The 52,199-nt window shown below is 52.2% G+C and overlaps 1 protein-coding gene and 1 long non-coding RNA gene across 3 annotated transcripts; one reads left to right on the top strand and one right to left on the bottom strand.

Moving 5' to 3' along the window:
• Positions 1–6,794: 6,794 nt before the first annotated feature.
• On the top strand, positions 6,795–33,027 carry CARNS1 (carnosine synthase 1). 2 transcript variants are annotated; one of them, XM_030561011.1, is made up of 10 exons: positions 6,795–6,910; positions 14,148–14,166; positions 15,680–15,932; positions 16,367–16,456; positions 22,248–22,735; positions 23,123–23,321; positions 23,991–24,076; positions 24,936–25,167; positions 26,637–26,908; positions 30,234–33,027. In XM_030561011.1, exons 2-10 carry the CDS (start codon positions 14,164–14,166, stop codon positions 31,467–31,469), a joined length of 2,859 nt encoding a protein of 952 aa, XP_030416871.1. In that variant the 5' UTR covers positions 6,795–6,910; positions 14,148–14,163; the 3' UTR covers positions 31,470–33,027. The 2 variants fall into 2 exon arrangements, with proteins under 2 accessions (XP_030416871.1, XP_030416870.1); XM_030561010.1 differs by lacking the exon at positions 6,795–6,910 and adding an exon at positions 8,363–8,604.
• Positions 33,028–33,082: 55 nt separating this feature from the next.
• On the bottom strand, positions 33,083–46,053 carry LOC115650711. Its single transcript, XR_004000200.1, has 2 exons — positions 45,985–46,053; positions 33,083–38,737 (listed from the first exon to the last, which is right to left on the bottom strand). It is a non-coding gene; the product is annotated as an uncharacterized LOC115650711 (long non-coding RNA).
• Positions 46,054–52,199: the final 6,146 nt, after the last annotated feature.

Genomic DNA, 52,199 nt, shown 5'->3' with positions numbered 1-52,199 from the left:
GGCACACAGAGCTGCTGGCATTGGAGGATAATAGGAGAACCTGGTACAGAGTGGAGGTGAGAGGGGTGTACACAGAGCTCCTGCCATGAGGGGAGAATGGGGGACATACAGAAGCCTTAGTGTGAGGAACACTGGGGCCCTGCCATGGAGGCAGAGGGACTGAGGCACTAAACGATTTGATCAGTGTTACGTGAAAAGAGCTGGGAATTGAACCCAGTCTTCCAGCACTCTAACCACTGGACTGTCCTGCCTCTTTCTCCATCCCTCCTTCTCTTCGCACTCAAGGCTCTTCTGTCCCTGCCTCTGTGATGCAGCTCCTCTGCAGCCCCTTCTCTGTGTCTGTGCAGCGTCTGGCATGATGAGGCCTTCCATTTCGGTGACTCTGACCAGCAGCCAGCGTGATGAGGCCATGATCTCAGCTGAGGCCTCTGGGTACAGCCGTAAAATACACACATTAGAGACCCGTTCAGAGAGGGTCTCAGAACATTTCCCCGCCTCCTACCTTAAGACCCTAGCAAGGCACGCCTGCGAGAGGTCCGCCAAAGCCGCGGGACCAGAGGACCCTCCACAGGCAAGCCGCCGCGGGCAGCCTGTCTGCTGCCCTCGCGGCGCCGACAGAGCGCCCCCCGCAGCTTGCCGCCCCCACTTGGCATGCTGAGGTCTGGAGCCGCCCCTGGGTAGTATTTGAGGGAAGGGACTTGAGGCAAAATGGAGTGGGCCCATTTGATTGCTGCTGGGCTGAGCAATGGGGAACTGCCAAGCTGGTTGGGGGACAGGATAACGTCTTCAAAGAGACACCCTCTGCTGCCTGGGGATGGTCTGTACCACTGGGGGCTCTGCCTGGAGGAGATCTGTGTAATGGGGGGCTCACTGGTACTTGGGGGTATCTGTATAATGGGGGGCTGCCTGGGGGATCTGTAGAAAGGGAGATCTCCCTGGAGCCTGGGAGATCTGTATAATGCAGGGCAGGGCCTCACTGAGACCCGAAGGGGATCTGTATAATGGTGGGGGGCTCACTGATATTTGGGGGGATTTTTATACTGGGGGGACTCACTGGGGCCTGAGGGGATTCTGTGTCATGTGGGGTTGGCTTCTCTCCACTCTGTTGTTTACAAACGCTTGGAGCTGGCGAGGCGCTGGCACCCAGGGGCTCAGGCCAGTGGCAGGAGGGACCTGCCAGAACAAACTGCAAGTGTTTCCTGGGAACAAAGGATAAAGGAGCACGGGGCAGCGGGGCCAACAGAGGGGCCTTTGTGTGCCAGCCCTCAGGTGCCCCCATGCCGCACTGTCTGCTGGGAGTGGGGCCAGGGAGCCTGTCAAGGCTGATTCCCCACTCTGGCACTTCGAGTGCAGAAGGTGGGGGCCCGCAAGGATTCTAAAAATTAACACTGACCACTCCAGGTTGGTATTAAACTCCCAAGGTTACAGCTTTTCTCTGATCTTGGATCGGTAAACGCTGCTACCACCTAAGTGCAGAACCCCTTTGAGAGCCCAGGAACGTGCCCTTAGGAATTCCTTCCTGTGGGGAACCCTCAAGCCCTTTCACCCCACCTCCAGGGAAGAGCTGAGAAAGAAAAAACAAAGGAAATCAGCTGTTGCCACCAGCTAATTAAACAATGTGCATAAACCTCTTAAGACACAAAAATCTAATTATTTTCTTTAAAAAGATAAATTTTATTAATAAAAAAGAAAGAAAATACATCTGAGAACTCAAGCTATTGCAAGTTTTTAAAAGAGCAACTATAAGGATTAAGCACCAAGAACAGCTTTCTTGAGATCCAGCTTAAAGGTTAAAAGCAAAACAAAAGTATCTGGGGTTAGCACAAAGGTTAGCATAAGAACATAACAGACCAAAGTTCCATCCTGCCCAGTATCCTGTCTACCAACAGTGGCCAAAGCCAGGTGCCCCAGAGGAAGTGAACCTAACAGGTAATAATCAAGTGATCTCTCTCCTGCCATCCATCTCCACCCTTTGACAAACAGAGGCTAGGGACACCATTCCTTATCCATCCTGGCTAATAACCATTAATGGACTTAACCTCCATGAACATATCCAGTTCTCTTTTAAAACCTGGTATAGTCCTAGCCTTCACAACCTCCTCAGCCATAAAGAAATAAAAAGAGATAAACCTAATCGCATCTGCCTAGACATTTCCTGATCTACTTACGTAGCTGGGGTTTCAAATGAGTAGTTTTTAGATATGATACTGAGGATTTTTCATACCTGGCCCCAAGCTTCTTACAGCATAGCTCTGCCCTGTCCACCTCTCCCCCAGAGAACAACAATAGACAGACAAAAGCGGAGTCTTTGTTTCAATGTTAAAAGGTTCTAGACTTCCCATTGGCTCTTTTGGCCAGGTGATCACTCACTTCCTTTTACCTATGCATAGCAGTGAGACTTTTTAACCCTTTACAGGTAGAGCAATTAGAGAACAGCTACTAACAGGGATTTTATAGCTACTGGCTGGCTGGGTGTCCATAAAAGAAAGTTACTCTCCTCCCTTCATTTATCTCAGAGCGGCAGACCTGCAGGGAGGAGGGAGGCAACAGGGAGAGTGGAGGTTGCGCTGCTGGAACATCCCCCACCCATGGATGTACTCAGCAGCCTTGTGGTCCTGCCTGGTGTGGGCAGCCTTTGGGATCTGTAACTTGGGTGTGGTTCCAGGCAGTGGGTCCCAGGTGGCCCCCGAGGGGGGAGTGAGACTGCTGGCATCCCCCAGGTCGGCTGTCACCCCCAGGCCTGGCCATGGTGGGACTAGAACAGGGTCCCATTCAGGATGTGGGGGCTCTGGGGCCATGGCGCTGAGACAGGCTATGGAGGGTTCCCTGTGTGGGACTGAGGTGACCCCAGCTGCCCTGATGGGACAAATGGGGATACACAGCTCAGTCCCAAAGAGAGTGGGAATCTCATTCCTGGGCTCCACTCCAGAAAACAATACCAGGAAAAGGGATGGAAGATGGAATATGTGAAATTAAAGGAGGGGCAGAGACAGCTCTTCCCAAGGACAGAACTGAGCGGTCCTGGGGGGCAGAGAAGGCCCAAGAGGGACTGGTGGAGAGGGGGAGGGGCAGAAAGGGTCTTGAGGGGTGCCAAGGGGCTGAAGGATGGGGTGGAGCAGGCCAAGGAGGAGGTGGATCTAGTGGGTGGAGTGGTGTGAGAAGAGCAGAGATGCCCCCTCCCAGGGTGGGGTGGGACAGAGGGAAGTCAGGCAGAGATGGTCCCTTGTGGCATGGGACAGAAGGGGCTGGAGGTTGTTGGGCAGCCTCAGTAGAGTCTCAGTGCTGCTTGGATCAGACTGGCCAACTCACCACCACCCCGAGGGGTCCTGCAAGGCACTCTGTGTGGGGCAGAGGTCACTGCTCCCCTGTTATTGCCCAGGCTGCCCTCCCCAATGCATTCAGTCTGACAAAACCTCTTTCGGCCTGTGGTTGGGGGGATCTGCACAGACCCCCTGGGGGCTTGGACACAGGGGCACTCTTGGGCCTCCCAAGGGCTCCTTCACTTAGGAGTAGCAGCAGCCCAGTGGATGGCTGCCCCCACCCCCTGAAGTGCCAAGGGAGCTCATTATACTGGCAGCTTCTGATGCTGTTGCTCCTGGCAATGGTGGTTGCCATGACGCTGTTTCCAAGCCTGCAGGATCCCAAAGGAATTTCCATCCCCTGGGGTGGCTCCTGCTCTGCTGCCACCCCAGCCCATTCTGCAGGCCTGTGGCCCCACCCCTGGGCACCTCTAGTCCTGTCCCACACCCCCATCTTTTTCCCTTTCCCTAACTGGGTGGACCATGCTCAGCCACATGGCAGCCGGGCTCCACAGGTTCCCACGCGTCTCTCCAGATCTGCATCCCACAATGGGGTGGGATGGGAGAAATGGGACGTTCCAATGCCAAAGAGCCACCCCCTGCCCTGCTGCTGAAAGGCAGCGTTGTCCCAGCATTTTCAGTGCCTACCTGTTTTCCCTGCGGTGGTTCCTGCACCTTCTGGGCACTGGAGTACTGGAGAGCTGTCTAGTGGTTAGACCAGATAGGCTGAGAGCCAGGGCTCCTGGGTTCTGTTCCTGGAGACGGGAGGGGGTGTAGTGGTCAGAGCAGGGGGAACCAGGAGTCAGGACTCCTGGGTTCTATTGAAGCTCTGGGAGGGGAGTGGGATCTATTGGTTGGAGCTGGGAGTCAAGACTCCTGGGTTCTGCTCCAGGCTTTGGGAGGGGCATGGTGTCTAGTGGATAGAGCAGGAGGCGAAACAGAGCCAATGAAAGGGGGGCCTTCGCTTGTGGCCTGACTGCTGGCCCCTTGCAGGGCTGGGTGAATAGCTCCCATCTGGCTTTTGGGGGCTGTGGAGGAGCCAGTTACTGAGCAGCTGAGCAAGTCCCCTTTGGCTGGTGACAGGGAGTGAGTGCCCCTGCCCCCTTGGCTAGCTGCTGGCATCCCAGGCATCTTGGCCACATCATGAAGCAGGATTAGCGAGCTTCGCAGTGCCAATGGGGTCCTGCTGCCCAGCCCCACCCACTGTATATGGAGCTACCCGCCTGGGCACCCTTGCCTGGGCAGATTGATGAGCTCTAGGGCCTGTATCTGTAGAGCAGGTCTGAGTGGCTTTCTCACCCACTTGCTCCTGCCAGCTTGCCTGAGCCCTGACCTGGTGGGGACCCCTGCTGGGCAGCTGGCAGCCCCTGATCCAGACGAGAGCTGGAGCCTGGCAGCTGGAGAGACTCTTAGGGACCTCAGTGCCCAGACCAGGGGTAGGCAACCTATGGCATGTGTGCCGAAGGCGGCATGTGAGCTGAATTTCAGCGGCACTCACACTGCTCGGGTCCTGGCCACCGGTCAAGGAGGCTCTGCATTTTAATTTAATTTTAAAAGAAGCTTGTTAAACATTTTAAAAAACTTATTTACTTTACATACATCAATAGTTTAGTTATATATTATAGATTTAGAGAAAGAGACCATCTAAAAATGTTAACATGTATGACTGGCACGCGAAACCTTAAATTAGAGTGAATAAATGAAGACTCGGCACAGCACTTCTGAAAGGTTGCCGACCCCTGGCCTAGGCAGACATTCAGAAACTTCATTCACAGACAAACAGCCTTTTTGGACAGACAAACAGCTATTTCCCACCAGGTTAGAATCCCTCTCCCCCTGGTCATAGTATAATGGGTTAAACACAGAAAACTGCTCAGAGTAATACAACATCCCAACATTGTTATAAACATGACTTTCAAGAGGATACAGTTTCTGCTGTTCTACCATTGCTTTTTTGACTTGGAGCTTAAGTCTGGCAGTTTCTTGTTGCATCTGGCAAACCCTCTCCTCAGAAGCCATCAGTTCCATACACTCCCTGCACGCTTCTTTTTTCAGCTGGGCCAAGGCTTGCTTCTCTCTCATTCAAATTCCTGCCAGTTTTTGATTATGTTCAAATTGCAGGCTGTCTCTCAAGACCTGCAATTTCATTGCTTCTGCTGATGCTTTTTAACTCATGGTCACTGATCTTTAACCCAACAAAACTCTCATTCCCAAAATTCAAATTTGGATAGCATGGGGTTCTGATCCAAGCTTAATTGATTTGGTTCTGTGGATCCTAGCATGACTATGCCACTATAATGATGCAGCCTTTGGCAGTTCATGTCAACAATGTCAGTCACTCAGCTAAACCACCTGCTCCTCAGAGAACTTGAGGGCCACTTAAAGGTAGAAACCTGAGCAAAGCATCTCACTTGTCAATTTTCCAAACTATTTCTCTCTCCAGCCTACCACCAGGATGACGGGCACCCTGCTGGACAGATGAGTGTGTACAGGGATGGATGCACGGAAGCAGAAAGAGCGGTGACAGGATGGATGGAATCATGGGCTGCTTAAGGGGTGGATGGAAGCAGAAACAGACAGGCAGATGGAGCAAACTGCTTAAGAGATCATTGAATCAGAAATGTAGGGCTGGAAGGGACCTTGAGAATTCATCAAATCCAGCCCCGTGTTGAGGCAGGACCAAGTAAAACTAGACCATCCCTGATGGGTTTGTCCCACCTGTTCTTGAAAACCTCCAGAGATGGAGATTCCACAGCCTCCTTTGGTGACCTGTTCCAGAGTTGAACTACTTTTATAGTTGGAAAGTTTCCCCTAATATCTAACTTAAATCTCCCCTGCTACAGATTAAACGCATTAGTTCTTGTTCTACCTTCAGTGGACATGGAGAACAATTGATCCCCATCCTCTTTATAATGGCCCTTACTGGATCTGAAGACTGTTGTCAGGTCCCCCCACCTCAGTCTTCTTTCCTCAACACTAAACATGTCCAGTTTTTTTTAACCTTTCCTAATAGGTCAGGTTATCTAAACCTTTTATCATTTTTGTTGCTCTCCCCAGCATCTCTCCAATTTGTCCACATCTTTTCCAAAGCGTGGCACCCAGAACTGGATACAGCACTCCAGCGGAGGCCTCAGCAGTGTTCTACAGCAGAGTAGAGGAGACAGTGTCCTAATACAACATTCCTCTTAATACGCTCCAGAATATTAGCCTTTTTGACATGGCATCACACTCTTGACTCATATTCGAGCTGTGATCCACTGTAACCACCAGATCCTTTTCATCAACACCACTGACTAGCCAGTTATTCCCTATTTTGTAGTTGTGCATCTGATTTTTCCTTCCTAAGTGACATACTTTGCACTTGTCCTTATTAAGTTTCATCTTGTTGATTTCAGACCAATTCTCCGATTTGTCCAGGTCATTTTGAATTCTAATCCTTCCCTCCAAAGTGCTTGCAGCCCCTCCTAGCCTGGTATCAGCTGCACATTTTATGAGTGTGCTCTCCTCCCTGTGGATGGATGGATAAGAGCAGAAATGGAGGGAGTGTCTCTTATCGTTGCAGAGCATCCCCTGCACCTACATTTATTCCACTGACAGCAGGAAATTCTGAGGTAAGGTAAACCCCAGCTCTGCCCCCCAACCTTAACTCTGCTCCTCAGTGCTGTGGCAAGAGGTAGTGGGGTCATGGACAGTCAGTGTGGTGCGGCCAGGAGGACTGTCTGAGGAGATGTGCCACTCTGTGTGGTGTGCTGTGTCCCACAGAACTGTATTTTCATTCATCTGCATGCACCACAGCTGCTCTACACTGTGCTAGGGGCAGCTGGATACGCGAGAGGGGCATGCCCCACCACTCATTTCTGGGCTGAGCTCGGGGGGCTGTGCAAGGAAAGAAGCACAATGGTCTCTTCTTGCTGGGGGGCTCTGAAGTACAGATGCCAGAGCTCAGGGCAGGTGATAGTCCAAAGGGAATCCTTAGGTCAAGGAGTGGGACCACCTGGCAGCTCTGGGGTGGCCAATGCAGTGGCTGGGGATAGCTGGGGTAGCCAGCTGATGCTCATTAAACCCACCCTAAATGAGATTCTTCCCTTAGCGAAGACATGGTCTGTCAGTTTATCCTGCTCTCTGTGTGTGGCCTACCCAGGCAGTGCCCCATCTCAGCTGAAGGGAAGAGTATGCCAAGTCTGTGGGGGATGGGTTAGGGCATCATTCACAGAGGACAGAGTTAAGGAAGGGGTGGTGTTTGTCCCGTGGGGCTCCTCCAAAGCTGATTTTTTGAGGGGTCCTACCAGTGACCTTGCACAGATAGTGCATGTGAAGTCACGCTGTGCGGAGGGTGACATTTTGAGCCCTGTATGGCACTGAGCAGGACGGAGCAACTCATGCCCAGCGGGCAGCATCTTGGTCTCATGGGGGGGGGTCCTCGCTGCCTCAGGGCCCCCTACGATTGCATGAGTTGCAAGCATCTGACGCTGCCCCTAAGTTAAGGTAGCAGGACTGGATGTTCCTTAGTCCTGCAGTGGTTTCAACAGAAGTGGATTTGATGTTCTGGAGGAGTGCAGGGCACTACTCAGCACCTTATCCCTGTGGTGGTAAAGCTTTTGGGCGGTGACTGCCCTGTGTTTATCAAGGACGCAGTGGCAGGGAAGGGGACATGATGGGGGTGGGGTGTGGGCAGGTCCAGGCTGGCCTCATGCCCCTCTTGCACACTCATTTCCTGGGACTCACTCTGCCCTCCTTGAAAACTTGCTCCCAGAGACTCTTACTCTGCCCCCGCACACACTCTGCCCCTTCTTTGCACACTCCTTCCCTGGGACTCACACTCTGCTTCCTTGAACACTCACTCCCAGATAGTATCAGAGGGGTAGCCGTGTTAGTCTGGATCTGTAAAAGCAGCAAAAAATCCTGTGGCACCTGATAGACTAACAGAGGTTTTGGAGCATGAGCTTTGGTGAGTATTCACGAAATCTGACGAAGTGGGTATTCACCCACGAAAGCTCATGCTCCAAAACTTCTGTTAGTCTATAAGATGCCACAGGATTCTTTGCTGCTTTCACTCCCCGATAGTCCCACTCTGCCCCCTTGCTCACTCCTTTCTTGGGACTCACGCTCCAGCCCCGCACTTACAGCCCGCGCTCCGTGGCAATAGCCGGCGCGGCCCCCCGGCACCCTCGCTCCCCACTCCCCAGCCGGGCGCTCCGCACTGGGCATGCCCCAGCTAAGTTGCTATATAAAGCCCGCCTGCCTTCATCTCTAGACGTCGCCAGCCTCCTCATTCCTGCTGCCAGCCAGACGCTGCTGCCCGGGGGTAGGTCAGAGCCTCCGGCCCGGCCCTGGGGAGTCCGAGCACCGCACCCGGGGAGAGGCACCGGCCGGAGCCGCTTTGTCTGGGGGTCGCGGTGCCCCGGCTGCTGGGCTGGGGGCTGAGGGGAGCCGGGAGGGTTGAGGGGGCTGGGGGCAGCGGGGAGGAGCTGGGCTGGGGGCTGCGGGGAGCCGGGGTGGGCTAGGGGCTGCGGTAGCAGGCAGCATCCCGGCACGGAGCTGCCCGGGCCGCCTCCCTAGCCCAGCCTGTTGCGAGACTGGCCGGGTGGCGGGGCGCAGGGCAGACGCAGGGCCAGGGAGTCGGGGCTCCTGCGCTGGCCGCGCCGGGAGCAGGTGCAGGACCACGCCGGGGCTGGCGGGAGCAGTGAGCCCGGGGACTTGCGGCCTGGCAGCTTCCCAGGCCCCTCGCTGCATCCCCGGGAGCTTCCCCTCCCGCAACATCGCCACACTGATTCCTGGGGAGAATGTGGCGCGAGGCTGCGCTGGGATCGCTGGGTCCGATCCCCAGCTGGAGCGGAGATTCTGCCAGGCTGGGCCGTTTCTGGGAGGTTCTGCTCTCTCTGTGAGGTCACTGTGCACCTCCCCTGAGCCAGGTGCATGGTTGACACGGAAATCAGCACAGATTCCAATGGCGCCTTGGTGATTGACACCAGGTGGGGATCCGCCCGTGCCCATAGGGGTCTGTGTCGCATCCAGTCACTGTGTTCCTTGCTTGTCTTTCGATGGCTCTCTATAATAACAGCACCAGAGCTGCACATAGGTGCAGATTGCATCTGGCTGAAGATGTTAGGGTAGGACAGAGGCTAGGGACAGGTCCTGGCCCCAATTCTGCCATGAGCTCTGGTCTGGCAGATCTCTTCCCCTGCCTCAGAGCTCTACCCATGCAGAGGAGATTGTGGTTGTGGGATGGGCGTACAAACCATTACTTGGCACCACTCAGCTCCACACCTGTGCGTTGGCTCTGGGATCGCTGAGTCACCTCCATCTCCACTGGGCTGCTAAATGTAAACACATCTCTGATCCTCAGGGGCAGCCCTGGTGTGAAGAGTGACCCCGACTGACTGGGGAGTGTATTAATGAGGGATTCACTTGTAGGGCCCAGAATGGGGCTGGAAGATGCAGGCAGACAGGCCTTGGGTGGAAAACAAATCAGTGTATCCACACAGCACTTTTCATTACTCTCCTTGCCTTAAATCAGTGTTACCCAGATGCTGCAAGCAGGAAGCTGCCACAAAAGGGTCAGCATTGAAAGTGTCCTCTGAGTTAGCAACTCCTGAAATGAGTGGGACATGACATGCCTCTCGGAGTTACTGTCTGCAGATTCAGGCAAACGCTGCTGCATCAGTCACACTGGGGGTGGTTCACACAGTTTAGGGCTATTGTCTCAGGCTCTGTGCAGACTCGGGTAAACGTTGCTGCATAGGTCACACTGGGGCAGTTCGCAGCTGTCAGAGCTACTGTCTCCGGCTCTGTGCAAACTCAGGCAGTTACTGAGGTGTCATTTCTCCTCAGATCACATTTTAGAGTCTTTCTTCTCACCCACAGCAGTTGGAGACGTCTATTTAAATTAATTTTGGGACACTGGGGAACAGTTGAGGTCTGTCATAACCCTCCCCCTGCCCACACTCTGGGCTCCTGGTTAGTTCTCTGTGCTCTCCCATAAAGTGCGCTCCTGTCCCTGAGAAACACTGCCTTAAATTATAATGCCTAAGCATTATCCCCTGTGTTGGAATTTGGGAAATCTTTATAACCCTAAAGGGCGATGGAATCACAGCCATTTCTTCCTAGCCCTTGGCATCAGGGTTTGTGATGATAAAAAAGGAGCTTGTTTTGAAGTCAAGCTTGTGGTTTCCAAAGCTGACTAATGTCTTTAGCCATCCAGCTCCCAGGAAGCTCTCAGAAGTTACAAGGCTTATTCCTGGCTTGACTTTCAACATCTCAAACTCCAGTTCTAAATTGGATGTTCTTTAAAGTAAGGTGTTGGTTCCAATTTGATCTCCAATGCAAATTTTCTTTACAGAACAAACAAAATGCTTTTCTATGTCAATGTATTATTTGTATGATGGTAGTGCATATGTGCTTCAAGCAAGATTGGGCCCCTGTCATGTCAGGTGCTGCACACGGACGTAGAGTCAATGAGGTTGGGGCTCTGTTGTTACACCGGGCACTGCACAGGCACAAAATGAGAGACAACACCTGCCCTGAAGTGCTTACAATTTAAATAAAGGATCATTATCCCTGTGTTACAGATGGGGAAACAGAGGCATGACCATTCAGGGGCTTGCTCAAGGTCATACAGAGGAGACAGTGACAGAGCTGGGCATTGAACCCAGGTGTCCAGTGTCTTTACCCCTTCAGCACAAACCCGTCCTTCCCTGCCAGAATAATGTGTCTTGTTTCCTATAATTAAACTCCAGTTCCACCAGTTATGTGAGATGAATTTGTAATTCCCTGCCCTCCTATTGCCTTGCAACCCAAACGCTTCAGCACAGGGAAGCAGGGAGGGAAAGGGATTCTAGACAAAGGGGAAAGTGTCATTGTCGCAGCGCTGGATGACCACAGATTGGAGGGGAGGGGGAGGGGAGCCCACACACTTGCCTCCTGGGAGTGATTCCAGGTGGCGTCGGTGACGCGGGAGCGGGTTTGTTTGTTTGTAACATGTGGGACCAGAGAGTCAGCTGCTGCAAGTGGGCACAGACTCAAGTGGAGTGATGCTGCTTTTGATGCCAGCTGCGGATCTGTCTTCATTGGCTCCGGTGGACTGATGTTGATTGGCACCACACCATCACTGGCTCATGGGGCTCTGCACAAATCAAGGCTGCCCGGGACTCTGATTCCAGAGCGAGAGGCACTTTAACATGCCAGCTGCTGTTGGGCAGAACCCCATGCGGCTTCACGGGCATGGCAAGCTGTGCCAGGGGCTGCCCAAATGTCACTGGGTTGGGCCTCTGTCCAGCGAGGGAGGGCACAACCTGCCCAGAATGGGGTGTCACTGGCCCCCCGTGGTCCACTTATTGGTGGCACCTGCTCTCGCTTCCTGGTGCTGTGGCACTTGGCATGGGAGTGATTGGAAGTGAGGGAAAGGCACATGGTAGGACTGAGGGACTGCACAGGCAGAGGGGCCTGTCCTGCCTGCACAGATAGAGCCAGACTGGGAATGCGTAGAGGTGGCTGTGTGCTGGAGGGATCCTCCTGATTCCAGGCCCTCCCTCTTACTTCAATGTTGTTAAGCCAGGTGGGGGTTGGGGCCGGGGCATGCTATTCCGGCTCAGGGATTCCCATACTGTCAAAGCAATCCCTGCTCCCAAGGTGCTTTGCCTGAAGCTTCCCCCACAGCCCTGGCCTCTCACAGGCCCCAGGGAGTAAGGATGGGGAACATAGGGCCCAGCTAGGGATGCCGTGTCCATCTGGCCAGGAATCCGTCCATCCACATCTTGCCCTTGCTGCACTAACTGGCTCCATGGGCCCTGTAGGGGAGAGAGGTAATATCCTGCCTCCCTCCCCCCCACCAATCCTGTCCAGTTCCAGGGAGTGGACGTCTCTGCCCTGGTCCTCTCTGTTCTGCTCTGACCCCCAGTGTCCCCTCAGCCCCTTCCTGGGCAGGGGCCGTCTCTGCCCCGCATTTAATTTCACATAATCCATTTTTCATCCCTTTCCCCGGTGATTGTTTTCTTGGGCAGGGAGCAAGGGAATGAGACAGATGGAGGGAGGGAGGGAGTGCCCAGTAATGGGATTCCCACCCTCCCCAAGCAGAGCTGCATGTCCCTGTTAATCCACTGGGGGTGGAAGGGTCACCTCGGGTATGCCTGTGCCCCTGCGGGAAGCTCCGGCCGTAACTTCACCCCCTTACACCCTCTGAGGTGTGCTGTGAGTATGGCAGGGGTCCCTCACTAGGTGCTGCGGTGCAGCCATCTCTAGGATGGAGCCTGGCAGCTGTGTATAGAGGGAATGCCTTACCCTGTGCTGAGGTGCAGCTGCATCTGGGGTGGGGCCTGGCACTGATTAACACCCCACAGTGCCACTGCACACCTGTGCAGAAGATGCAGTGAGGAGAGACCATCTGGGACTGGTTCTGGGGGGGATTGATAAGAGTCCTGTGGCACCTTCTAGACTAACAGACGTATTGGAGCATGAGCTTTCGTGGGTGAATACGCACTTTGTTGGATGCATAACCCACAAAAGCTCATGCTCCAATACATCTGTTAGTCTATAAGGTGCCACAGGACTCTTTGCTGCTTTTACAGATCCAGACTAACACGGCTGCCTCTCTGATACTTGTGTCCAAATGGGACCTTTGACCACCAGGGGACAGGGCTGTGGTATATGTCCAAAAGGAAGCATCTCATGACACAGTGCCTCCTAGTGCTGCACTGGGGCATTGGGGGCTGGCACTGCCTGCGAGGGGATAGCAACTCCTACTGTATCTGCCACCCCATTCTCTGCAGCAAAGCACCCCCCACAGTGTCCCAGCTCCAGCCCAGAGCCCTGGGGGTGGTGCCTGGTGGGTGAAGGGCAGGGACTGTCTGAGAAGACCCCCACAGTGACCAGTCAGTTGGCCCAGGGGCTACCCTTGACAGCTCACCTTACCCTCACCACCAGGGGCAGGAGGGAGTGTGGGGGAGAAGTTTGCCCTGGAATAGCTTTGCTGGGAAGGGCAAGGGAATGGCAGCTGCTGGAGAAAAGATAAGAAAGGAGGGATGGGCTGATGGGCAAGGCTTGGGACTCCTGGGTTGTGTTCCTGGCTCAGGAAAATGAGGGACGTGCTATAAATTCAGCCTCTCATTCTCACGGTTCCTCTGCCCTTTCCCAAGGGAAGAGCTGAAGCCCCGGCCCAGCCCTGCTCCCATGAGGAACGATCCTGCCTTGTCAGCTGGGTGTGACACCGGCCTTGGACTCCTGTGTTCTTGGGATCCTGGGGTCTGGGGATACTGGTTCCTCAGCAGCATCCCAGGGGCAGAGAGCTCTGAGCCAGTGGGGTTAGGGAGAGGGGCCCTGTAGCCTCTGCTGAGCCAGCAGTAGGCGTTTGGGGGAATTAGCTTAAGCAGACTCTGTCCTCGGAATGTCTCAGCTCAGTGGCTAGGAGGAACTGCACAGTAAACAGCCAGGACATGGGCCCAGACACGAGGGCGCCCCCTCCGCCTCGGGCAAACTGTCCCCATCACTGACACTCAGAGCAGGGGCAGCTCAGCTAAAATGCTCAGGGGTCACAAAGCTCACCACTTTGCCACTGTCCCTTAATTCTGATCCACAGCCCCTGCTATCCCAGCCCTGGGTTCCTCCCACAGAGCAATGCTGGGGCCCCTCAATCCTGATCCACAGCCCCTGCTATCCTAGTGGTATTCAGGAGTGGGCGCAGGAGCCTGACACTGGAATTGCCCCAGCTTTGTGGGTACAGTGAATGCTGGATGAGGGCTGAGCAGTGCATGCAACTGGTACCCCCTGTGGGTGGAAGATGGGGTGACAAGCTGCTCCCCCTTGCCCATGGAAACCTGCAACTGGTGCCTTTCTCTCTTTTTTTTTCTCTTGCAGCTTCTTTGCTGGCAGGATGGTGAGTTTGTCCTGCTCCTCTTCCCCATCCAGCCCCCGCCCTGCCTCACATCACCAAAAACCACTTCTGGGCCCTACAGTCCTGAGTAGGAACCAGTGTTCTCAGCCCCAGGAGCTTAGCAGAAGGATTTGGAGGCAGGGAAGTGTGTGTGTGGGGGGTCCAGCTGGGGAGGAGGGAGGTCTGAGGCAGGCCCTGCTGTACCAGTGCTAATAAAGGGGAAAATGGTGTCTGATTCCCTCAGACATGGGGAGACTCCTGCAAATTACCATAACAGTGTGGGAGTCTTCTAGCCATACTGCTGGCTGGGCACTGCTGTGGGGAAGACCGCAGCACCAGGAATCAAGGGGTCACTTCCAGGGCACTGCTATGGGGAAGACTGCAGCACCAGAAATCCCGGGGCACTGTTGTGGAGAAGCTCACAGCACTGGGGCTCTGGCTGGGCACCGCTGTGGGGAAGAACACAGCACTGAAGCCCCAGCTGTGCTGTGCCAGGGCACTGTTGCACAACAGCTCTGGGGAGGTCTTGCACTGGGTGTGGGTGGAGAAAGAGAGGAGTGACGTGTCCCATCAGGAATCAGAAATCTCTCCCCTTCTCCCTACTTCTCTTTCAGCCTCCCTCCCCCAGCTCACTGACCCAGGCAGATTGATCTGTTTACAGCCTTGTTCCTCAAGCCGCTTAGCTCCAGCTCCATGTGACCCGCCCCCTTTGGGGAGGAAAAAGCGATGCTTTGTTTGAAAACCCACCCCTGCCATGGCCTCTGCTGCCTCCGGGCAGCTGGCACCTGCCTTACCACCCTGTGGGGATTTACTCCCAGCCAAAGCCATGCTGCTCCTAAGCGGAATCCATGCCCTGGGGCATCAGCACCAGCATTCACGCTCCCAGCGCTGCCCCCAGGGGGATCCACGCACTGGGGCACCAGCACCAGCATTCACACTCCCAGCCCTGCCCCCAGGGGGATCCACACACTGGGGCACCAGCACCAGCATTCACACTCCCAGCCCTGCCCCCAGGGGGATCCACGCACTGGGGCACCAGCACCAGCATTCACGCTCCCAGCCCTGCTCCCAGGGGGATCCATGCACTGGGGCACCAGCACCAGCATTCATGCTCCCAGCCCTGCCCCCAGAGGGATCCACGCACTGGGGCACCAGCAGCAGCATTCACGCTCCCAGCCCTGCCCCAGGGGGGATCCACGCACTGGGGCACCAGCAACAGCATTCACACTCCCAGCCCCTGCCCAGCAGGATCCATGCCCCTGAGGCGCCAGAATCAGCATTCACACACCTATCCCCAGGGGGATCCATGCCCTGGGGCACCAGGATTAACACTCCCAGCCCTGCCCCCGGGGGGATCCATGCCCTGGGGAGCCAGGATTAACACTCCCAGCGCCATCCCTGGGGGGATCCATGCCCTGGGCACCAGGATTAACACTCTCAGCCTGGACTCCAGGGGGATCTGTGCCCCAGGGCACTAGTGCCAGGATTCACACTCCCATCCCCATCTCTTTTGCAGCTGGCTCTGGATCAGATCAATGCGGATCAGCCCCTGATCCTGAAGGAGCTGGACTGGGCTGAGCAGGAGCTCCTGCCATCGCTCAGCCCCCCGTGTCCCTCCTGGCGCCAGGATGTGTCTCTGGACTGCAAGTTCTCTCCGGAGGACACCCAGGCACACGCCTGGACCACCTACTACTACGACCTGCTGCAATGCACCCTGCAGCAGGAGGGGCTGCCGGAGACAGTCGACCGCACCAAGGAGCCCAGAACAGGTGCATGCCATTCCACCCAGGATGCCACCACTCGCATGCTGGGACCACAGCACTGCCCTACAGAAACCCCTCCTGTGGCACCAACCCAGGGGGATCTGGGAGCACAGCTCCCCCTAGTGCTGGGCTGAGAGGTGGGGCATGGTCAGGGTAAGGATGGCAGCATCACAGCACCTCCTAGCACCAGGCTGGGAGATGGGGCACGGCTGGGGTATGAAGGGCAGCCGCATGGTACCCCTTAGTCCGTGGCTTTGTAAATCCTGTATATGAGGGGCAACCCCTAGTTCCAGCAGCACTGCCCTTAGCACCAGGCTAGGAGATGGAGCATGGCTGGGTATGGAGGGCAGCCACGTGGCACCCCTTAGCCCCAAAGCCTAAAGGGCAGCACAGTGCCGTTGGCGGGAATAAGTGGTTAATTTCTCCCCTGTATCTCTTAGGGTTCAGCTCAGGGGATGTAACCATCTGCATCCTGGGATCCCCGACCTCGTACCTGTCTGTGCTGCTGGAGGGCAGCTCCCAGTGCCCCGGTGAGTGCCACATCCTGTATCCCTGCCCTGCCCATACGCTGTGAGTTTCCCCCTTCCCTTAAATCAAGGAATGGGTGGGAATTCAGTGCCTCATTTGCCCTGAATACCCAGGCTGACGTGCTCAGTTGGGACCAACTCTGGCACAGCCATGGGACTGTAATAAAACATAGGATGTTATGGTGTTAAACCCAAAATAATAGTAGAATCATAGAAGTGTAGGACTGGAAGGGACGTCAGTAGATCATCTAGACTAGGTCCCTGCACTCACAGCAAGACTAATAGCTAGACCGTTCCTGACAGGTGTTTGTTTAACCTGCTTTTAAAAACCTCCAGTGATGGAGATTCCTCCACCTCCCTAGGCAATTTGTTCCAGTGCTTAACTACCCTGACAGTTAGGAACTTTTTCCTAAACCGCCCTTGCTGCAATTTAAGCCCATTGCTTCTTGTCCTATCCAAGATTAAGGAGAATGTTTGTTTGTTTTTTTTCACTCTCCTTCTTGTAACAACCTATTATTTACTTGAAAATGTCAGTGTGACGGGTCCCCCCCGCCCTGCCCCGTCCGGGGTGCCACCTGATGTACTGGGTACTACTGGGCTTGCCCGACCCATCAGCCTGGGCTCCGTTACTGTCCTGCTGAGCCAGGCCCTGAAGCCTCCTCCAGCACACACACACACACACACACACACACACATAAGGAAGGACACGCCCAGCTGCACAAAAACAGACACTGAGATCAGCTCTGCATGGGAAAGCTCAGCGAGGGAATTGCCCAGCACTCAAGTGCACACCCCCAATGGAGTGTAAACCCAAAATTGTATCGTGTGCTGCACACAGAAATATGCAACATAAGTGTAATGCTAACAGGTCCCAGTCATCAGCAGGCAGGATCAAACTTGGGACCTTTGGCGCTTAGTGCACAAGCCTCTACTGCATAAACTAAACTGGCTGTTAGCTAAGGCTGTAGAGCAGACTCATTAATTGCTCTCTAAGTGGTCTCAAGTGCCACTACAGAACACCACACCCAGGAGGTGTGTGGGTTACATAAACTCATTGAAATTTGCCCCCTCCCTCACTGTGGAGGAAGATCTGCACAGCGTCCCTCCCCCGCCCCCCCCCCCCGCATGAATTCAACAAACTGGTTTCAGAGAAAACAAAAGCAAGTTTATTAACTACAAAAGAGAGATTTTAAGTGATTATAAGGGATAGCAAACAGATCAAAGCAGATTACCAAGCAAATAAAACAAACATGCAAGCTAAGCTTAAATTACTAAACTGGTTACAAGTAATAATTTCTTACCAAGTATCAGGGGGCTAGTGGTGTTAGTCTGTATCCACAAAAACAAGGTGGAGTCCAGTGTCACCTTAAAGACCATATTTACTTGGGCATAAGCTTTTGTGGGTAAAAGCCCACTCCATGCATCTGAAGAATGTTGTTTTAGGCAGATTGCAGAAATTCTTGAAGGTGCTCTTGCTTGCACCTTAAAACTCCAGGTATTTCTTTCACAAGCCAGACACCTTTTCAGCCTGGGCTCAGTCCTTCTCCCCCACTCAGTCTTTTCTTCTTAGATCTTACCAGCAGTCATACTGGGCAGGAATTCAGTGAAGAACCACCCTGAATATATCACTCCCCTGACTTAAATAGGTTTTACATATGGCGGGAATCTCCCACCCCCCAGTGGAAAAATACTGGTATTCTATCATGGAATCCAGTACCAGATGACTTGATCACATGACCCTGCAGTGTCAAAGCAGCCATGAGTCAGAGGTTGTTTGTAGTGTCCCCAGGAAGACTTTTCTGTGGGTGATTAACATCTTCTGAGACCTGTTGTTCTTTCTAATGGCTTTTCCTCACAGGGAGCCAGCTAGACTGATTGTATTCTGTCTAGTGGGCATTCCCCAGCTGCAAACACTTTTGTAGTACAGATGTATAGTCAATATTCCTAACTTTCTATAAAAAAATGATACTTGCATACAAATAGGATAATCATATGCAGTACATCATAACCTTTCCAATGATATCTCACATGACCCATCTTGCATATAACACATTTTAGTTATGCCATACCCATACCATAACAATATCTCTATGAAGAATATGGGGTGCAGTGTCACAGTCAGAATTCAGCTCAGTTTCTAGTATCACATCCTGACCACCATCCCCTGATCCCAACTCTGCCCCTTATAAACCTGCTTGCTAACCCCCAATCTACATCGGGAGCAGAGTCAAGATATAGGGACAGTAAAACAATAACCAAGACATTTATGAATTGACTTTTTGATGTATTCCTTGAACCTTCCAATTTCCTGACTTTCCAACTTAAAAAAAAATTGAACTATGATGTTCTAATTACACCATTTAAATCAACTGGAGCTATTTATCATCCAAATTCTGGGTTAGCGACATTTTTTTTTAATCTAGGAATTTCCTTATTTGTTGTTTGGTTTATGAAAGGAAACAAAGGCTCTTCATTAGCGCTGTGGGAATAACACGTTTTTCCATTTGCTGGCTGGTCTGGAAAAAAAGTTTGAAACATTCAATAAACTAAAATATATATATAAAAAAATTTAGTTTGGGGCTGAATGAAACATTTAAGTTGAGTTTGAACATTTTTAAGAAAATCAAAGTACGTTTCTGAGCAAAAAGTGATTTAATAAAAAAAATCAAAACATTTTGATTATTTTGGAATTTTGAGCAGGGGAGGGAAATTTTTTTGACCAAAACAATTAGGTAAATTTAACACATCTGCAAAATGTCGACCCAAATCAAATTTTTTCAGCCAAAAATGCAGCAGCCGAAAGAGTTTGTCCAGTTCTACTCTTAAGCATTACACATTTTGTTAGGCAGCAGCAGAAATAAGCACCAATGTGTGTGGGGCAGTGCACTTAGGATAAATGCCAAAGGAAAAATATATATTACCCTTTATAATTGGGCATATAAACCAGTATGTGCATGTACACACATACGTGGGTAGATTAGGGTGTAAAAATCAGTTCAGAAAAAAGTCATGGATTTACTGTTTGCGAGGTGAGGGGTTCTAGGAAAATATATACAGGAGAGGTATGCAAATAGATGCTCTATCTCTTAACTGCAATTTGCAAACTATGCGAGCCTCGAGGAGAGTTTATCCCCTCGAGAGGGTAATTCTGACTCCAGCTCCTCTGCCTGCCCCTGTGGAGCTTATAGACTCTGCAGGTCCAGAGAGGCTGCAAAGGGGAAGCACTGAATGCCAGGATCTCTCTATTCAAATGACACTTCTGAGTCAGCAAGGACCTATTCCAGGGGTGCATCCACAGCCCTCAGAGATACATGTTAATCTGCCTGAGAAAATAGTCCCATTGGCTGCTCAGGGCAGCTCCTCCTCCACCCTTGGGTGCCTCACTTCCTGATTCCCCTCCCTCCCCTCAAGCAGGGCCCAGTGATCTGGGTGGTGAGGAGGGTTACTAGCCCTGGAGGCACTGCAAACAGGGACATGGCTGGATCAGATCTGCTCTCCATCTGAGTTGGGGCAGCCGCTCTACATGAGACGCAGCCAAGGGCCCTGGAGCAAGTAGCACTTGCCTATAAAGTTTGCCTGATACTTTCCATTCTAAGACCCTGTTTTCAGTTGCAGAACTCTTCCATGCTGGGAGTCTGATTCAGGCTGGTTTTTTGGGGGGAAATTTCAGCCCAAATGGTTTAGCCATTTCTAAGGGGGGGGGAACAAGCTGTGAAAAAATAATTCTCTGAAATGCTCTAGTCCCCCACCCCCAGCTTTGGAGCTTGGACTAGAAATTTGGGGGGCGGGAGGGACAGGGGGCAGTTCGCCCTGGTGTCAGGGACTTGCCTTTTGCTGGCCTTGTGGGAAGGCAACCAAATTTGGCTAAATTATCAGCCTTTGAAAAATCGGAGTGTGCACATGCTTGGGAAAATGTGGGCAGCTAAATCCTCTGTGGACTCCGTCCTCACTTAGCATCCCTATCCCATCCATTCCGCCAGGCTGCACATGTGTCAGTCCCACAGAGTGACTGGGCATGCTCCAGCCTGGGGATGCAGGGGCAGAGCGGGGCTTTCCCAGCCATTGCTGCTTCCAGCTGTGGTGGTGCCAGGCACCAGAACTGAGAGTAGGGGGACTCTCTCTTCTGTGCTCTCAATGATGAACCCTGCCCCTCCTGCCCCTCCTGCCCCCCCCAGTAGCAGGGGAGGAGGAAACTGACTGGAATCAAAGTGGGGAGGAGCAGGGCAATGGCAGCATAGGGGGAGAAGTGGTCAGAGGAACCAGAGGATGTCTAGGATCAGAGGTTGCTGGTGGGTATATAGGCCAAAGGGTGGGGGGTAATGGATAGGAGCAAAGGGGGGGTGGACATGGGCAGGGGGTGGATAAGGGTAGATGGGGAATAGTCTGTGTGTGTGGGTGAATAGAGGAAGGGGGAGGGTTTAATATGAGAGGTGGGTAGGAGGAGAGGCTAGTGTGTGTGTGGTGGAGACAGATCGGGGGGTAGGGGCTGGTATGTGGGGGATGGGGGAGGAGCCAGCGTGTATGTGGGGTGGATGGAGCAGGGATGGTGTATGGGAAGGGAGAGGGGCTGATATGTGGGGGCTGAGTGGATGGAGGAGCTGGTGTGTGTGGAGGGTGGATTGTAGCAGAGGGGAATGAGGAAGCAGGAGCAAGTGTAACCCTGGTCTGGCCGCCCCTAGCTCTTTGTGTAGGCTGAAGATTGTTGTTACACCCCTGACCGGCTCTGGCTCTGCGCTTGGGACTGTCCCGGCCTCTCCTCTCAGCTGTAACCTTGTCCTAGCAAGGTCCCTGGGCTGAAGGACTCCAGCCTGGGCCCAAGTGGAGGGCTGCCAGCTGTTGTTCCACATTCCTAGCACTCGCCTGCCTAGTCTCCCTCGCTGGGGGCTGGGAACTGGAGCCAAGCAGCTCAAGTTTCCCTTTGGCCCCGGGATGATTCCTGCCATTGTTAAAGCCGCTTACCCTTGACAGGAAGCCGGAGCCCGGGGTGGGAGCTCTGTGGAGAAATACAATTAGCAGCTCAGCTCCATCAGTCATTGATAAGAAAGTGCTCCAAGGACCTTCTTTCCTCGCTGGGGAGAATCCAGCTGCTTGACACATGCTGTCCAGGGGGTCCCTCTCATGGCCCTGCAGTGCAGCCACCTGTGGGGTTGGCAGTTGTTGAGCCATCCCACAGCAGGACAAGAGCCACAGGGGAAGCCTAGAATGCAGTGAAGGGAGTTTGATTCTTCCACATATCCGAGCGCCACAAGTGGTTAAAGATCTTGGTTTGTGTCTCTTATTTAAGGTGGCACCAGAAGCACAGTGCCCCCTTGTGGGAGTTAGTGCTGAGTACAAGGGGAGAGTGCCCCCCACGCTCTACAGTATAGTGCCCCATAGTTCTGCACTGGGGCATTGGGGGCATAGATTGCAAAGGCAGAGCGCCCCCTGTTGAGCACCCTGCCCTGCTTCGTGTGGCATAGTGCCCCATGATACTATGCTGGGGGACGCTGGAGCATTGGGGAAGCAGTGAGTACTTGGGGAGAGCACCCCCTACTGAACTCCCAAGTACAAAACAGGCCAGCACCTTCCTACCTTGTGAAATGTAGGGAGAGGAGAGGAAAGTCAGTTAATTGATGTATAAATAGCAGCTCTCTCGCTTTCTGATTGGCTGCTGGTGATGTAATGGTAACAGACTGTCCTCCTCTCTACCCACTCCTCTTTGCCCTTCCCCCTCCTTCACCACGGACCTCCCCCTTCCATTTCTCTGTATTCCCTTGCCCTTCCCCATCTCTCCACATCTCTTCCCCCATCCCAGGTAACATGCTGCTGTGCCTGTCGCCCAGCTGGCTGGCCAAGGTGCCCTCTGAGCAGCACCCCGGCGAGTCGTCCTTGCTGGTTTCCAAGGCTGTCTCCTTCGAGCTGGGTGGGTGCACATGCCTGGACGAGTTCTCGCCCCCGCGCCGTGTCACCTACTTCATGGGCTCCTTTGGCCCATGCAAGGAGCACGGGCAGTCAGCAGGGGAGCTGGCGCGCGACCTGGATTGCCCCACGGGTGGCTCGGGGGAGCTGGCCCGCCTGCTGGAGGACAAGCTGCTGACACGCCAGCTGCTGGACCAGCGGGCCAAAGTGGAGGTGCCACCCACGCTGGCCTTCACCTTCAAGCGGCTGCGCCCACTGCGGGACGTCACCACTGAGCGCTCTGTCTGCATGGTGGAGCTCAGCGGCAAGGAGGGCCAGGAGAACCTCATCCAGGAGGAGATCGAGGCCTTCCTGCAGGGTAGCGCCATGGCGCCCTATAGCCAGGTGAGCCTGCCGGGATGGATGGGGGGCAGGGCTCTTCAGCCAGGTAAGTCTGCTGGGTTGGGAGGGGGCTGCAGTCAGGTGAGCCTGCTGGGGGCGAGGGAAGGGGGAAGGGCCCTACATCCAGATGATGTGTTGGGGGTGGAGCATACAGCCAGGAGTTGGGGAAACCCCTACAGTCAGGTGAGCCTGCGGGGAGGCGGGACCCACAGCCAGAAGGGGAGATCTATGGGGGGCCCTTCAGCTGAGGAAGGGGCACTGTAAGAGGGTGAGATTCATGGGGAAGGGTGAGAGGGAAGCCCTTTGGGTATGGATGGGGGGGGCCTAGTGCTGGGGGCACTGGCTGTGCCTGGTTGGCCCCACTGAGCAGTGTGCTGTTGCCCCCTGCAGGTGGTGGTGAAGCCATCAGGCTGGCGCTGGAGTGGGGCCCATGCTGTGACCTTCCATGCCAAGGTGGAGCAGGCAGCTGTGCTCCAAGCTGTGCTGGCACTGCTGGAGACCCTGGAGGAGGAGGAGAGCGCCCTGCTGGAGGCCTTCATCCCCACTGCCCGCCTCACCCAGCCCGAATCCCCCAACAGCACCTCCCCAAGTAAGGGACCCCCCTGGCCAGAGAGGCTCACACCTCATCACCTGTCCCTGCTGTCGTCATGATGCACTGAGCCCACCCCCAATCCCCACCCTGGCCCAGACTTTGGAGATGGTGTCATGGGGCAAGATCTGGGAAAAAGCAGAATGCAGGTGGGTTAGCTTGGGACATGAGGAGGGAAGGGGCGTGTGCTATATTGGGAATCCCACAATCCCCTGGGGTGGCTGTCACTGCCATATTGCCCTGGGGCAGGGGGAACCACTGTCATACTGAAATCCCAGAATCCCTTTGGGCACTGGGGGAGAGCTGCCATACATTCAGTGGGTGGTGGCCCTACCGGAATCCCAGAATCCCTCAGGATGGAGGGCACCACTCTGTGCAGCTGATTTGCATGAATCTCGATGCCATTTCTTTCTCTGCCCCCCTTGCTGCTTCTTTCCATCTCCTTCCACCCCCCTCCATTCCTGCACCATTCATTTTTCTCTTCTGTCCCCTCCATACCTTCCCTTTGTTTTCTCCACCCCATCTCTTTTTTCTCCCCTCTCTCCATCCCCCCATTTCTTTCTCCATCTCTCTCTCTGTCCTCCATTTCCCTATCTATCTGTCTTTCTCTCCCCTCTCTCCCTCTTTCCTTTCCTACCCTTCTGACCCTCCTCACCTAACCCCTCCCAGGCAGCACATCTCCGAGGCCTGACCTGGCGATCCGGATCTGCACTGTCGTCTGCAGATCCTGGGGTGACCAGCCTCTGCTGAGCCAGGTAATGGGGCAGCCGTGAATACGTGACCCTCACCGCGCCCTGCCAATGCAGCTGGCTGGGTCCCATGCCCCCACTTAGTCTCAGAATACGGCAATGGTTGATACGGTGAGAAGCTGGTGATCACTCCTGCTCTGACAGAGACAAATACAGCAGCATCCCTGGGTGTAAGCAAATGTAGTATGGGGCCTTTCCCCTCTAGGGGGTGCCAGCTCTGATCCAGGCCAAAGAGGGTGGGACTGGCTAGCTGGGAAGGGCAAGAAATGGGATATGATATTTTTCACCTCTAGGGGGCACCATCTCCAATCTGGTCCAAGGTTGGGGGGATGCCTGTCTCAGAAGTCAGGGAATGGGGCATGGGGCCTTCTTTAGGGGGTGCTGGCTCTGATCTGGCCCAGGTGGGCGACTGGCTGGCTCAGGGCAATGGGTAAAGTTATGTGGAACCTTTCATGACTAACTCAGTCCAAAAAACAATGTATTTAATATGATGGGCAAAAATCTCAAAATGAAAAACCTTATCATCATTGTCACTTGTGACCTTTGAATCCAGGCCAAGTGGGGGTCAAAGGTGAGAAGCTCACCTTTATCCTTCTGTCTGCAGAGTGTGCCGCTGGCTTTGGGCTGGGTTTATTTTGTCTCATATTCCCCCTCCACCCACCCTTGCAGATGGTACATTCCATTTCCTGAGTGGGAGGAAAGAGCCTCAGCCAATCAGGGCTCTTGGAACAGTGAGGCAAGCGAAGGATCTGGTTGGCTAGCACCAATCTTGTTCACAGGATGACCTCACAGTCACCTCCCACTGCGTGTGGTGGCAGGGGGGAGGTGTGGGGTTTTCATGGCGTTGGGTTTTGTTCCCCCCCAGGTGGTGTGCGGCGGGGGACGGTCTGATAAGCCCCTGAAGCACCAGGCCATGGTGCCCCAGAGCCTGGAGAGCGGCCTGCGGCAGCAGGGGATGACAGATGAGGCCCAGCTTGCGGCCATCCGTGCCCAGGTCAAGCACAAGGCCGAGGCTGCCATGGCGGCCTTCCTGGAGATGGAGGCGGGGCTGTCGGTGGAGCAGCGGGGCGGGCGACAGGCCCAGACTGATGTGATTGGTGAGCTGCCTTGTTAATCGTTGCCATTAACTATTTAGGGGGAGTCACAGATTCACAGGGACTGGATCATTATTCATCCGGCCAGAGAGGATCCAGAGCAGGGGCTCCCTCCCAGTGCATCCCACAATGGGCAGTGTAGGGTGAAGCTGGCTGTGTTGCCTCCCCCTCGCAGGCCAAAGTTGCCCTCGACTGCCCCAGCACTCAGAGCCTGGCTGGGCTAGGGACCTGGCCCTAGTTCTTTGGCCCATGGTCTGTTAAAGGGTCAGGGCGTTGCTGCCCTTGGCAGGACCAGGGGAGGATGGCACCTTCACGGGCAGGGATTCACTGACCAGTTGGGACCTTCAGAAAGGCCTGTAGCCACACGTGCATGTCCAGAGCAGGGGCCCATCTAGCCTGGTTTCCCGTCTCTGAGAATACCCATGCATCTTGCCATGAAGCAGCCGGAGAAGGAGCCTCCCAGGGCAGTGGTTCTCAACTAGGGGGCCGTGAGCAGATTTCAGGGGGTTCACCAAGACAACCAGCATTAGACTTGTTAGGGCCCAGGGCAGAAAGCTGAAGTCTTGCTGCATGGGACTGCAATCTGGGGCACCAAGCCCCACCACCCAGGGCTGAAGCCAAAGCCTGAGCAGCTTAGCTTTACAGTGCCCTCTGTGGTGTGGGGCCCCAGGCAATTGCCCTGCTTGCTACCCCCTAACGTCAGTCCTGGCTTTTATATACAGAAAAACAATCGTTGTGGCACAGCTGGGCTGTGGAGTTTTTATGGCATTGGGAGCAGGGGCTCAGGAAGAAAAAGGATGAGAACCCCTGTCCTAGGGGGTGTTCTGGAATAACCCACCCCTGTGAAACTTTCTAAGGAGTTAGACTTTAAAATTTTCCTTTTAACATAACTCTGGATGGTCTCCTCAGCCAGGTAAATGTCCAAGCCTCTTTCTAAAAATCCTGCTAAGCTTTTGGATACACTGAGACCTTGTGGCAATGAGTCCCACAGGGCAATTGAGAATGAGTATTTCCTTGGATCAGTTATGAATTTGCCACCTTTCAGGTTCATCGATCTGTCCCTGTATAATGAGAGGGGGGAAAGAAGAGGTTCCCTGACCTGTCTTCTCTTCCCCTTTATTTTCATAGAATTTAAGGCCAAAAGACACCCTACCCAGGGCTGTGGTGGATTCTCCATTGCTGGCAATTTTTAAATCAAGACTGGATGTTTCTCTGAAAGATCCACTCTCATTCTAACAGGAATTAGCTCAGGGAAGCTCTGTGGCCTGTGCTGTACTAGAGGTCAAACTAGATGATCACAGGGATCCCTTTTGATCTTGGAATCAATGAATTTGCTTGATCCAGCACCTCCTGCAATTCCTGTGGGGGTCTGGTCAGGGTCTCTGAATTCGTGTTGAGCTCTCCAGTTGGGCCTGACTGCTATTGCACACCCATCCTGGCTGTTTCCTTGACTTGACTGTTCCACATTGCAGGTGTGGATTTCCTCCTGACCTCGTCGGAGCAGGTGCTGCAGCTGATGGCTCTGGAGATGAATTCACAGCTGTGCCTGGAGACCTGCGCATTCTTCGAGTCCATGGGTCAGGCAGTGGGGATGCCGGCAGGCAAGTCCTCACGTCCTCTGGTGGAGACGATGCTGCGGCGTACACAGTGTCACCTCATGGAGGGCAAGCACGTGCTGGTGATCGGGGCCGGAGGAGTCAGCAAAAAGTTCGTCTGGGAGGCGGCCAGGGCCTACGGGCTAAAAGTAAGATGCGGAAACCGGGCCCCAGGCTGCCCAGCGCAGCCCCTGCTCTTCGCCATGGAGCGGAGCCGAGGGAGATAGCTCTCCATAGCCATGGGTCCGACCCAATATGGCATGGCCTGCATCAGGGAAGACAGAGCCAATGGAGGAGGGTGGGGATGTACCCTCCATACCCCAGCTGCAGGGGGGAGTCCTCTGTGCCCCTTCCCCACATCCTAGCCAGCCCCCTGCATCTCAGCCATGGGAGTGCTCCTCACTACCTCCCCTACATCCCAGCCAGCCCCCTCTGACATCCCAGCCATGAGGGGACTCCCTCGAGTCTTCCCCACATCCCAGCCACAGAGGAGCTCCCCCCTGCATCCCAGCTGAAGAGAAACCGCACCTCAGCCTCTGCCATGGGGCTGCTGCAGCACAGCCCAGGTCACAAGTGGATGGGAAAGTGCTTGTCCGAGGGTGAGCCGGGGATTATCGTCCTGTCCATCCTGACCCTTGTCAGGGTATGTGCTGGAGGTCCAGCACTAGGGTAATGTGGGGACTGATTGGGGGCAGGATCTCTGGAGTGCTGAGCTTCCCATGCCCATTGTGTGCAGCATCAAGTCCTGGGAGCTGAGCAGGCCCTGGAAGGGACATAAGCCAGTGTTTACCATGGTTACTTTTGTGCAGCTGGCTACTTCAGCTGTATGCCCTAGGGCTACAGCTCAGACCTGTCTTTACTGAGGGGGTGGTAATGCATCAAGGGGCATATCAGGGAGCCCCTTAAGATCTCTGGATGAGAAAATCACCTTAACTCTGACCCCTGGCTGTCCACCCACCATCAGATCCATTGCCAGTCTGGCCCACAGGCCCAGGTCACTGGGCCACCGGTGTCTCATCTCCTCCACACAGGAACCTCTCTGTTTTAAATCACTGGGACCATTCATATAGCCTGCAGCTCTCACTCTCCGTTTCCTTCACCATGCCCTCTTGTGCCTCTGCTTTGAGGCCGTCTGGGCACATGAGGAGGTGGGCCTGAATGTCAGCCAGGGAAGGAATACTAGGGATAGGACGGGAGTGGTGTGGGGCAGAGGAGATGAGTGCTTGAGCCCAGACAGAGGAGAACCAGGTCCCAGCCCAGACACTGAATTGAGGCAAATACAGTCTGTGATGGTTGCTGCAATCTGTGTAATGGAATGGTCTGTATCCCACCCAGTGTCACACCACTGTGCAAGTAGGAACAAGTAGTCTGGCCCATCTCCAGCCTCAGTGGAGGGGAGGGGGGAAAGGTGGGCAATTCTGCCCACAGCCCTGGAATGACAGGACGTTCCTGGAAAATTGATCAGCAGTGGAATAATTAATAGTGCTGCTGTCTTTGGGCTCCAGAGTGGACACTTCATGGGAGGGAAGTTACATTTTCCACACCGTGATCATTAGGCTCTGGAGTTAACATCCTCCTCCCCAGCCTTGACATTGTTAGCTCCTGGAGTTAAAGATCTCATGAGGCCAGCTCTCGGCTTTCTCAGGAACACCCCCCCCACACACACACACACAAATCCCAAGCAAATTGACTCTGCTCAGAGATGTGAGTAAAGGAATCCCATGGCACAGCCCTGTATCCCTTCCACCAATGCTGAGTGCAGTTTCCTAGGCTATGGGCACTCCTGTGTACTTCCCCAGCTCTACTTTCTTGACAGCAGCTCCAGGTTGGTTCCAGGCTGGGATTTGGTCCTCTGTGCCCAGGGTGGCAACCAGCCCAGGCAGGCTGAGGTGCCCGTCTGTGTCAGTACTGGCCCCGCCCCTCTGGCAGCTGGTCCCGTCCCAAAGCCCCTGCACAGAACTGGAAGCAACCACACTGGGCTTGTTCGTGAAAAGCTTTGAACGTGCAGATGCACTGGCCCCCCCAACCTGGATGGAATGTCCCATCTCCTCTTGCGTTGGGGCCCAGGAATGCCCCATGGAGTTGGGCACATGAGGCCCATGAACACCATCTCCTCCCCCCCACCCCACAGGGCCTGGGCACAAGTGGACCATTCCCAGTCCCACCCCTTCTGCGCACAAGTGGATCGTTCCATCCTCTCCATGACACAAGTGGGCCATTCCATATCCTCCCCCCCATCCTGGGTGTGAGTGGACCATTCCACCTTCTCCCCCAGCCCACTGAATGGGGCCTGGGCAGGAGCGGACCGTTCCATTTCCTCCCCTCTACCATATGGAACCTGGGTGTGAGTAGACCACTCCCCACCCCCAATGGGGCCTGGATGTGAATGAACCGTTCTGTTTCTCCTCCCCACTTCATAGGGCCATGTATGTCTGGTGCAACCATTTAGGCAATCTAGGCAGTCACCTAGGGCACTAGGATTTGGAGGGCGGCATTCTCTTCAGCCGCGACTGCGGTGGCAGGATCTTCAGCCACCCAGGTCGCCACCGGCATTTAGGTGGCGGGAGCTGGGGCAGGGGAGTATGGGGAGGGCCACCTGCAGCAAGTAAGGGTGGGGCGGCACGCAGGGGAACTCCCTGTCCCAGCTCACCCCTGCTCCACCTCCTCCCCGAGCACACCGTGGCTGCTTCACTTCTCCCGCCTCCCAGGCTTGTGGCGCCTAAGCTGATTGGCGCCACAAGCCTGGGAGGCGGGAGAACTGAAGCAGTGACAGCGTGCTCGGAGTTGAGGTGGAGCAGAGGTGAGCTGGGGCGGAGGAGGCGCCTCAGGGTAAAGGGTGGGGAGCTGCCGCAGGGGGGCCACCTCAGGGCGGAGGGGGAGAGCTGCCACGGGGGGCGCCTCAGGGTGGGGGCTCGGGGACAGGGGAGGGTGCAAGGTGGAAGTTTCGCCTAGGGTGCGAAACATCCTTGCACCGGCCCTGGGGCCATGGATGTTGAGTGAACTATTCCATCTCCCTCCCTCAATGCACATGGACTATTCCATCTCCCTTCTTAGAAATGCTTGGACCTTTCCTCCATCTCCTGCCCCCAATGGGCTCTGGATGCACATAGAACATTCCATCTCCTTCCCACACCCCTCAGGCATGGGCACCCATGGACCCATCCCATTTCCCTTCTTAAAAATGCTTGGACTTTTCCTCCATCTCCTGCCCCCAGTGGGGTCTGGATGCACGTGGACCATTCCATCTCCCCCACGCCGGGTTTCTGGATATGAGTGGAACACCCTATTTGCATCCCACCGTGGGATATGGATCCATCCCCAAGGACAGTCCTATTTTTGTGGTGCCTGGGGGAGAGGGCATGGAGCCCGTCCTGCCCCAGTCCTTAGTGACCCCTGTTTGATCTCTCTCCCACTTCTCTGCATCTCTCCCCCCGCCCTCCTTCTCTTTGTGCCCCCCCCCCATATCTGCTCCAGATTCACCTGGTGGAGTCGGACCCCAACCACTTTGCCTCGCAGCTGGTGCAGACCTTCATCCACTATGACACCACAGAGCACAAGCGGGACGAGGAGCATGCCCAGCGGCTGGTGGCACTGGTGCGGGAGCGGGGCCTGCACCTGGATGGCTGCCTCTCCTACTGGGATGACTGCATGGTGCTGACAGCCCTGGTGTGTGAACAGCTGGGCCTGCGCTGCAGCCCAGTGGCCGCCATGCGGGTGGCCAAGCAGAAGAGCCGCACCCACCAACACCTGCTGCGCCGGCGCAAGGAAGCCCCGCTTGGCTGGGCCTCAGAGGCGCTCTATGCCGTTCCCTGCTGCCACCTGGAGAACCACACTGACGTGGAGCGGGCTGCCCGCCATCTCTCCTTCCCTGGCGTCATGAAGCTAGAGTACGGGGCAGGCGCAGTGGGGGTCAAGCTGGTGGAGGACGTGCAGCAGTGCCACCTGCACTTCGAGAAGATCTCACGAGACTTGCGGGAGGATGCAGATCACCCAGGCATCGGGCTGGGCTGGGGCAACGCCATGCTGCTGATGGAGTATGTCTCCGGTACTGAGCACGACGTGGACATTGTGATCTATGATGGGCGCATGCTGGCTGCCTTCGTCTCCGACAACGGCCCCACCCGCGTGCCCCACTTCACTGAGACGGCGGCCAGCATGCCCACCTGCCTGGCACCTGACCGCGAGGCCCAGCTGGTGCGCGCTGCCTACCAGTGCTGCTTGGGCTGCGGCCTGGCCAACGGCATCTTCAATGTGGAGCTCAAGTTGACAGCATCTGGGCCCAAGCTCATCGAGATCAACCCCCGCATGGGCGGCTTTTACCTGCGCGACTGGATCCAGGAGATCTATGGGGTGGACATCATGCTTGCCTCGGTCATGGTGGCCTGTGGGGTGCCCCCGCTGCTGCCCGCCCACGCCCAGCCGCGCACCCACATGGTCGGTGTCATGTGTGTGGTGTCACAGCACCTGAAGGCCCTCAAGTCCACAGCCAGTGTGGAGACATTGCAGGCCCTACATGAGCGTGGCATCATCCGCCTCAACCTGCTGGAGGATGAGCTTGTTGCCCGTGAATACGAAGAGCCCTACTGCAACGTGGCCTGTGCCAGCCCCAGCCGCCGCGAGGCCTGCCTCAAGCTGCTGAGTGTCTGCCAGGTGCTGGGTATTGACTCGCCCCACTATCCTGTCACCTACTTCCTCTCTCACTTCAAATAGCACCGAGGGAGCCCCCGGGGAGGGGGCCACCCCACTGCCTCTGTCCTGTTCCCCCCCATTCTCCCTAGGGCCTGCTGGACTCAGAGCCGGTCCTGGAGGAGCCCCTGGCCTCCCCCTCCCTGGTGTGTCTCCACCAGCTGGGGCACCGGTGCTTGCATTACGTGGTTCCTCTGTATCCCAGTGTTATGGTTATTTTTTCCCCACAGTTGGCCCTTTACCCCCTAGGAGGGGGCCCTTGGTGTCAGCTCTGGTAAGAGCCACGCCCACCTATGTGTGTGTGACATGGGATTGCACCAGTATGGCATCTGTTCTGCTCCCTCTGGGGCTCCTCCAGCTCCCTTCCCCACCCCCAGCTGCCCTGTCCTGATCCTCTAGTTTCCCTCCCTCAGCTGACCTATCCTGTCCCTGGAGAGGTCCCCCACCCTCTCTGCAGACTCCTTGACCACTTCTTCCCCAATGAGATCCTCCAGTTGACTCCCGCAAACAAGCCCACCAGCCCTGGGAAAGGCTGTATGTTGCGGACCCCAATCTCCTGGGCACGAGCTCAGTTCTGGAGTGTCTGTTCAGCCATGGGGGGAGGGGAAGGACTGAGGGGCTGGAGCCTCCAGGAGTGGAGACTTAAGGCTACAAGTGGCCCTCCAATAACTAACAACTTTATACATGTTCCCTGCTCCCACCTCATGCTTCTCAGTCATCCTACCTTAGCAAATCACTGTATGCTACCTCCTCACCGTGCTTGTCAGCAACCCTACGATAACAAACCACTGTTCACTACCCCCCGCTTGCCAGCAACCCTACAATAACAAACTACTGTAATCAACCCCTCTGGTCCTCAACCCTACTGATAGCAAACCACCGTATGCAACCTGCCCACGAGCTCATCAGCAACCCACCAGCTAACAACAAACCACCACATGCAACCCCTCCCATGCTTCTCAGCAACCCTGCAATAACAAACAATTGTGGGCCAAGTCCTAGCACGGACCCTGCGATAACATGTGCCCTATGCAAACTCCTCATTAGGAAACCTACAAACCCACTGAACCTGAGACACTGAACTCACCCCCTTGAGCCTGAAGCCCCAGCACTTGAAGAGCCTGCACTAATGACGGAACCCTAGCCATGCTAACAAGCAATAACAGGGCTCCAGAGCAGCCCTATGCTAACTAACTAGCAAGCGTGGCCCCCAGGAAGGACAAAGACCTTACACTAACAAAGCAGGCCCAACCCCCCAGCAGTTTTGAGGGCTGTGGATATACAGCCCCAGTGCTTCTGAGTGACCCTACAATAACAAACCAGCGTGTGGAGCCCCAGTGCTTCTGAGTGACCCTACAATAACAAACCAGCGTGTGGAGCCCCAGTGCCTCTGAGTGACCCTACAATAACAAACAAGCATGTGGCGCCCCAGTGCCCCTATAATAACAAACCGGAGTGTGGAGCCCCAGTGCCTCTGAGTGACCCTACAATAACAAACCAGCATGTGGAGCCCCAGTGCCCCTACAATAACAAACCAGCATGTGGAGCCCCAGTGCCCCTACAATAACAAACCAGCATGTGGAGCCCCAGTGCCCCTACAATAACAAACCAGTGTGTGGAGCCCCAGTGTCTCTGAGTGACCCTACAATAACAAACCAGTGTGTGGAGCCCCAGTGCCTCTAAGATAACAAACCAGCATGTGGAGCCCCAGTGCCCCTACAATAACAAACCAGCATGTGGAGCCCCAGTGCCCCTACAATAACAAACCAGCATGTGGAGTCCCAGTGCCCCTACAATAACAGACCTGAGCATTGAGCCCCCATGCCTCTGAGTGATCCTACAATAATAGACCAGCATGTGGAGCCCCAGTGCCTCTGAGTGACCCTGTAATAACCAATCAGTGTGCATTGCCCTTAGTATCCTAAGTGACCCTGTGATAAGCAAACCAGTGCCCTGAGAGACCCTACAATAACAAACCAGTGCATATAGTCTTAGTATCCCCGAGTGCATAGCAGCCTGAGTGACCCTTCAGTAACAACAAACCAGCATGCACTGCCCTGGCATCACTGAGTGTCCCTACAATAATATCAAACCAGAAAGCACATCTCCTAGCATCCTTAAATTATCCTATAGAAGCAAACCAGCGTGCAGCGCCATGAGAGACCCTACAATATTAACATACCAGCATGCATAGCCCTAGTGTCCCTGAGTGACTCTCCAATAACAAACCAGTGCATGGCACCCAGAGAGACTTCTGTGATAACAAACCAGCCTGTGCAGCTCCCGTGACCCTACAATAACAAACTAGGAAAAGCAGAAGGAAGCAAGACTCAGGTCTAAAGGAAGCTTGGTCAGGTTCTCTTCCTCTTTAAGAGCCCATGGATTCCTGCTGCTTCCTCCCTGACTGCTGTTATTGCTGTCACAGCAAGAGATTGTGAGATCATTGGGAATGATGACATCATTGGTGAGGGGAGGAGAATCTGGAAATTATGATGTCTTAAAGGGGCAGAGAGCCTGAACCAGGGCAGAGGGAGGTGGGTGGGAGCTGGGAAGTGACATCACCATAGTGCTTGTAACCATGGCATACCATGCAAAGGTACCCAAGGACGGGGGCATTAGCAAGCCCGTCCCCCTGTCAGCATGGGCTGGAGTTCCTTGTGACACTCCCCACCTATGTGTCCTTCTGCCGCCTTTGTAACCGGCAGCAGAAGGACAAAGTAGTCCCTCCCCAATAAAATGCCATGTACAAATATGCGGGTCCTTGAGGCATTATTGGCACCCTGAGCTGCAGCAGGGTTGGAAGAAGATCCAGCAGCCAAGGAAGAACGGGATGTGGAGGGAGCCAGTGGCCTGCAGAGAAATGAGGAGGCACCACCAGCTACCTCCCTGTGCCTCTCCTGTCTGCAGGGTCCATCCAAGCAACTCCTCCTGCACCATGGGAGCTACAGCACCATTCCCCTGAGGCTACCTGGGCCCCAGCTCCCTCCATCCTTCCCCTGCTGGGTCTCAACTGGAGGTGCCACAGCAGAGAAGATGATGGTAGTGGCCAGCCTTCTCCAGGCCCGCTCTGCCAAGGGGTCACTTTCCTGTCTTCTCTGTGACCCTGTCTTTTCCAGCAGCTGCTGTGGTTGGACAGAGCCCACAGTGCCCGTCCACCTCCTGGGCCTCCCCTCCCAGCTCAGCAAACTTCTTGGGGCCCACTCCAGAAAGGAGGGCAGCCTGGGGTGCCCCAGTTGGCCCCAGCTCCATTCTGAACAATGGTCAAGTCACCTTGTGCCTTAGGATCCCGCACCAGGCTCCTTCCCTGCCCCCAGATTTGCCTAGTGCTTCTTGTCGGAGGCCAGGACCCTGGCACTTCAGGCACAAAGAGCATGTGGGGTTAAGGGAGCATCAGCCCCCTCCCCAGCTATTACTTAGAAGGGCCTGAGCCAGGGCTCTGGGATTCAGACTCAGCTGCCTAAAATGCTGGGGTTCTGACTAGTTTGGAGTGCAGGAATTACTGCTGCAGATCAGACCCCTGGGCCCAGCCAGCCCTGTATATCTGCCCTCCCCTCCAACCCCAGATCAGACCCTTTGATCCATCCAGACCAATATCCTGGCTCTGATGGGGGCTGGGCCAGAGGACAGTGCAAAGCTCTGCAGTGGAGAACTGGGCTCCTCGCTCAAGACCCTGCCAAGCAGAGGCCCTGGCACAGATCCCTGCATGAGGAGCTGCTGTCAGCTCTAGTGCCCATCTCCCCAGTGCCTGTGTGGCACCCAATCCTCACACTTCTGTTTGCCCCCCGCCAGGAGGCCAGCTCAGGCCAGCAAGCAGCACCACCCACATCTCATTGGCCTTCACCAGTTGTTGGCAGAATTCCAGAATTCCATGTCAGCTTCACCTCCATACCTAGGCATTGCTAGGTTTCCCTAGGATTTCGTTCACTTCCCAGGGGCATCCCCCTGGGCATGGGGCCTGCAACACCATCAGTTCAACTCAGGACCCCTCGCAAGCAGGATGGAAGTGGAGGTGTGGGTATGGGAGGGGGGCAGGAATCCCAAACACCTAATCCCTCCCTGCATCATTGCTGCCCTGGGCTCCCCCCACCCAGCCTGGACCCCCCCTGCGCCTGCCTCCAGCCATGGCAAGTGTTAAGGGCAGGCTACCTAGACCATGTCATTTGGAGGGGCAGCCCCAAGCCCCACCAGCAGCTGGGGAAAGATGTGGGGGAGCCTACTACTTTAAGACCACCCCTCACATGCCAGCAGGATGGCGACAGGAATAGTGAGCTACCCCATGCCCAGTTTTGAGGAATGCCCAACTCCTTGAGGGTACCCCCCCTCCCGTGCAGAGCAGTGGCCCAAAGGGGAAAGCAGGGTGTTGCCTCTAGCACTGGATGGAGGCAGCCCATAGGGAGAGGCGGCTGTGCATCCAGAGCTAGCATGGTCTCATGTCCTTGCTTCAGCAGCATCCTGCAGTGTCCAGCCCAGCGCAGAGCAGGTTTCATGGGGCTGCTGCTGAGCCTGCCAGTGACACTCCTAATGACAGGACCAAGGCTTTGGAGCTGCAGGACACAGAGCCTCCCTAACCCTGCATGTTGAGAGGCAGGGGAGACTGAGATCTGACTATGGGTGATGGATCTTCTCCCATTTTTTCCCCTTCTGCTGCTAAAGCAGCATGGCGCTGGGGGGATACTGTGCTGCAGGAAGCATGCTGGTGGCTCAGTATGGGGTGCTGTCCCCAGCAGTCTGTGCTGACCCCAATTCCCCAGTGTGTGTGTTGGCAGGTGCACACGTACTGTGCTGCAGGGAGCAGGGTGGGGGCTCAGCACTGGATGCTCTCCCCTACCAGTCAGTGCTCATGCTAGTTCCAACCCTAACATATCCTGCTCTGTCCCAGCCACAAATCCTCTAAAGGACTACAGTGTTTTTGTATGATATCTCTACCCCTTCTGACATCAGTGACCTAGTCCTGGCACCAGCATAGCCCTTTTGTTGGGGACAGCTGACCTCTGAGACCTTGCAGATCATCTTCCCAACAGAAGAGAAATCAGTGATGTGGAGTATGGATAGAGTCTAAGGTAACTCACTTTATTTACATACACAAGTCCTAAAACAGAGGTGGTCAAACAGCACACAGGGCAATCTGTGCTTCCATGTGGCTCAGCCCAACCCCAGTGCCTGATTCACAAGGATAAACTGCCTTCAGAAATTGACTCCAGTGAAAGCCCAAGGCAGACAGCAAATTTTCCCACTGCTCAGCCAGCTCCCTCACCCCCCAGGATCATTGCCTACCAGAACATTGCAGAACCCAAAACAGCCAACCACCCAGTATATTTTCCCAAGAGTCAAAACTTGCTAGCATACTGAAGAGTGTGTAATGGTGGCATCTGCTGAAAACGTCTCTTAAGTATAGCCCTGAAGAATGAGGCTGGGCCAGTTAGTGTCATAACACAGAGCCTGTGTGTGGTATGAGCATACTCCTAATTCTGATCTCCCTGTGGCCCATGAAGGAAGGGAATGAGTAGGGGGAACCACAGACTCTGAGGCCAGAATGGGCCATCTCGCTTGACCCTCCCCAACACAGGTCCTAGATCTTCTCTTTTACAGGCTGATTTACAGCATATCCTCTGGACAGATTGCTAATCTGCTAAAAGGAGGGCAGGTGCCCCAGCTTCCCTGGGAAACTTGCCCCACCTACGCCAGGGGAAGGGTTAAAGAGAAGAGGGAGGAGCAGACACCCCCCCCCACAGGGAGCAGGATCAGCTTTGCTTAGAACTGTCCTACTCAGTGCATTCCTGAGGACACCAGCTGTTCTTGCCAGCAGCCCCACAGTATCATGTGGCTGGATCTCTGGAGCCCTTGCCAAGCTGAGATCCAGTTACAGGCACCTGGCAGGGAAGGCAGGAGTGGGGGAGGGTCAGATTAAAGATCATGGAAAGGAGGGAGGAAGGGTGCCAGAGGGGGCCGAGGAGAGTGCCACAGGGTGAACTGATTTCTGATCATCCTCCATGAAATTCTCTGCCACCAAATTGCTAGGGATGTAGCATGACTTGCAAAGCAATTGTAGGACAGAAATAGGAGGGGAGATTTCTTTGGTGCTGTGGCCTCCCTGGGAAGATGTCTGTATTTTATGAATATTATACGATCCTCTTCTCGTTCAGTTGTGTGTTACTTGCTGTGATTACAAAGGTGGTTCATTCCAAGAGAAGCAAACACCTCATAGAGCCTCCACATCATCACCCCAGCAAATCCCCAGGGACGTGGCCTCCTCGCAGATCATATGCCACCCAGATCAATCTCTAACTCAGTCCTTAAGATCTTGGGTTTATGGTGATCACTGGCAAGGTAGCAGCACTCCTGGGTAAACACACTTCGTAATTCGCTCATTCTCCATCCTAAGAATGTGTCTGCACCAGGAAAGAGAAACCTGTGCTGATGGAGGCAGTTGCTTGGGTTCAGCTATGAATCTCATTGCTGATCTTGACCTGCTGCTATGGAGCAGCTGATGGAGACAATGAAAATTAAAAAATCCTTAAGCTGCTCTTCAGTCTTCCTCAGCACCCACGTTTCACTGCTGTGGTTCTATAGATCTGCAGGTACGTAGCAAGCTTGATGTCCTGGGGCCTCCAAAGAGGCTGCCAAAGGACCTGCAGTAACATGGCAGTAGCTGCTGTTATATGAACGATCACATCTTTTGAGACTCCTTCAGCACTGGCCGTAACGCAGCCCAAGTATGTTGACAGTTGCAATCTGCTCTATGCCCCATCCCAACAGGTAAATACTGAGCTGGAGAGAGCCCCTCACCCCATTTACCAATGGTTAAAAGACAATGCAAAGAACAACTGCTGGGAAGTCTATCCACACCCTTCCTGGATTGACTGGGTTCGGGATGCCTGGGACAGACAAAGGAACTTGGAGAGGGGTAAAAGATCTGCCTCAGCTGGCAGGAGAAGAGAGAGAGACAGGGATTATAGGGAAACAGACTGCCCCCTCCAACTCTAAAATTGGGGTCTCAGACTAAGTTAAGCAGCTCAGAGCTCGTCTCCACTTGAAAGCTGACTTGGATTAAGGTAAAGTGGGAATTTAAAGTGCAATATCTATTCTTGATCAACTCCCCATGTGGGATAAACTAAGCAAGAACATGTTCTGTTATTCCAGCACATGAGTGTTCATGCATGGAGTTCATCAAAGACTGTCTAGCTGTTTTTGATTCACTCATTCCATAGACAAGTCCTTCATCTGGATAAGGAGAAGACCTGTGTTGCTTTAATCCTCTCTTGTCATGCAGGGTTCCTGCTGTCGAAGAAAAGCTTAGTTCTCGCTTTTTGGTTGGGTGCAGCAAAATCAGATACTTTATTCTCAAGCAATTGCATAGAGGGAGAGAGTGCGCTAGGACACAGGGTTTCCCTGTCCTAGGCTGGTCCCTCTACAGGTAAATAATTCCAGCAAGCATTTATACCTTTTGTTACAGACAATAATAAGCAACAGCTGCATTTTGTTTATACATAGGCCATCTTGATATCTTATTTTTCTCACTTTTATTTAGATGCCAGTCTACATTCCTCATTATCGACACAAGGTTGCAACAACTTCTCACACAGTTCTTTCCCACTCGCCTCACACAATCCTCGCTTCTACAAATCTCACATTATTAGGGTTAGCCTGACTCTTGCTCTACTACCACAACCCCCCACCTTTTGTACTTCTAGTACAACTAACATTTTTAAACCATTTGCATTAAGCCATGGATTTCAGATTCTACATCAGATGTTTCAACCTTAGGGGTTTTAATTGGATGTAATGACAATGCATGATTAGCCTGGACATGAAAGGTATTATTATCACATCCTTTACAACAACAATAACATAATCCTAAACTAAATAACAACAATACAAGCAATAACATTCCCATGGCAATAGTATGATGGGGTTATTGTACAATTTTAGTCACAAAGCACAATACATCATACTTAGTACATAAAGCAGACTCTTTACAAGCTGTATGAAAGGCATTCTTTTCAACTTGATATATATTTTGAAGCATGTGAATTTGCCCTTGTACTTCAGAGATTCTTTAAACCTCTGGTAACAATGAGAGCAAATCTTGAAATCAATCAAGCACTACTCTAGTCCATTTAAAAGGCATCTGGAACCTAAGGGCTACTTGCAAAATTTTATCTGCAGGCCAGTAAACAATATGATTGCCTGCAGCAGTAGTGAGATTAAAATGTATATCTTGCAATGTGGTGGTTTTAACATACACACAGCTATCATTAGCTTGAAAAATTAAGTGTCCTGTCAGGGTAGTTCCTTGTCCCCTACCCTCCCAGCAAACGTTAATCATAAACAGTGACAACTTCCCCTGGCTTCAGTTTATGTATACACTGAAGCCCTGGGGGTTCTAATGGCCAAAATATCCATTGACTCCCTAACCCCATACAAAATTCAGATGTTATTCTAGGGGCACTGACTATAAATCAGTTAGGCATACCAGGTGGTCTAATCTCCCAGATATCTTGGTGAATCACCCAATCCCATATGCATCCTTCCTATCGACCTGGCAGAATTCGGTATGTGGGAGCCCACACCCCTCCTACTGGCCCATATGCTTGGGAGGAGCACTGTGAGTATATACAACTCCATCCTGAAAAACTCCAAGTATGTCTCCATGGCCACAGATCAGATGGTACTCCTGAAGTATCTGTAAGGGCAGTGGGCCATGCCTGGTGCTCTAGATCATTCTGAATGGCCATCATCTGGTCATTCAGGAAATCTTGAATTTCTGAACATCCTAGATCCCACTGCAATGCCTTCCCAGCCTCAGTGATATTCAATACCATCTCTGCTAGCAATTTCTGGGTCATTGAACTAAGGGCAGAAATAACATGCAACTCACCAACTCCAGCCTGTACTTGGGTTAGCGGGGCTCCAGAAATAAGGCTAGTGGCCTTTTCTAGTTGCCCCAATTTCTCATCATGTTCTTGGCTCTTAAAAATATTCCAAATGGCTTCTGCACTATTGTCCACATCCCACAGGGATCCGGTCAAGTCCTTCTTCTAGAGGAAATAACACAGGACCTCTGTTGTGCTAATCTAATGGCAGCTCCCTGTGAGCAATTTGGGTATGTAGAGGTGATCTGAAAACTGGATAAGGGCAATGTAACCTTAACAGTCCCTAGTGTTGTATTAATCACAGTCCATCAATATCCTAATATATCTCTTTTTGGTGTAGTACTGTACCACATCTGTTATTTAACTTTTTCAGGTACTTTCAAGGGGCATTAACATTAATAGCATGTGGGGAGGGAGGATGTTTTGCAATAAGGTACAGGTTACATTATTAATTACTGGAATAATTTCAATGTAGGTAAAATTTCTGGTGGCAGAACAAACTCTTTGAGTATTCGTTTAATTATTCACTTATTGGGTGACCAAATAACAATAAAGGCCTCTTTTGTCTAACACATTGCAAACTCCAGGAACAGCCATAACATCTACTTCACTATGGAACCCATCAATTTCAATTACAGATTCTTGGGGTTCATTTGTAGTGATATCATAGATTTCTATTTCCACTGATCCATTCTTGTTCCACTCAATTGTTTGTTTATATGGGATATCCTGAACTTTAAAAAAATAATCTCTTTTTCCAAGCAATCTTTAATAAATCACTAAAGTGTGAGGGCCTTGGCCACTGGTTTTATCAAATATATGGCATTGTCTGTATTTGGATGTATTACAGTGGTAACAGTGTAATGGAGGAGATGGCAGGGGCAGTGGTAACAAGGTGCCTTTGGTACTTGTCATTTAAAATCCAATTAGGGAGGGCAATACATGCTGAAGGATTTATCCAAAACACAGGGCGCAGCCTGTAGAATAAACCCCAACGTCTAATCAATACCACATTCCCAAGCATGGGTCCCACAAATTTCTTCCTGCTAGTCTATAATTCTTTGTTTCTTCACCAGGATCAGTTCTTAGTGTCTTTTGTAGTCAGGAATTCCTGGACTTTGGCAATTTCAGTGAAGTGAGCATTCCTTCTTCTTTTCTGAAGCAATCGTGGTTCAGCATCCTACAGGGGAGAGGTTACCAGCACATCACCCTGTAATGGTTTTGCTTCTTCTAGAAAAATCCAAAAGGTACAGTAGGTCTGTCAGTGGACAAGAAAGAGGTTAGTAGCACTTCACCTTGTCCTTTTTCCCTGCTGTCCAGAAGGCACAGCAGAGCTAGAAGGAGAAATAGGCCAGTCATTAATAGGAGAATCCTCCCAAGTTGGAGGGATCTTTTTGCAGTGAGAAGCGTGGGTCTAGGCAGTCAGTCCTTGGCACTTCACGACAGTGTTGTTGGTTAACAGGACTTGGAAAGGGCCCTTCCAGTGTGGAACCAGAGCAGTCTTTCACTGATGGACCTTTACATAGATCCAGTCTTCTGGTTCCAAGGAGTGGCAGGGCTGCTGGGATCTTTGGATAGAGCTTCTTTACCTGTGAGAAAAGAAACCTAACACGTTTCATTAATGCCTGGCAGTGTTTTGCAGATCTCATAGCTGCTTAGGCACATTCAAGCCCCCGCTTTTCTTGGCTATCAGCCAAGCCTTAAAGCTGTAAGCAGTTTCCTTGAATGGGGCCAGCATCTTACTTTTGGACTGAGCTTGCTAGCTATTTTTTTTTCCAGTTAATTTGGTCTGTTCTTTTCCCTTCTCGGCTTCTTTTAACTTACAAAGAAAACTTCCACTCTTCACTCATACACTTTATCCCAACAATGAACACATATACATTGCCATTATACAGTACATTAGTCTGATTATTCAATGTATGCCACATATACCCTTCCACTAAAATAACTTTATTACAGAGCTTTGGAGCGACAAGCCAGGACAAGGATACCCACTTTGAGGAGTCCACTAAGTACAACTTCTGGTGTTCAATAGCTTCCCACCCTCCCCAGCCCTCTGGCTAGAAATCTGAGGTAGCCAGAAGGATCCCATGTGCAATATGGGGAGTAAGTTAACTTTTCATGTCCTTGCTTCCAAAGACTGTTGGTATGCAAATTTAACAACAATTTTTCCAATAAAATAAGGTTATTAAAAGATCTGGCCAATGAAGTTTTTTTTTCTTATTTAAGCAAAGGTATTATACTTTAGTAGATCACATTTTCCTGATTTATCCAAACATATTGTATTTCAAGTTGAATAAAACAAGTATCTGCATTTTGATTTAACTCTTCTGTTTGATTTTAAACTAGACTATCCGATGAAAATATTAAACACAACAATTCTGGCCATGAGACAAACACCAGAAGACAGGATATAGAACACAGAACATAATTCCTATTGTACCAGTTAACGCATGGTACATTGAATGCTGTTCAGCTGGCATCAGTTTTCTCTGATTATCTGAAAGACAAAAAATAGAGGTCTACCCCTTCTGGGCAGTCAGTCATTGCTTAAAATAGACAAATACCCTTGTTGATTTCAGGCAAAATAGAGGAATTACCCCATATTTTCTTGGATTTGTTTCATAGACAGTCCAGGTTTCAGTGGCTTCTACCTTATCAGTTAGATAATTTTCATTAATAGAGATGCTTTCTGGCTTGTTTCTGGATCCAAAGCTATCCACAGCTTAAAGATTCTTACTTAAAAAGGAACACAATTAACTTTACCAGAATTTTTGATGGCTTTTTACTTCTAACTTCTGCTTTCAAACACAGTGATCTGAAAGAAAACACTACTTATTGTAACCTCTTAGAGCCTAACAGGTTTCAATTACATAGCATTGTACACATTTCTTTAGCTAATTCATCTAAATTGTTCATAGCCAAATAATTGCAATCAAATCATTTCTTTGCCTGGATTTATTTACAAACATTTCAGAGACACCAAGAACTTTCCTCTTTAGCATTTTTACAAAATTCAACTGCTGTTCCCTCCAGCAACTACAGTTAACTCCTCAGTCTTTCCTTAAATCACTTGCTTGTCTCCTAACGGCCACTTTTTATCAACTCAAATCACCATTTCAAATATTGTCCTGGGGATGTGAAATCCCCATGCTCATACTCACTTACTCTTTTCCTTCCACTATGCCCTCAACATTTCCAACCTATTTTCCAATCTCGCTAACTGTTGTCTGACTGCGTGGGCACGATCCTGCTTTTCTCCCTGTACCGTCCCTCCCATGCGCTTGTTCCACTACCAGTTTAGCTAGGAGGGTGAGCTTCACAACTAGCCCCCACCCTTCCTGGTCTCTTCTCTTAAACATTCTTACTCACTAGGTTACCTGAGTCCTCCCCCGTGAGGCTTGCCACCTGGACAGAATGCTCAGCCAATTGGCATTTAACTATTCAGTTTCCTCTTGTGGCAAACACACTGCTGTTAGGGCGTATGCTGAGCACAGATGGTTAAATTTTGACAAGTCCCTGAAGGACCGGTACTTGCTTAGCCAGGGCTTCCTTTTCTGCCTGGAAGTCTTGTCTCAAGGCCTGCAACTTGCCCTGGGCATAGGTTTGAGTTGCTGCCTGGTTCACGATCTATGCTCTTAATTGCTCAATTCTAGTTATCAAGTACACATCTCTTCCCTTTTCTCCAACTTCTCTATTGCCCAGTCCTGCTACGACTGTGGGTAGATCCACCTGCCACCCTTCCTGGTCAACCGGGGTGAAGAGAGGAATGCTAAACTCCTCTCCAGTTCTCAGACTTACTGCGGCTGAGAGTGGGCACTCCTTTAATCATGCAGTCCTCAACATATAACACCAACAGTACCAAGCGAAGCAAACATAAAATAACAAAGGCAAAACAAATAGATGGTGTGAATTCTGCAGGGCTCCCCCCTTTCTCAATTGCCCACCAAACTGTGACAAATTTGTTACCAATCTATCCCTCGTGTTAGGTGATCAGACTGACACTGCAGGATCGTTGGTGGAAGATAAAGAAAACACACCATATAACTGAATTTTAAAGCTTCGTTAATAAAATAATAAAACAACAGAGAGTGATGGGAATGCTCCCACATCACTCAGGAAAAAAACATTAATGCCCCAAGCCCTAAGCCACTTTCATACTCACACACGTACATCCAGACTGGCCATGTCTGTATATAAAATTCAGAGAAGGGGGAGAGGTGGATGGGAGATTATCCTGTACACAGATTGTCCAGAATTTCCAACATGCTTTCGCTCTTGGGAGGGCTGTTCTTTTATATCCTGGGATCTCCTGCAGTGTCTCTTTCAGTGATTCCAGTCCAGACTTGCTGACTGTGGCTTCTTCAGTGTCTCCAAGCAGCACCGGCTTCAGGGTCGCAAAGGCACACTGTTGGAATTCACTGGACAGTTAAGCTTTGCAAAAGTAATCTCAATCCTGTAACTTGTATTTCCTTTGGTTTGCCTCTGTCTATATTTTTTCACAGCCAGCTGGGACCGAAAGCAGTTTTTCTTTGTACTTAGCATGGTCTGCGTTGATTCTTGACCTTGAACGCAGAGCAACTTTCTCTATCTATGGGCCAAGCTGAATTTCAAAGTAACCCATTCCTTTCCTCAATAAATACATTGTTCCCACTGTGTGTCAGGCTTTTTTGGTGATTAAAAGCTCCTCTTAGATGCATGATCTTATCTAGATTGAAGGTACCTTCTAGTGGGCATTGTTTAGATGGATTTTCATGCGTGTAAAGTTTCCAATTGTCTAAATACCTGTAGGTTTTAGGACCATAATGTACGTACATGTAATATGCTGGGGTATCCTTATGGGGTTAGGGAGAATCCTTGGACTGTTCCCCCACCCATTTTCCAATCCCACACAGGGAAAACGCCCAGTTCACTAGCGGCTGATAAACTAAGGATCTCACCCTACAGGGCACTCACACAGGAGAGGCACACAGAGAGAAGAAGAGGGAGGAAAGATGGGTTCACACACTCCTGGACCCAAGTAGCTTCCTCACCGGACGATGCCAGGCCAAGTCAGCCCACCATGGGTCAGATCTTCTACAGATCCTCTAGGTGGAGTTACCGTGCTTGTGTTAGAATAATTCTGGTCATGAGCTTACGCTTCGCGGAATACTCTGGGGGTCTTCCGGCAACTCTCATTCACACTGTGTACACCCCCACCCCCAAGAACTCTGTTTCTAAATACCACGATGTACCTGTACCTTATGTCCGGACTCAATACACTTTCCCTTATGAGGCGATAACAACCCCTCTTGAGGTGGTAAAAACCCCTCAGCACTGGTGCATACCTAATGCCTTTCCCTTATGCATTAACCTTATTGGGGGCAGCCAAACTAACAGTTCCCCAGCACCGCATAAACTAACCTTATTAGGCGCGGCGAAACAGTTCCCCAGCACCACTCTGCATCTGATCTTGCTGCACAGTCAATAAGTTCAGATGGCGTAAGCCCAGTAGGGACAGATGGCCCCAAGGACAGTCCTCCTCCGATACCCCAGTAGAGATTTCAAAAGGTCTCATACCTCTATTGTGGCACCATGGGGTTCGAAGGGGAACGATCCGTAGCAGCTGCCTGTGTCTCCATGGGTGTTGCCATCCCGGACGAGCCCCCTAATTGTCAGAGAAAAACTTAGTTCTCACTTTTTGGTTGGGTGCAGCAAAGTCAGATACTTTATTTCTCAAGCAATTGCATAGAGGGAGAAAGTGCACTAGGACACAGGGTTTCCCCCTTCTAGGCAGGTCTCTCTACAGGTAAACAATTCCAGCAGCATTTATACTTTTTGTTACAGACAATAATAAGCAACAGCTGTTTTTTGTTTATACATAGGCCGTCTTGATATCTTAATTTTCTCACTTCTGTTTAGATGCCAGTCTACATTCCTCATTATCGACACAAGATCACAACAACTTCTCACACAGTTCTTTTCCACTTGCCTCACACAATCCTCGCTTCTACAAATCTCACGTTAGTAGGGTTACAGCTAGCCTGACTCTTGCTCTACTTCCACCCTGCTGTTGAGCTGAAGTGATGCTGTGTTTCATGAAGGCTTGTTTAGGTTTCAAAGGCCTAAATACAGCTGGCCCTACTGGGAAATCACAGGCGGTACAGGGGACTGCAGCCTCACAATTACATCTAGATGATGGTGCAATTTGACCCCAGGGAAGTGAAGGCAAGGGAATAGTGCAGGGGCAGTGTGTGCAGGCCCCCCCCAGCAAGGGGGATGAGTGACCCATTGTTCCTGTGGGTCCATCCCCATGTCAGCACAGTCCGCCATGCAGTCAGTCTGTGATCCCAGGCAGTGCAATGAGCAATGTCCCTCAAAGGCTGCCCCTGGTCCCAAAGCAAGGGGAGTGTGCTCGGGTCAAAGAAAAGGGGATAAGCCTAAACTGCGGGCAGTGAGGGGGAGACGGGGTGGGCTGGACTGACAGACCCATTCTCCCCAGCCCTGAGAGTCAGAGGGACTGAGCCCCAACCTACCAGTTCGAGTCAGTAGGAGCTGGGAGAGCTGTGATGCTCATACAGGGGATTAGTCCCCAAGCCTCATGCAGCCCCAATCTGGGTGTTTTACTGTGACAGTCTGCACCCTTATGTTCACCACTTTTAGAGGACTATGATAAATCTTGTACGAAGTAGGTCTTGTGAGATATTGTGACAGGACCCCCGGGGTACAACTGGAACTGTGGGACCGCTGTGCCCATTTAACTCTCCAGCCTGGGCTGTCTCCCACAATGCTATGTTGGTGACAAACAGCACACTCCCAGGGGCTGTGCGCACTCAGCCATCAGAATGTGAACACCCACACCTAGCTAAATTACATGAAGGCTCTCCAAGCTACTCATGAATTATACAGAGAGAGGCACCACACATCACCCCAGCCTTAAGCAGGGCCGGCGCTACCATTTAGGCAGCCTAGGCAATTGCCTAGGGCGCCAGAATAATTGGTGGGTGCCGTTTTGCCGGAGGGGGCTGCAGGCGGCTCTGGTGGAGCTGCTGCAGTGGTGCCGGCAGAGGGTCCGCTGGTCCCGCAGCTCTGGTGGAGCTGCCGCAGTCGTGCCTGTGGAGGGTTGGCTGCTCGTGCGGCTCCAGTGGACCTCCCTCAGGCACCGCTGCGGCAGCTCCACCGGAGCTGCGGGACCAGCGCGCGGGGCGGCGAAATTGCAGTCCGCCTAGGATGCTCAAACCCCTATCGCCGGTCCTGGCCTTAAGCCTTGCATCCCAGAAATATATTGTCTTAAAAGCTCAAGACTCCCTTAGACAGTGCAAGCTTATTAATTAGTTTGCCACTCCAACAAAGGGTAGTGGACATGCAACAATCCTCGTTAAGGTCTTCTTTAGGTTTTGACAATATAACTCCTAAGTAAAAGCAGCAAAGAGTCCTGTGGCACCAGGGCCGTCCTTAGGCATAGGCAGAATAGGCAGCCGTGTAGGGCCTCACTCTGCCTGGGGGCACCACTCTGCAGGCAGCCCAGACAGTGTAGAAGCAGGGCTGCTGGGTCCTAGAGAGAGCTGAATGCAGCACAGTCTGAGGAATGGGATTGGCTGCTGGGGTCTCTGGGAAGGGGAGAGGGTAGGGGTTGGGGAAGGAGCTCACCTGTGAGTGTGACTCTTTCCCCCGGCTGAGGTGAGGTGAGGCAGGCTCTGTGGCTCTGAAACCAGTATCCTTTGTTGTCCCCCATAACATCCATTCTTCTCCCCTCCACCCCACAGAGCACCCCCTCCTTTCTCCCTCCTCCCCAGGAGCACCCCTCTCTCTCTCCTCCCTCCCTTCCGTCAGAGCTGGGTTGGGTGAGATGCTGGGGGATAGGTGGGGGGAGGGCTGGCTGGCTGGCTGCCTGCTGAGGAATGAAAGTGAAAGTAACTCACTTCCTCGGTAGGCAGCCAGGATTGGAATGTCACACAGGGCTTGGCTGGGGTTAACCAGATGTGTGAAAAATCAGGATAGGGGATTGGGGTACAGTGATCAGATATCCCTATTTTATAGGGACAGTCCCAATTTTGGGATCTTTTTCTTATATAGGCTCCTTTTACCCTGCCCCCCCCCCCATCCCTGTACTGATTTTTCACACTTTCTGTCTGGTCACTCTAGGTGGGGATAATTGTTGCCTATATAAGACAAAGCCCCAAATATCGGGACTGGCCCTATAAAATCAGGACATCTGGATCTGGCCACCCTAGCTAGGGAGCGCCTCTCCCCCGGGCTGGCAGCTGCCAGCAATCCATCTCATCCGGGGGAGCTGCACAGGGAAGGATGAGCTGCTGTGGCTCCATGGGTGCCCCGTCCCTGAGATCAGATGCTGTGCTAACTTCACCATGGTCCGTAAGGCTGGTGGTGGTGCCCATTGGCGTGTGATTGGACCTGAGGGTTTGCTGCTGCTGTTGCCACTCTGCACCCCAAGAGGTGGATTTTGGGGTCGGGCAGTTTTCCACCTATCTCCTCCTCTACTGCAGCTGTTGGACCAGCAGGCTGGGGGGTGAGTCAAGCATGAAAGCAGTACTGTGTTGCCATTTAGATTGTCATTTAACAACTTTGTTTGCCAAAAATTCTTGCTAAAAATCGTGAATCCAATTTCAATATTTTTTTTAAAAAAAAAATCAATATCTTAGCCAAAAACAGAAAATTAAGTTGTTGACAATTATTAGTGACAGGTTTGGTATGAGGCAGGGAGTGGGCCAATTTTCATCAGAGAAACAAAAAATGTTGACTGACTTTCCTATAGCCTGTTACTCCTGATAAGAGCCCTCCAACAACTGTAATATGCTCATCTCCTTACTAGTGTATAAAGCAGGGGTCGGCAACCTACGGCACACGTGTCAAAGGTGGCAGGTGAGCTGATTTTGATGGTATGCAGCAGCAGGCTGAGCGTCTCAACCCATCACTGCTCTGGGGTTCCAGCTGCTGCCCTATTGCCAGCTGGGATACCAGCCATCGGCCCCACTCAGCACCTGCTGCTGGCCTGGGAACCCCCAAGGAACCCCAGGCTGGCAGTGGGCTGAGCAGGCCAGTTGAACCACTCAACCTGCTGTCAGCCTGGGGTTCCATTCACTCAGCCGGCAGCGGGCTGAGTGGGCTGGTGGCGGGCTGGTGGCGGGCTGAGCAGGGCCGGTGGGGGGTTGAGTGGCTCAGTCTGCTGCCAGTCTGGGGTGCCAGCAGCACTCAGCCTACTGCTACTCCGGGGTTCCGGCTGCTGGCCCCTTGCCTGTCAGGACCTTAGCCGCCAGTCCCACTCTGCCTCCTGCCAGCCTGGGTGAGCAGAATCCCAGGCTGGTAGCGGGCTGAGGGGGGGTTGGCGGCCGGGATCCTGGCTGGCAGGAGTTAAGGAATTGTTTATCACATTTTTAGAAGTACAAGACACTACAGGTTTTGGACTTCTTCAAACTCTCCTTGATGAACTAAAACAAATGGGATTGTCCATAATGAACATTCGAGGACAAGGCTATGATAATGGTGCCAATATGAAAGGATACATTTCTGGCTTGCAAGCTAGATTGCTGAGAGAAAATCCACGAGCCTTTTTTGTTCCATGTGCATGCCACAGCCTTAATTTGATATTGTGTGATATGGCCAAGTCTTCTGTAGAAGCTATATCTTTTTTTGGTTTGCTGCAACGCATTCATGCGCTCTTTTCAGCTTCCACTCAACGATGGCAAATATTCAAAGCACATGTCAATGGTATTGCTGTTAAGCCTCTGTCTGAGACATGCTGGAAAAGCAGAGTAGAAAGTGTAAAAACATTGAGATATCAATCTGAGGAAGTTTATGAAGCATTGGTTGCTATTTCGGAAGAAGCCAGAGATCCAAAAGCTAAAAGTGAAGCACAGTGATTGGCCTCTGAAATATCCAGCTTCAAGTTTCTAACATGTCGTAATCTGGTATGACATTCTTGTTAAAATCTCAAGTGTAAGCAAAATAATGCAGAGTCCAATGATGCAGCTTGATTCAGCACTTACCTTACTAAACAACACACAAGACTTTTTAGTGAAATACAGAGAACATGGATTCAAAGAAGCACAGGTTACAGCAAGAGAGCTTGCACAGGCACTCGGTGTAGAACCAAAATTTCCATGTGCGAATGTGACATGAATTTCAAGGAAAAAACGACAAATGGAATATGAAGGAGCAGATGAGCCCATAGACGATCCAGAAAAGAAATTTGAGGTTGAATTTTTTAATGTTGTGATGGATAAAGCAGTATCTGCTGTTGATGAAAGGTTTAATACCTTACAAGTACACCATGAACAATTTGGATTTTTGTATGACATAACTAAATTCAACGAAATAGGAAAACAAGAGCAACTAATGACAAAGTGCAAGAACCTAGAGAGCCTCCTGAAGCATGGTGATAGTTTTGATTTAAATGAACTTGAACTGTACGAAGAATTGAGTACACTGTCATCAATGTTGCCACATGCAAAATCGGTGATGGACATTGTACAGTTTATTCATACCCGCAAACTTGTTGACATATATCCTAATGTGTACATTGCCACTCGTATTCTACTGACAATTCCTGTAGCAGTAGCATCAGGAGAACGGAGTTTCTCAAAACTAAAGCTCATTAAAAAGTATTTCCGCTGTACAATGAGTCAGGAATGCTTAACTGGTCTTGCTATTCTTGCAATCGAACAAGACATGACATTGTCTTTGTCATATGATGACATTATTACTGATTTTGCAGCCAAAAAAGCCAGAAAGATTGCTTTTAATTAAAAACAAATCTTTGTTTCAATACCTCTTCATATAAATTTCCAATAAAATTTTGATAAATTAAAAAAATATATTATTTGCATTATTCTGTCATATCAGAATTTTTTTCTGTAGTGCTTCTTCTTTAGTGCTAGTCCATCAGCATTACAGTGTGCTTAATTAAGTTAAACTGGTTTTAATAACATGAATGTGGCAAGTTTTCCAATACTGTAAGCTTATGTTTGTGTTGCTAAGAGCAGATCAGGCACAGGGGCACCAGTTTAGTAATCTTGCCTAGGGCACCATAAATCCTAAGGCCGGCCCTGTGTGGCACCTTATAGACTAACAGACGTATTGGAACAAGGTGCCACAGGACTCTTTGCTGCTTTTAGATCCAGACTAACACAGCTACCCCTCTGATACTTAACTCTCAAGTGTTGCTAAACATTGTATTGTTACCTATATGCTCTTGCAAAGTTCTGTGGACCTTTTACCACTTTGTGGATCTGTTTAGTGATGTCAAAAGTTAGCAAGTGTGCTTTCTCTGAGTTGCTAGAAAGCTTCTACTTGTATGTTTGCAGCATTGTTAATGCTTCTACTTCTCCAATTGGTGTTATCTACGTTGAGTTATTAATGTTTTCTAAAGTGTAGATACCTTGGCATTTAGCCATCAAAGCAATGAAGTGGTCTGCAGGGACAGTGAGTTGTATAGGCCCGTGGTGCCTGGGCTCCAGCAAATTCGGAGGGCTGGCCCTGCCTGCCACCCCTACATGCCCCGGACAGCTCTGTGTTGCGGTCCCTCCCTGGCCGCTACTGTGGCTGACTACAAGGGAGTGGCGCCTGGGGCAGGCTGAGCATGGCAACCCCCTTGCCCCCCAGCAGGCAACTTTGAGGTGACTCCGGGAGCAGGAGGGGTCTTATCCTGGCTGGACCTCCTGAGCAGCATCCTTGGGGGACTTGAGTAAGTGTTGCTGCTGCCAGTGGGGAGAGGGCTGGGGAGAGTTCTCTCTGGCCCCCCATTCCAGCCCCAGGGCAGCCTGTGTGCTGCACCCCAAACCCCTTATCCTCAGCCCAGCCCCATGCCCTGCAAACCCTCCTGCACCCCAACCCTCTGTCCCAGCCCAGAGCCTGCACCCAGCACCCAAACCCCATCCAGGGC

Source organism: Gopherus evgoodei, chromosome 4 (genome assembly GCF_007399415.2).
Source record: "Gopherus evgoodei ecotype Sinaloan lineage chromosome 4, rGopEvg1_v1.p, whole genome shotgun sequence".
NCBI lineage: Eukaryota > Metazoa > Chordata > Testudines > Testudinidae > Gopherus > Gopherus evgoodei.
This window is presented reverse-complemented; position numbering and strand designations above follow the sequence as displayed.

Bases quoted from the DNA above. Each gene is read 5' to 3' on its own strand.
- CARNS1 (XM_030561011.1), top strand. The intron at 15,933-16,366 runs GTGCATGCCATT...TGTATCTCTTAG, and splicing joins CACCAAGGAGCCCAGAACAG to GGTTCAGCTCAGGGGATGTA. The intron at 24,077-24,935 runs GTAATGGGGCAG...GTTCCCCCCCAG, and splicing joins ACCAGCCTCTGCTGAGCCAG to GTGGTGTGCGGCGGGGGACG.